General features: G+C 50.0%; 4 protein-coding genes across 4 annotated transcripts; 3 read left to right on the top strand and 1 right to left on the bottom strand.

Moving 5' to 3' along the window:
• The first annotated feature begins 11,829 nt into the window (after positions 1-11,829).
• LOC100765023 (keratin, type II cuticular Hb5) lies at positions 11,830-18,773 on the top strand. Its single transcript, XM_027396028.2, has 9 exons — positions 11,830-12,249; positions 14,639-14,847; positions 15,333-15,393; positions 15,525-15,620; positions 16,236-16,400; positions 16,649-16,774; positions 17,161-17,381; positions 18,130-18,161; positions 18,580-18,773. Exons 1-9 carry the CDS (start codon positions 11,830-11,832, stop codon positions 18,771-18,773), a joined length of 1,524 nt encoding a protein of 507 aa, XP_027251829.1.
• Positions 18,774-29,743: 10,970 nt separating this feature from the next.
• LOC100764732 (keratin, type II cuticular Hb1) lies at positions 29,744-36,155 on the top strand. The gene is made up of 9 exons (XM_027396027.2): positions 29,744-30,106; positions 31,614-31,822; positions 32,721-32,781; positions 32,908-33,003; positions 33,506-33,670; positions 33,919-34,044; positions 34,326-34,546; positions 35,525-35,556; positions 35,989-36,155. Exons 1-9 carry the CDS (start codon positions 29,744-29,746, stop codon positions 36,153-36,155), a joined length of 1,440 nt encoding a protein of 479 aa, XP_027251828.1.
• Positions 36,156-43,167: 7,012 nt separating this feature from the next.
• Positions 43,168-49,082, bottom strand: LOC100764435 (keratin, type II cuticular Hb6). Its single transcript, XM_027396026.1, has 9 exons — positions 48,714-49,082; positions 47,857-48,065; positions 47,164-47,224; positions 46,301-46,396; positions 45,968-46,132; positions 45,593-45,718; positions 45,109-45,329; positions 43,483-43,514; positions 43,168-43,349 (listed from the first exon to the last, which is right to left on the bottom strand). The coding sequence occupies exons 1-9, from the start codon at positions 49,080-49,082 to the stop codon at positions 43,168-43,170; spliced, it is 1,461 nt and encodes a 486-aa protein (XP_027251827.1).
• Positions 49,083-57,929: 8,847 nt separating this feature from the next.
• LOC100766653 (keratin, type II cuticular Hb1) lies at positions 57,930-62,460 on the top strand. Its single transcript, XM_027396025.1, has 9 exons — positions 57,930-58,298; positions 58,946-59,154; positions 59,725-59,785; positions 60,468-60,563; positions 60,732-60,896; positions 61,146-61,271; positions 61,553-61,773; positions 62,011-62,042; positions 62,294-62,460. Exons 1-9 carry the CDS (start codon positions 57,930-57,932, stop codon positions 62,458-62,460), a joined length of 1,446 nt encoding a protein of 481 aa, XP_027251826.1.
• The last annotated feature ends 6,477 nt before the right edge of the window (positions 62,461-68,937 follow it).

Below are 68,937 nucleotides of genomic sequence, written 5' to 3'. Positions count from 1 at the left end.
CCTCAGCCTTCAGACACAGTAAATGTGTTTTCAGCGATTACTACAGACCGCACTGTGCCTTGGAGAAAGGGACCATTCTGAGCAGCATGAGCACAGACCCCGGGGGCCTGCAGGCATCCTTAGCCATTTCTTGCCCCTCCCTCTCCCCTTCCCTGGCAGAAGAGGTTTCTTTCTCCCTTCCCTGGCCTCAAAGGGCACAGTCCTTGGTGACCACAGGGATTCCTAAGTCCCCGTGATGGCTCTGCCAGTGGCTCATCCTCGCCATTTTTCTCATGGTTGTTGGTTTATCTGTGAAATGTGACTCTGCCTAGCAGGTGGAGTGCACATGGAGAGGTGGCTTTTCAGCTCCGTGTGCCTTGTCCTGTGGTGACATGAGGCCCAACTCTGCGCCCTGTTGCTGAAGCAGGGCTGTGTCCCCAAGCCCCAGGAGGGGTGGTGGAGGGGTGGGTGGGTGCCTGTTTGTATTACTCTTTGTGTTCTTGGGTTTTCAATAAACTTGCCAAGCTAACTTCACAAGGACTCTGCCTAACTTCACTGAGGAGGTGGCCTACTAGACCTCACTAGTTTACCTTAATGAGAGTGTGACTAGAGTAGGGGCTGGTGTCCTGGACCCATGGAAAGAAATGATACAAGCCTTTCCAGGGAGGGTCTTACAGGTCTGTAAGGCAGAGGTGACAAGGAGTGAAGGTTCCGAAAACAAGGGCCAACCCACCCACTCTTCTCCGGGTCAACGAGCCCTCTTCCTGACCACACTGAATTCTTCCCGTTTTCAGCCACTCCCACCCCACCACCAAGCCCCTGAGATCACCACAATGACATCCTTGTCTCTCTGTCCTCACTCGTGTCTCCATTCCACTTACTCAGCACAATGCTTCTAGAGAAGTCTTTCCACACAGAAAACTTACCACAGCTGCCCTGATTAAAGTCTTCAATGGCATCCCATTGCCTTCCAGAAGTAACCCTTAGCAGGGCATTTTGGTCCTGAGGAATCTGTCCACATACCCCTACTCCCAGCCATTCCCTCAGCTGCAGCCTACTTCCAACTTGCCAATTTTCATTCATTCCCTTAATAACCATCTGTCCAGTGTCTAATAAAATTTGGTCCTTGTCTTCAAGGGGCTTCCAGTATAGTCTTCAGAGGAAGATAGACACATAACTGGGACTTGGGAGGTTGAATGCTGTGCTAAGGCCAATACGGATGTCACAGTGTATGGGAGGAGGACCAACACAGACTTGGGCGATGTTAGCTTCCTAAAGGATGTGGTACTCAGCAGAGATGCAAAGGATGGTGAATAAGTCATCTAAGTGGGGCAAAGGGTGCCAAGAGAGGCCACAGTATGTGCAAAAGCCTAGAGACTGTAGATAGCATGATAGTAGGGGGACCTGCTGGGAACTGGATAGAATGTTATAAGAGGTCAAGACACAACAGCAAGGGGAGGGCAGGAGTCCATGAGCACAGGATGCAGCCATCAGGCTGCACAGCTGACAGGGCCCAGATCTCAGCCAAACTCAGCACAGTCCTAAGGCAGGAGCACACCTAGCTTCTTTGCACATCTAAGGCAGGAACACATCTAGCTTCCTCATACATCTAAGACAGGAGCACACCTAGCTTCTTCACACATCTAAGGCAGGAGCACACCTAGCTTCTTCACACATCTAAGACAGGAGCACACCTAACTTCTTCACACATCTAAGGCAGGAGCACACCTAGCTTCTTCACACATCTAAGGCAGGAGCACACCTAGCTTCTTCACACATCTAAGACAGGAGCACATCTAGCCTCCTCACACATCTAAGGCAGGAACACATCTAGCTTCCTCACACATCTAAGACAGGAGCACACCTAGCTTCTTCATACATCCTGCCTTCCCAGATCCCAGCCAGCAGCCTGAACACCTGCATGTCACCCTTCTCAGACTCAAGATTTACCAGTCCCCTGCCCTCTGCTCCAGGACCCCTGAATATTCTCCTGATCTCTACATGCTGAGTCACATGCATCCCTCAGAGGCAGCAGCATGGAAGCGGCCCCAAGAGGCCTTGTTGTCTGTCTCAACCAGACCAACAACCACCCCATATCAGTGACCAATTTTATTTCTTTATTGTCCCAGCTCCAAATTGACCTCTAGCTACCTGTTCTTCAAAAATTCATCTTGGCCCTTTTTGTTTGTGTTACCTGACACAACATTAAGATTGGCCGGTAGACACCTCAATGCACATTAATGGCACAGGAATGTGGAATTTTCCTTCCCTTTGCTCTCTCAGAGGCTCTTGTTCAGCTTCTCCAATGCTGGATTCCTGCAGCAGAGGTGGTGTCTATAGCGTCAGGTGCCTGCAAGTGCCAGGCAATGTGGCACTTAGGGACCAGTGGCTCCATTCTACTGTCTATGCCCAAATCTCTCTCTCTCTCTCTCTCTCTCTCTCTCTCTCCCTCTCCATCAGAAAATCTTGTCAGCTTAGCACTCAAGTGTTACCACTTCCCTGTGTGGTACTGACACCCAAACTGGACAACTACAGTCAACTCCTAACTGAAACTGGTCATTGCTTCATCTGCCTTCCTTGAGTCTGTGTTCCAAGAGTAGCCAGAGGGATCCTGTGGAAAACAAGCCCATGGGCTGAGGATGTAACTCGGTAGCAAAGTGTGTTCTTTGCACAAGCAAAGCCTGTGGTCCAATCCTGATGTGGAGATTTTTTAAAAACATTACAATAAAATGTAGCACTCTAGATAAATTCAAAGGCAGCTGTTTGAGTATTCGGAAAAGTAAACAAAACAGGCAGATGGTGGCAGAAGGCAAGGCTTTAAGAAGTGATCAAGTGTTTATTCTATCCCTCCCTGCCCCTGCCTCAGGCCTAGAGCTGAGGGTGGAGCAGGAAAGCATCGGCTTGGACAGCTGAGATCCCTGTGAAAAGCCCACCTTTCTACACAAAGGAAAAGGAAAGGGACTCTTATGAGTTGGAAAACACTGAAGCAAAGCCCACATTCTGTTTTCTCTTGTGGCTTTGCTTGAGGGCCAGGCCCTGCAGGACTTGGCAGGACTTTGTAGCAGGGTTGTGGTGAAAACCCTGAGTGATTTGGTGGCTCTGGCATGAGGAACCAGGAAAAGAGGTTCTGGAAAAGGGCTGGTGGGGTCAAGCTGAACAACTGGAGAAGGAAATGCCTGTGTGTGAATCCACCAACATCCTAGGCTCGCCTTGAACTTCTCTGTCATGGAAAACCCAAAGCAACCTTCCAAGAGCTTAGAGATTTGAAGTTAGACTCATAGCTGCACCCACATTTCTAACAAAGCCCAGAGTGACATGGCATAGAACAGTCACTAAGCAGCCAGCACAGGCTGGAGCATGCAGCCTGAAACTGGCTGGGCTGACTCCCCACTAAAAACAGAGCAAACCAAACTCAAACATAAGGACTGTATCAGGACCCTGAGTCAACAAATCACCAATTTCTCTCTCTCTCTCTCTCTCTCTCTCTCTCTCTCTCTCTCTCTCTCTCTCTCTCTTTGTGTGTGTGTGTGTGTGTGTGTGTGTGTGTGTGTGTGTGTGTCTGTGTGTCTGTGTGTGTGTGTAAACTAAAGTTATGTTGAGGTTCAAGGAGTCAAGAAAACATGAGCAATTCTCATGGGGAGGGAGAGTCAACAGACACTCATCATTGGTGATACAGCTGTGAGCTTTATCACATAGAGACTACAAAGGGCCACCGTCACCATGCTCTAGAAGGGAATTCATTTCTTATTCTGAAATGAATAAGAGGATAAGTTGGTTATTGTAGTTCAGGCCTGTAATCTAGAAGGTTGAGGCAAGAAAGTTGCAAATTCAATACAGAGCCTCCCTGGGTTATAGAATGAGTTCAAGAACACCCTGGGCAAATTAGCAAAAAGACCCCACCTCACAGTAGAAAGCTTACAAGGGCCTGGAATGTAGATCAGGGGTAGAGTGTTGGCCCAGTGTATTCATGCATTTGCTGAGTTCAATCCTCAAGACAGTGAGAAAAGGAGTGGGGGTAAGGAGGGGGGAGGAAAGAGAAGGGAAAGGGAAGGAAGGGGGAGAAAGAAAGGGAGACAGAGACAGAGAGTTCTCAGAAGCGCAGAATAAATGATAAGAGACAAAATCAAGTAGACATTTGAGAACTGAAAAGTAGAATATTTGGAAAGCAAAAACAGTGATTACTTCACAGTGAGAAGAGGAGATGGAGGAAAGTGCCAGTACTTTGGAGCCAGAGTAATAGTCGTCATCTACCGAGAGAACAAAGAGAAAAGGACGGAAAAACAAAGCTGAAAAGAGCGGCAGGTTGCACTTGGGAGCAATAATTGCACATGGGGATAATAATTTAAATCAGTGTAGATTTCTCATCAGATGCACAGAAGACAGTGGAGCAGTGCATCGCAAATGCTGAGGGTTGAGTAGGAAAGAATGTCAGTTGCTATTTTGTTTAGTTGTGTTTCTATGTGTGTAGTGCTGAGCTGGACCCCAGAGCCTCCTGTGTGCCAGGCACGCCCTCCTCCATGGAGCTGCACCTCAACCCTGAAAATATAAGACCCCATAGCCAACAAGCACATCCTTCCGGAACAAAGGCAGGAAGAAAAAGGCAGACACACTCAATGAGAACTGATCTGCTCTGACACAGAAGCTTGAGCTCTTCAAAGTAAAGGGAAGTGACATGGCAGGGAACCGTGCAATGCAGAAATGAAGACAAGGTGACAGGAAGTATCTGACTAGACATAAATGACTGTCTTGCTTCCCTTATAGTCTTCAAAGTATGCAAACTGTTGAAAACAAAAATGGTTGCCTCCTCAGATGAGGTGGCCATGGACCCAGAAGTGCTATCCATGACAGCTTGTAAGAGAAAGGAGATGGGAATGGAAGTGATAAAACTGTGGCTATATTCCAAGGTTGCTGGTGCATGCCTGCAACCCTAGTGTTTAGGAGGTTGAGGAAGTAAGTCTGAGGCTAACCCAAGCTATATAAACACTTCCAGACCAACCTAGGCTATGTATAAGAGTGTGTGTGTGTGTGTGTGTGTGTGTGTGTGTGTGTGTGTGTGTGTTTTTCTAGCTCTAAGTTGATTTGGAAATATTTTATTATATACATTACAGTTTTAGATAAGTTTAGATAACATTTTTAATTTTTATTTATTATAATGGTGTGTGTGCATGGTGGGGTTGGCCTGTGGAGGTCAGAGGACAGCTTTCTCTCACTGTACCTTTACATGGGTTCGGGTTTTGAGGATTAAACTCAGGTCACCAAGCTTGTACAGAAAACCACTGAGCCATCTCACTACCCCCCAAAGAAATATTTTTAAGTATTCAAGGAATAGTTAATACAATATTAATAGAAACTAACATTAGAAAGACCAAAAAGAAACAAATAATAAAATCATAGACTTAAACAGACCCACATTAATAATTGGTTATGATGCATGAGATCCAATTGCAGTGCCAGGGGCATGGACTCCCCTCTTGTGTTTCCAGTTGACAGAGGCAAACCCAAGGTCCAAGAGGTTCATCTCCCACATGGGGATATATGCTTGCCTATCCCTGAACCTTAATGAGCCGCTCATGGTAACTCAGTGGAGATCACACTCATGTGCCATGTACTTGAAGTGCTTAGCTAGCCTGCAGTCTGGCACACAGTAGGTGTTATACAAGAAACCCTTGAGTTGTTTTAATAGAGACTACATCTGCATTATTAGCAAGGGACAGTTAGGGACAGTGGCCCCACCACTGCTATCCCATCCAAGGTGGATGCCAGGTAGGCACAGGAATCTGTGGGCAGCTTCCAGCTCCCAGAGGGTTAGAGCATTCTGGGCAACTCTTCCTAGACACCTCCTAGGCCTTCCCTAGACACCTCCTAGGCTCATCCCCAAGCTTCTGGCCAACTGATGGTGTTTGCTGCCCTCTGCTGGCCACCCACTTCAGAGCGCTTGCTAGAGAGTCCAAGGCATCTAGATGGCTGGAAACTTCAGCATCTTTCAAAATTCTTTTTCTCCATCAAAGTTGTATTTAGGATCCAAACCTTATATTAATCAGTAAAATTTTATATAAGAATCATATCTCATGCTCCCCAACCTCATGTGGCCATATTTACAAAGTCCTGTGTCCTTGGCAGTCTTTGTTCCCCTGGGTGCTCATGGGCACTTGGGGCAAGAAGGAGCCATGATGGGGAGCTTCTAAGTCCTACCATTTTCAAAATTGGAGTGATCCTCCAGGCTGGGGGTCTAGGGTTGCACACAGGTAGCATTTCCTGCCCACCTTCAAGTATTTGAGATAGCTAGTCATTTGTATGTGTATGTAGTTGGCCAACACATAAGCACCTACTAAATTCTCAGAGTGTTTGCAAATGACAGACAAAATGCCTGTACCCATTACACACTTCTTTTGGAGTGAGGAAAGAAACATAATGGTGGATTTGTAGAATGTATGGATTACACAGTGCACTAGAAGGATTTTAAGTGCTAAAAGATTTTTTTTTTTTAAGTAGCGAAGGGTTGGGCAGATGGCTCACTGAGTAAAGTGCTTGCCATATAGACATAAGGACCTAAGTTTGGATCTTCATCTCCCATGTAAAAACCAGGGTGTGGTCATAAATATCTCTAACCCCATTGCAATGGGGTAGAGACAGGTAAATCTTCGGAGCTCACTGGCCTAGCCAAAACAGAGAGCTCTGGGTTGAATGAAGCGATCCTGTCTCAGAAAATAATATGGAGAACAGTTGAGGAAGACAACTGAAGTTGACCTCCACAGGCTCACACATGGGCATGAGCTACCACACACACACAGAGAGAGAGAGAGAGAGAGAGAGAGAGAGAGAGAGAGAGAGAGAGAGAGAGAGAGAGAGAAATCAAGGCAAGGTAAGCCAGATAGAGGCAGCCGTAGGATCGTAGGATAGAATGGCAGATTAGCATTTTTGAAAGAAGAATCAGAAAGTTTTTTTTACTTTTGTTTTGCGCAAAAAACCCACAGGAAGCAATGGAGAAAGCTTTTCAGGTAAGAAGAAGACACTGAGCAGGAGGGACAGCCCTGAGACAGGAGTGTACCTGGCATGTTCAAGGGCCAGTGTAGGTGCCGAGAGCAAAGGAAAGAGACATGTGAGAAGACAAAGGAATGGACAGAGCAAGGTCTTGTCACCTACGCTTCAGACTCCAGGTTCACTAAGGAGCCACTGGGACATTAGAGCAGGTAAGTGGCATAATCCAACCTAACCTAAGAGGAGCAGGACTCTGGGGACTGGGAGTCCAGGGACAGTAGCAGAGAGACCAGTGGCACAGCTTGCATGTTCTCTAGATAAAGACAAAAGTAAACACACGACTGTTTTCTGGGTCCATGGTTCAGCCAAATACAGCAGAGAAAACAGTACTTGCACTGGATGTTATAGGCTTTTCCTTCTCCTGTTCCCTATGTACATTAGTGTGACAATTTATATAGCATTTACATTGTATCAGATACTGAGGTTAACCTAAAAATGACTTAAAATGTTCAAAACGATTGTGTTGCCTCTAATCAAATTCAACACCATCTTGTAGAAGGGCCTTGAAGTCTTTGGATTTTGTCATCCTTGGGGTTTCTAAACCAATCTCCCATGGATATCCAGGAATGATTTCATGGCATTATATAACTGTCTTCCTCTCATGATTTAGGATATGTTTCTGCTGCTAAAAAGAAAGTAAAGGTTTAAGAACCACTAATGTGGCTCAGTTCTGAGACCAGAGGCTCTGCTGTGGGAGTATCGTCTTCTCTGACCACAGCAGCTGCAGGACCAGGAAGGCCACTATTGGGAGGACTTTGGGACAGGGTTGGGGGCGTGGGGGACAGCATGTGAGGACAGCTTGGGAAAGAATGGAGTCTCTTGGGGTTTCTGGAGGGAAAACCATGAGGAAAGAATGGGGCCAGGGCAGGGAGGCTTAGCCAGCAGATGCGGGACTAGCCTGTGATATCCCTGGGAGGGATGGTTGTTCCTCCAGCTTCTACCTATTTCTCTGACCCCTATTTCCCCTGTTCTGGGTCTCTGAGGAGACCTGCCCAGATCTGTAAATATTGAAGAAAGAGTCAGGGGACCAAGAATCCCCTTAAAGAGCAGCCCCAGCCATGTGCATTTGTCACAGCTTTGGTGTCAAAGTAAAAGTGTGGCCAGCAAAATTTTTTAGGAAGTCATTTCTGGGGTGAGCCAGATGTCCCCAGGGCCCCTATACCATACTTTGGATGAAAAGACAGCCAGGCAGATACACATATAGAACAGGTAGGGTCAGCAGGTGCCTCCAGGGCCAAGCAGAGCAGGACCAGTGAAGTATCAGTGCTCTGCTGCCTTCTGATAAATCCAAGAAAGCTTCCTGCAAGCGGAGGATTCCAAGCCCAGAGGAAAAGGCCAAAGGAATGGGAGGCAGTGAGGCCTAGTGTAGGGAAGATCAGACTGGCCCAGAGCACCCAACCTTGGTACAGAGGAGGTGAAGAAGGCAAAGCAGGGCAAGGGGGTATGAGTGGCTGGGCCTCCAAAGAGCACAGCCGTGTGTGCTGCAGACTATGGGTGACTCAGAGAGTGTCTCAGAAGCTAGGGACTCCAGGCTAGTCAGGGGCCTTTTTCATCCAGTTAGCTTTTGAAGGCTTCCTAGAAACAGCCACTGAGAAGCATTTCAAATTAAGAGATAGTCGTGGACTCTTGAGTGGAAGTTCTAACACTGGGTGGGGTCTTAAAAGATGTAAGACCAGGAGGTAACTGGACCACAAGGCATGATGAGTGACAGCGGCAGGTATAAGAGGCTACGGAAGGACACGGTTTGAGTGACCTGGGACACCCCACACAGGCATTTTATGAGGTGTAGAGGAAGAGAAATCACAGCTTCTCTCCCAATGAGTAGTTCACAACAGCTTCCTGGAAGAGGTATTTGTTCTGGAACATTCCAGGCAAAGGTGTAACTGCATAGAATGCTCAGAAGTAGAGACGAGGGTATGGTATACTGACAACAGCACAGGGGTGGGTAGCGACTGATGGGTGAACAACAAGAAGACCTGTCCCCACCTGTCCTCAAAGCTCCTGCTGGGACAGATCCTGGTCAGGGACCTGGATGTCCCCAGAAGGGTGTTGGGGTGATAGGTAGAGACTGACCAGTGTGCAGCTCTGGGTTCCCTCTTCCTCCCACACAACAAATGTCTCCAGGACAGCTGAGCCAGGCTGGCCTGGCCTGTCAGTTTTTCATTTGCTTTGGTCAGCACTGAGGATTTGGTCTCCCTCTGCCCTTTATCTTCTACCCAGGCAATCCAACCAGAGCTTTGTGGGGGCAACTCCCCTGTGTAGCCTGCCAGTGGGGCTCAGTGCTGCAATGGCAGGGGGTGGGGTTGGGGGGCAGGGGGCAGACTTAACCCTGAGGCAGAGACAGCCATCCTTTTCCTGTACCTCAAGATCTCAAATATTGCATACCTGCCCAATTCATACCCATATTCTGTCCCTGCCTATCCAGCCCCGGGACCTCCGCCCTGAAACAGTGAACAACCAAGCCTTCCCTAGCCTTGGTGCCCAGACCAATGCTGGCTAAAGGTGGGAAACATGCATACAAATTTGCATGTGTTGGTGAGGAGATGAGTGTCCCTCGGGCCTGCAGCCTCAAGGACAGCAGCAGGTGAGCCTGATTCAAGCAGTGGAGTACAGGAGGCATCCCAGGGTTAAAGTGGGCTTTCAAGCACCCTCCTGCCAGTTCTCAGCTGCCTCACAGGAATCCCTTTGCCTTCAACACAAGCTCCAGGTCCACAGAAAAGATAGCCAATGAGGTTACTGTCCAAGCCCTGCAATACACCCTGAGCCCCTGAGAGCAGGGCCCCACACAGGGCTAGGAGCTGGGAGTCATCACTTGTTCTCCCCCAAACAGCCTCACCCTCCACCCCCAGGCTCCACCCCAAGTTTTTATAAGAGTGAAATCAGGCTGAGGAAACATTAAGTACAGCCTTGAAAGGGTAAAGAAGTTGTGAAGGTGCAGAGGGGAAAGCTAAGGGTGGGGCCGGAACAAACCCACACAGCTGGGGGGGGGCGGGGGCTATATTCCCAACAGGAAGCCCACACAGCTGGGGGTGGGGTGGGATGTTCTCAATGGAAGACAGCCACTCTTCCCTTCCCACAGACCTTAATGATGCCCCAAACACAGTCTCATGTATTTGCCACTTGCCTCCAACAAGGAGAATTAGAATAGAAACAAATTCTGGTAGGGAAAGGTGAACTCCCAAAGACACAACTAAAAAGGGTCCAAGCTGATCTCGGTCTTACAGCTTTGATTCAGCTATTCCAATTGCTAATCCCTGTTGCTTTCCCTGGAGGGACCAGTGTTGAAATGTCCTTTAGGACCAGCTGGTGAGCACCTGGGCTTCCCCCACCACCTGATGAGCACCTGGGCTTTGCCCACCAACTGGTGAACACCTAGGCTTCCCTCACCTGCTGGTGAGCACCTGGGCTTCCCCCACCAGCCGCTCAGAGTCTGTCCACCTTCCCTAATGAATCAGGGAAGGCTACAAAATATATATCCATTGGTCTAACACCAGGTGAAGCCCTTAGGTCAGCAGGCCATGGACATGAGGGCAGACCCAGGACAGAGAAAAAAGGTTGTTTAGGTGGAAATATTTGGTTCTGACAAAAGAATTAGTCTCCAGGCAAGCTCACCAGCTCTCCTTCCTTAAGGTCCTAATTCCTCAGGTGTCTGCAGAGCCTCCCTGGGGCAGAGACCACATCCTTGGTGTTTGTGCTCCATAAACATTAGAGGAATGGCATCATTATCCTAATAAGTGGCCCAGGGACACACAGGTAACAGTGATGTTAGAAGGCCATGGTTCCCAGAGGCCCCCAGGAGACAGAAATCCAGGGTCCTCTGGCAAGAGTGAGCCACCACTCCACTCCCATCTTTGTACGTTCAGTGCAAGCTCTAAACAGACCTTGAGAGGTAACAATGCTAGGACAGTCTATGAACAGATTTACTGCTCTGGCTGGTAGTCTTGGAAGGGACATACACTCATAAGAACATGTTTCTTCTTAAGGAGCAAATAGAAAGGGCTCAGAGTAAGCTGGTGCGCAAACACAGGTTCCCTCAAGGTTGGCTACACTTTCCTGTTGTGGCCACATGGAAGAAAGTGGCTGAGGAGTCTCCCCGGTACCCACAAATGGTCATTATGTGGCCACTGAAACTTCAGTGGTTTGCACTTTTGCTGGGTGAGAAGGACCGGCTCTGGACCAGAGTTCTCTGGGCTGGAATCCAGACAGTTCCAAGGGACTGTCTTCTCCAGCCCGATGTCCCTGAGAACACATGGTCAAAACGACTCCTTCAGGAAAGCTGTCTGGGCATGTGAACTACTCCAGGGACAGTGATGGATATGAGGATGGGGCTAGGGGACAAAGTGGGGTCTTCCTGTGTCTCAGCCAACCTGGGATTCTGGTGACTTAAAACCCTCCACTGGTACCCCAAACCTAGTCGCCCCCAGTTTGTTATGGAGTTCAAATCCGTCCTCGGGTGTGGGTTGAGGCCATCTCAGAAAGACTGTGTGAAAATTAATTACTTAATGTATGTAAAGAGCTTTGAAGATGAAAAGTGCAGTGCGGTGTCCCTAATAACATCTTCAACTCTTTACAGAGCCCGAGTCGCCTCTGAGCTCACCTTTAAGATGAGTCCTTGGGGAGTTGCTGGCAACCTCCCCAAGCCCATAAACAACATAAAATGGCTTTTCACTGCTTTTACACAGCCAACCCCAGCTCTCCCCACCAATAAAAGGACTGCAGAGGATCAGAGAGACCCAAAGGATTCCAAGCCTCATACTCTGCAGCCTACACCAAACCCCACAGCCACTTAGACGCCGGCATCCAGCTCACACCATGTCCTGTCGCTCCTACAGGATCAGCCCAGGATGTGGAGTTACCAGAAACTTCAGCTCCTGCTCGGCTGTGGCCCCCAAAACTGGCAACCGCTGCTGCATCAGTGCTGCTCCCTTCCGAGGAGTGTCCTGCTACAGGGGATTGACCGGCTTCAGCAGCCGAAGCCTCTGTAACCCGAGCCCTTGTGGGCCCCGCATGGCTGTTGGAGGCTTCCGCTCTGGCTCCTGTGGAAGAAGCTTCGGATACCGCTCTGGAGGTGTCTGTGGGCCCAGTCCCCCCTGCATCACCACTGTCTCTGTCAATGAGAGCCTGCTCACACCCCTCAACCTGGAGATCGACCCCAATGCTCAGTGTGTGAAGCATGAGGAGAAGGAACAGATCAAGTGCCTCAACAGCAAGTTCGCAGCCTTCATCGACAAGGTCAGTGTGGCCTGTGATGGCCCAGAGCAGACCCCAACCCTGACTTCTCTTTGGAAGGTCCCAGGCTGTTGGGAAGACGAACTGGCTGTCAGGTTAGGGAAGAAATGCAGGACCACATAAGTGATGGACTCATTGCCTTCATTTGGTACTTAGAAAGTTCATTATGTAGTCTAAAATCGAGTCTATGGTTTAATGTGTGTGCATGTACGTGTGCATGTGTGTATATCTGAGGACAATATGAAAAGGCAGGGTGTCCCTCCAAGCCTAGTTGAGGGCTGAGGATAGAAGAGTGGAAAACAATACCAACAGAAGCCATGGTTGGCTTGTGCCTAGGCAGCATGGGCTGTGGAGGGAAACTGCTTAGGTCACACTGCCTCCTCATGGGCTGGCTGTGACACTCAACAGTGTGACACTCCAAGCAGGATACAACCTTGAATAGTAGGACCTACCTCATGGGTTTATATGAGGATTTGGAAGCTTGATTTTGGAAAGCACAGGCCAATAGCAAGCATTCAATAAATGTCAATGGTGTCTCTTTTCCAAAGACAATAGTGGAAAGGAGGTATGACAGCTAACCGAGGGGTGGGGAGGGGGGCTGCAGGAGAGATGGGGAGGAGGCCTGCCTGAAGGACACCCATCAATGCTGGCAGAGTGTCAAAGTTGGGCAGCTGCCTCCCAAGGGGCTGTGAGGACAGAGTCTAAAATTGCTGATACTTTTTTTTTGTGGTCTTAATAAATCCTCAAAATCACCCGATGGTTAGATCTTCATATCCATATTGTAATGACAAATGGAGCTGAGGCAGCTTGGGGCTGCTCAGACATACTGTGGGCCAGTGAAGGCAGTGGATGGAGTCATCACTCTATCAGTGAGTGTGAGCTGCCTTTTCATCCTCAGGAATCAGCTTCCCCATCCATAATGTGGAGGAAACGACATCTGCATCCATACACACACAGAGGCATGATAAATGAATGAGCTTCACAGACAAAGACACAGACATAGACACAAATATACAGACACAGGCAAAGACACAGATAAAGACACAGACACAAAAACTTAGAGATAGGCAGACAAAGACGTAAAAACTGAAGTAAACAAAGACATTGATATAGCAAAGGCAGAAGCAAAGACATGGACATAGAAAAAGTCTTAAACACAGACATAAACAGATCGGCATCCGAGTATTGTGTGTGTGTGGTGGTGGTGCAGTCCATGTGGTGGTGCACAGGCTGTGGTACGGATATGGTGTGTTATGGTATGATATTTTGTGTGTACATGTGTGGTGTGTGTGTGTGTGTGGTGTGGTGTGTGGCATGGTGAGAGTGTATGTAGTGTTTGTGGCATTGTATGTTGTGGTTTGGTGTGGTGTGTGTGCGTGTGGTGTGACGTGGCGTAGTGTGTGTGGTGTGTGTGTGCAGTGTGTGATATGTGTGTGTGTGACACTGTATGGTATGGTCTGGTGTGATCTGTGAGTATGTGTAGTGTATTGCGTGGAGTGGTATGGTGTAGTGTGTGTGGTATGTATATGCAGTGTGTGTGTGTATATGTGTGATATAGTATGTGTATGTGTTGTGTGTGTACACATGTGAGGTATGGGAGTGTGCACAGGTGTGTGGGCGTGTCCTAGCACAGACCTGGGTACCACAGAGTGAATGTTGGCCATGTGTTTATTGGGAAAGAATGACTGAAGGACCACTAGTAATTAAAGTAGCTTTATTGACTTGCTGTCATTGCTCCAGCTGGGACTGTTCTGAACAGTTTACATGTATGAACTGGCTCAGTCTTCACAGCTGTAGCACTGCTATCACGGAGTGAGAAGCTCCAAGAGGCTCAGCAGCTTGCCCGCCTACAGTCCCAGAGCTGGAATTAGAGCTGGACCTGGCTTTGAGCCAAGATAAAGCTGTTCAGCCAGAATGAAAGGGCAAAGAGCTCTAGCAAAGCACACCATGCACACATCACACACACACACACACACACACACACACACACACATCACACATACCACAATCCAAATGCCACACACACCCACACACCACACACCACACGCATATCATACCACACACACAACACATATACAAGCATATATATACACATATATGTAACACACCACACATACACAATTCAACGAACACACATGCAACAATTACATACACACCACATGTACACCACACAGACCACACACAATACATGCACACACACCACACACATACCACACACACACACATATACACATTACATATCACACACATACCACATATACACAGGTCCACATGCACACACACCACACATATACCACATGCATACACACACACACACACACACACACACACACACACACACACACACACTTCCTAAATTCCCACTAAGTCTCTTTGCTCCCCTGAATGGCAGGTGCGCTTCCTGGAGCAGCAGAACAAGCTGCTGGAGACCAAGTGGCAGTTCTACCAGAACCAGCGCTGCTGTGAGAGCAACCTGGAGCCGCTGTTTGGAGGCTACATCGAGACACTGAGGAGGGAGGCTGAGTGTGTGGAGGCTGACAGTGGGCGGCTGGCTGCTGAGCTCAACCATGTGCAGGAGGCCATGGAGGGCTACAAGAAGAAGTGAGTGTGAATGCCCACAGGATCTCAGAGCTACGTGGGTGGGAAACCTCTGCTGCAGCTTCTCAGGATCCCATAGGGCTTCCAGGGCCTCGGAGGGTGTGGGCAGCAGGACCTAGCTGTGCGAGTGAGAACTGGCTCCCAGGAAGTTAGGATCAGAATCCACATGGAAGTCCCAGGGCTGTCTTCCCCATTCCTTGCCTGCCTTCCTGCTCTGGGTGCTGGGCTGAGCGCTCTCCCTGTGAGCACAGTGCTCTTGGACTCAAACTTGGGGTGGAATGTGCTATCAGGAAGCCACCTCAGAGGAAAGGGATGGGGAACGCAGCCCAGCTGAGACAAGACCTAGCCAAGAGCAATACACAAGCAGATCACACAAAGACACAGTCACACCACAAAGGGTTTAATCCCCTTTACAACCCCTGGAAGAACTTGACTAGGAGCTGAGGCAGGATCCAAGGCTCTGAGTTCTGTCTTTTCCCCACACCTAGGTATGAGGAAGAGGTGGCTCTGAGGGCTACGGCAGAGAATGAGTTTGTGGTTCTAAAGAAGGTAAGGTTCTGCTTACTGGGCAGGGAGGAAGGGGAGCCACCCTTGTGGCCGCCAGGCAGTCACCATAGTGGCTGGGCCACCTTCCCTTGAACCCTTCCATGTGTGCTTCCCTCCTCTCTGTCTCCTCCCAGGATGTGGACTGTGCTTACTTACGGAAATCAGACCTGGAGGCCAATGTGGAGGCCTTGGTGGAGGAGTCAAGCTTCCTGAAGCGTCTCTATGAAGAGGTAGAGACACTTATTCTTGTGCTAGCGTGGCTGGAGAAAAGAGGACAGAGATGGGGGGTGGGGGTTCAGGGTCCTAGGTCTGCAAGTGCTCAGTAATATGCCACATTTATAAAATTATCACCCCACACGTGTGAAAAGTCCCCAGTACATAGGTGTAGAGTGTTGGGTATACATATCTTCAGCGCATCTGTGTTCACATATATCAGGATAATAGTGCATATATGTATTTAGCTTCAGTGCCTGTGGGCATCTCTGTATGTTAGAGTGTGTTTGCATGCTAGACTATAGATAGATATGAAGGTATGTGGGGATACCATTATGGAGGTTCACTATGGACCAGTTACTATTTGCATCCAAACCCAGCCACTTTGCCTGAGACTTCCAGTCAGGCCTTTCCTAAACTTCACCCATTTTCAGAGGCTGACCCCGGGGTAATGTTTAGGGCTTCTAGCCTTGTGGTTTTATATTGTGCCTGTGTGTGAATGAAGGTGGAATTGCAGGATGCGCTGACCTTCCTCATCAGAGCTCCACCAGTGAATAAACACTGTCCCCAGGAATGGGACACCAGGCCCAAAATAGGCACCAAGTATAATGCTCTTACTGTTGACTCTGCAGGAGATTCGTGTTCTGCAAGCCCACATCTCAGACACTTCAGTCATTGTCAAGATGGACAACAGCCGGGACCTGAACATGGACTGTGTCGTGGCTGAGATCAAGGCTCAGTATGATGACGTTGCCAGCCGCAGCCGGGCAGAGGCCGAGTCCTGGTACCGCACCAAGGTGAGTGCCTCCTAGACATGCTTGTGGGAGCCTTGCAAGGTGTCTACTAGAAAAAGCTTCTTTCCCCTTAGGACTGGTAAGAGAAAAGCTGACTGCTCTGGTTGGGGTAGCCAGCCAGGGCTGCTTTGTGTAAATATTGCCATGCTGAGCACTGCACATGCTGCACACACTTTGGTATTATATGGAAGGGGTGGGTGGTTGTCCTACTTTCCTTCATAAGCATCTGTCCCCTGCACCCTGACTTCCAGTGTGAGGAGATGAAGGCCACTGTGATCCGGCACGGGGAGACCCTACGCCACACAAAGGAGGAGATGAATGAGCTGAACCGCATCATCCAGAGGCTGACGGCTGAGATTGAGAACGCCAAGTGCCAGGTGGGTCATGGGGCAGACTCATAAGCTGTAAGCACAGGCAGGCAATATCACCAGGTACATTGCCCACAAGAATGAAACCCCTATCTCTAATAAAGATGGAGAGGAAACAGGGACCCAGAGCAAAGCCAGGACTCCCCCATACCATACAGTGGTCATGCTGGGGTGAGGACCACTGACCTCAGAGAGCTGTAACCTCTTTCTCAGCCATTGCCCACCAGGAAGAAGATATGCTGAAAAACCATCTCCTCCTTGGGTTGCCAGCCCTATTAACTACTTGCCATGAACCCTCCTAGGGCTCCCTCTTCCCTTGCTCTAAGCACTAGAAGGAACCCAGCTGTGGCCCCACCCCACCCCCATCTTGTTCTAACAACCTCTCAACCCCACAGCGTGCCAAGCTGGAGACCGCTGTGGCTGAGGCAGAGCAGCAGGGAGAGGCTGCCCTCACTGATGCCCGCTGCAAGCTGGCTGAGCTGGAGGCTGCCCTACAGAAGGCCAAGCAGGACATGGCCTGCCTGCTCAAGGAGTACCAGGAGGTGATGAACTCCAAGCTGGGGTTGGACATCGAGATCGCCACCTACAGGCGCCTGCTGGAGGGCGAGGAGCACAGGTGAGCTGAGAAGAACCATGTGGGGATTCATTTGAGGGCCAAACTGTCTTGCACAAACAAGCTGGCTAGGGACTGTCAGTCCTTGTATGGAAGTGGCAGAGACTCTGGTGCTCCTGGTGAACAGTCTTGGGCACAAGTGTGACACACAGCTCTGACCACCCTACTCCAGGCCAGGCTTCAGTAATAATGGTTACCTATCACATAGCCTATGCTCTATGTCAAGTGCCTGTTTATAATTCTCCATCCTGGCAGGTAAGTACCATTTTCCCTATCCAAAAACAGAGGACAGTTGGCTCAATGTTCAGCACCTTTCCCATGGCCACCAAGTTACTAAGCTGCAGAGCTGGGACCCAACAATAGGTCCTGGGCTTCTAAAGCCCATTCATAGCTTCTCTTAAGGCCGGGGTCATATGCAATAAGGACGATGTACCCTGTACACACATAGCTCTGCCTCATCCTTACTGTGAGCACTATTGGTGTTGAGCAGGCTCAAGCACCCTGATGGCAGGCAGTGTGTAGAAGTCACAATTCCGCTCACTACTGCTCTAAAGCAGGAGGGCTGGTCTTCATGGATGAGGAACTCTTTAAAGAAAGAATATGAACATCCATGAAGATTTGGGGAGTCCTTCCTGCCTCTCAGGAGATAGATCCAACCTAGAACAAAAGCTGACCTTGTCTGTCCCCAAGCAACTGTCTCAAGGAATCCAGCTCACTGCTTGGAAGTAATAGCACTTTCTTTTCTCCTTAGGCTGTGCGAGGGTGTGGGCTCTGTGAATGTCTGTAAGTATCTGCTGGAAATGCCCTTAGAAAAATGGTTTGGGGGATGGGCAAAGCTGCACCATGGGCCTACCCCACTGACCTCCAATGTTTTCCAACTTTCAAAGTCTTTACTCTTCACCGGCTCCTCCTTTAGTGCATGCAGGGGAGGGTGTGCAGGTGGGGGTGGGAGGTTGGGGTGGTGTCCAAAAGTTGAACTCCCCTTACTGGTGGGCATTAGAAACTGCAGTCCAGGGAAATGGGTCCAGGAATCATCACCTCTCTCCAGATGGGCTATGAGATTGAAAGAACAGAAACTGTCATGTTAACCACTGATCCCTTGAGGAGGAGGCAGGCCCTGCATGTGAAGCCCTCAGGGAACTGTGGTGGGTTGGTAACACTACAGCAAGCCCCTTACCCCTCCCTACTCCTCTTCCCACAGGTGTCAGCAGCTCCCGTGGTGGAGTCACATGTGGGGGCCTCACATATGGCACAACCCCAGGGCGCCAGATTGCCTCTGGTCCCTCTGCCACCGGGGGCAGCATCACAGTGATGGCCCCTGACTCCTGCTCTCCTTGCCAGCCACGATCCTCCAGCTTTAGCTGTGGGAGCAGCCGCTCAGTGCGCTTTGCTTAGCGCCAGGACCTCCAACTGAGTCACCTGTCTGCCCATGAATAGAGTGATGGTGATGTGTGAATGGAAAATGTGTGCTTGCTTCCAGAATATTCCAGATGTTCCTATAGGAGGAAAGAGCTCAGGGCCACTCTCCTCCACCTTCTCCTTTTAGGGGGTTGTTTCTCAGTTCTCCTCTGGCTTCACTTTAGAAGGTTATTCCCAACCTGTCCCTTAAGTCCAGCCTGTCTGTCTTCAAACACTTATAATTGATTTGTATCATTCACCAAGCCCTTGGAGATTCTACTGGTCACACCGGGTGGCAGGACAATGAAGCTTGGCCTTCTTGGGTCAAGTCACAATCATAACCACCAGCCATTACCCCAACACCAAGAACCAGAGGGAAACTTCCCCAAGCAGCTCCCACTTCTGGCCCCAGGTACATGGCCTCAGAGGCAGCAAGCACCTGCCTATCATTGGTTGTGTTTGCTTACCTCCCTGACTGACTGCCTTCCCAGGGGCAACATGCTGTAGCCATACTTCTTGAGTTGCCTCCCAGAAAACAGTCTGCTCTCTGGGGAGTCCTGCTACCTACAGTCTCTGGATGGGGAGCTTTGAACAGGTCTTGGTTTCAGGACACCTTTACACATTTCAAAGACTCCATACTTGCTCCAGGCCTCCCCTGCCTGTGCGGAAGGGAACTGCCCACTGGAGAGCTGATGGGATGGGGCTATGAGGCCACTTTCCGGTTCTGTCTGTAGGTGCCTTGCCTTCTGGGTTGACCCATCTGTGTTTCAATAAATACTGCTGCCATGCAAGGGTGTGTGATATTTTGTGCCAGTCTCACTACTCCCTCTTCTCTGCCTGCCCCAGCCAACCAATACTAGGCCAGCCCCACACTAGTAACAGCATTTTAGAAAAGCCAGTATCCTATGTCCCAGGATAACCTTCTCCACTCACCCCTGTGACTCTTCTTCTTCTAGTCCATTCCCACAGACTGATCCATGTGTCCTCATCTGTCCCTAAAGGCCTGGAGCACAACTCCAGCTCCCCTTGTAGCATCCTTCCCTCAAAATAAGCCACCCTGCTGTCTTAGTTAAGATCACTATTGCTGTGATGAAACACCATGACCAAACCAACTTGGGGAGGAAAGGGTTTATTTGTCTTGTATTTCCATATCACCATTCATCAGAGAGGGAACTCTAACAGGGCATGAACATGGAAGCAACAGCTGATGCAGAAACCATGGAGGAGTGCTGCTTACCGCTTGTTCCCATTAACTGCTGGTTTGCTTGCTTGCTTGCTTGCTTGACTGATTGACTGATTGATTGATTGCTTTGTAGGGATGAAAACTGAACCCCAGCCCATGCATATGCGAGTCAAGCACTCTACCACTCCAGCTACACCCCTAAACATTTGTTTTTGTTTTTGTTTTTGTTTCATTTTCCATTTTGAGGGTTTTACTGCCTTGCCTAGGCAAGCCTTGAATTTGTCATCTTCCTGCCTCAGCCTGCCAGGACCAACCATCTCTTCTACACACTCCCAGTCCTTAGCACAGAGGCTGAAGGAACAAAACAAAATAGCTCCTTTCTTTGTGTGTCTTTTTACTACCCAATCTGAAACAAACTGACTGTCTGGTGACTCTCCACACTACCCATTCCCCATGTTTGGAAATCAGAGTCCCCTCCTATCCTCCAGGAGTCAAAGACTCCGTGTGTGTGTGTGTGTGTGTGTGTGTGTGTGTGTGTGTGTGTGTGTGTCATTGTTTGTTTGTTTGTTTGGTTTTTGAGACAGGGTCTAACGTACCCCAGGCTGGCCTTGAACTCACTACACCCCTGAGCCTTATCTTGAACTCTTGATCCTCCTGCCTCCATATTCTGAGTGCTAGGATCACAACACCACGCCATTGTCCCCTGCTTGTTGTGTGCTTTTATACACTGAAAGCACTTCCGTAGCATGTTGTTGACACAAAACTATATTATTTAATGTATACAAGGGGGAGGTTTAGGCATAAGCTCCGAGTCTGGAGCAAGCTAGCAGGAGACTGAGCTCTTCAGGCAATGATCCTCACTTCCAAGTTGAAAAACAGTTAAAGAGGAAAAAAGCAGGTTGTTTCAGAAAAAAAAAAAAAAACTGTAAGGAGACAAAAGCCTGGTGAAACTTCTAGAGCCCAGGTTCTATGTTCCAATGTGGAAGCAGTTTCATGGAATTTTTCTAGTAACAGAACAAAGAAAGTTATAAATCAAGGCATTTAAAAAAATAACATTGGTGGAAACATGAATTGGTCATCTATAGCAAGCAGATGAATCTCAACTCTAGGCCTCAGATGCTATCTGGAAGCACTTAGTTCTTCCATTGGCGGAGAATAGTGTTTTGTTAATACCAAATAAACATCCTGTTTATCAAGATGTTATGTTTGATACAGAGGTGGGCAAGGAATTTATAATTAGGCTATCAGATAAGCAACATTTCAAACACCCTAATAGTCATTGAAGTTTTTTTATCAGTCTATCAGCCTGTGCAGACAGCTTCTCTCCAGGAATTCATACAAAGTGGGGGAAGGGATAAACTAAGAACCTGGATGGGCACAGGCATTCCAAAGGGTAAGTAAAACACAGCAAACAAACTCAAGAATCCAGAGACAACACTAGGGTCTCTGCATACCCTGGTCAGCAGAAAGCCTTTGGATAGCAGGAAACCAAGATGATGAGACTGCCAGTGTGCCAGAAAAAGATCTGAGAATCCTACTTTTATAAGGTGTGGTGGATTGAATGAGGATGGCCCCCATAGGCTCATATATTTCAATGCTTGACCCCAGTTGGTGGAACTGTTTGGAAAGGATTAGGAGGTGTGGCCTTATTGGAGGTAGTGTTTCGCTGGTGTTGGGCTTTGAGATTTCAAAAGACTATGCCAACTCCAGTCTGGTTCTCTTTCTGTCTCCTGCCTGTGGGGGTCAATGTAAGCTTTCAGCAACTGCTTCAGCACCACACCTGCCTGCCTCCTACCATGCTCCCCATCATGGTGGTCATGGACTCAACTTCTGAAACTGTAAGCAAGCCCCCAATTAAATACTTTCTCTTATATGTTGTCTTGGCCATGGTGTTTCATCACAGCAATAGAACAGTAACCTAGACAGTATACTTGCAAGTACATTGACCACAAGGTCCTCTAGAGTGGGTACAAATGATTCCATCTGCTTTGATATCTCTATAGGGTGGTGCTCCTTGGGCAGCTCAGAGGCAAAGTGTCCTAACCTGTGAGATGCTGCAACAGCTTCTTTGCCCTGGACCTAGACAGCACTTGGGGGAGGGGGGTCACATGCACCTGGGACCAAAGGACCTGCCCTATGTGGAGTCTTGAGAAGAGAGCTGGATCCATCTCAGGCTGATACTAATTGAGGTAATACACATATCTCTCTGAGCCATCTCCCAATCAGCTAGTCTCTGGAATTGGGGTTATCAGAAGAGAGCACCCACTTCTGAACTGAAGAAGGGGACTTGGGCTTCCCTAAAAAGTCCCTGAATCTGATGGGCCTAGGACACAGAGTCATAATTTCTAAAATAAGCTAGCCTTATCTAGATGCTGGGACATCTGCAGAGTAACCAGAATCTTGACTGTGGGACAGGCTGAGGCTGGGAGAGGGAGTGGCTGTTTCATGTGACCCTGGGTTTGCACCTGAGACCCAACACAGAGCACACAGCACTTCAAGAGCTGTGCATCTGGCCACCACCACCATACACCATGGTGGGAAAAGGCCTGGTTGCTGAGTGGCTAGATCTGTAGCTGCTGGAGCAGCAGTAGGTCACAGGTTACAGGCAGCAAAGAGAATGAGACTAGAACCACCAAGGCCTGTCCTACATTTCCTCCAGCTAGCCCCACCTCCCAAAGTTCCCAGTAAGGGACATTTCACCTTCTGCCTATACTAGGAGGCATTCACACAGGCCTGTGTCCAGAGCAGTAATCAAAAGCCCTCTGCTGCTCAGTCCCCAGGAGAGGAAGAATCAACTTCCCGGAGAACACTGGCTGGCCCAGACAGCACCCAGAGGGATTTCAGGTATACTTGAGGCTCTGGAATCCACCCTGAGAGGTCCTGAAGAAAGCAGGCTCTGGGGGGTGGTCATAGGAGGTGCAGAGTGGAGGCCCTTAGGGGACAGGTGATGGGGGAGGTCCTTCTGTGTATATGATTGTCTTATTGGTTGATAAATAAGTACTGCTGGCCAATAGGAAAACAAGGTAGGTGGGACTAGGAGTCAAGGAGGATTCTGGGAAAGGTAGGAGAAAGCACAGAGTCGCAATGTGAGCCTGGGAAGACAGGATGCTTGCTGCTGGCATCCAATAAGTCTTATAAAATATAGATTTATGATAATTAAGACTAAGCTAGCAGATGAGAAATCCTAGTCATTGACCAAGCAGCATTTGTACCTAATATAAGTCTCTCTGTGTTACTTGGGACCTTAACGTGGTGGCGGGCAAAACTTGGGCGGCCTGGCGGAAAGCACCCACGTGGCAGCAAGACTCAGGCAGTTTGGCGGAAAGACTTATTGTTACAGACAGAGACAAGGCCCCAGTGTGTCCCCAAAGACGTGGACAACCAATGGACTAAAACTACAGGGACTGGGCTTTGGACACTACCTGAGGTCTGCTTCCAGGCTGTACTAGCCAGAGCTTTCTTGTCTTGGATCCTACAAGAACAGGATCCAGGGGAGTAGGAACAGGATAGAATATTCAGGTAACAAAAACACTTTCCATGGCCATTTCCCTGACTCCCTCTAGGGGCTTCCTAGCTACACTATACCTCTACTCAACAGACTCAACACCCTCCTACACCCATATCCACACTGAAACCCCTTCCTTCACACTCCCACACCCGCACACCCTTATCTTTGGGAAAGGGGAGGACAGGGAAGCTGTGTGTGTCACCAAAAATCTTTAAAAGGTGCAATAGGATTGCTTCAATGTTCCCACTAGAGGGCTCCCTCACCCAGAGTCAGCTCCCCTGAGCCAGTTCTTTAGGATACCATCAGGGAAAACCCTTTGCCTGCAAGTAGTCCCTGGCCCCGGTTTTAGAAACATGGGAATGGCTTCTCCAAGCTCTTTCATGTGTGATTTCTTTCCTCCAGTGGCATCCCTGAGTGGGTTCAGTTCATGGGAACCAGCCTGGGCAGCAAGAAGCCACAACCCATGCCCAACACACTTGACTCCAAAACAGAGCTCAGGCTTCCTGCCTCCAGTTCCTGTGACAGTCTGAGCTGCCCCAAAGTCTCCTTCCAAGCTGCACTTCTCCAGTGAAGACGAAGGCTCAGGCCCCAGGCTGGCCCCCAGCTTCTATAACTGACTTCCTATGTTCCTCCCACCCAGTTTCCAGGTTTCCTTTGGACATGGCAGAGTCAAGTGGGCCGTTCTGCTCATCCTCTGCCTAGGGCTATCTATGTTGTCTTCTTTCTTTCTTCCCTCTCTCCTCAGCCCCAAAGGATCCCTCTGCAACATGTAGGATGCATCACTATGAAGCAAATAGTGATGGTGCTGCAGTGTGTATACAGCATCCATGTACACATCCTCCTCTGGTCCCCAGCTTCTCCTCTGTTTCCCAGCTCCTCCTCTCTGGTCCCCAGCTCCTGCTCCAGTCCCCAGCTCCTCCTCTAGTCTTCAGCTCCTACCCTGGTCCCCAGCTCCTTCTCTGGTCTCCAGCTTCTCTTCTGGTCCTCGGATCCTTCTCTGGTCCCTAGCTCCTGCTCTAGTCCCCAGATCCTCCTCTGGTCCCCAGCTTCTCCTCTGTTTCCCAGCTCCTCCTCTCTGGTCCTCAGCTCCTGCCCTTGTCTGCATCTTCTGCTCTGTCTTTCATACCTCAGTACCACATGGCTTGTAAGTGCATCAACCTTGTCATATTACCTTCTGGTCACCTTCTACCTTCACACTTTCTGACATGATTTGTTATCATGTACTCATCTCTGGCCAACCCATGGTAGCTGAGGTTGCCTCTAACCTGCGACTATAGAAATAATGCCACTGTGAATGACCTTGTTCTTGTAAGAGAACTAACTACTCTCAGATTTGAGGTTGTGATCCTCTCAAGAGTGGGACTTCTGGGTGTGTCAATCCATATTACATTACTATGTCACAATACAAAATGTCTGAGGCTAGGAAGGAATAAAAGAAAACAAGGTTTTCAGCTCATTATTTTTAGAGGAAGAAAGTCCAAACAGCATAGTTAACTGACTGGGTTTTAAGGCTGCCTCACCATAGGGGTATGGGAGGAACATGCAATGAAGATTCCTGACTCACCTAAGCTGGCTGGCCAGTGAGCTTCCAGATCCCAGGGAGGCGGGGGGGGGGGGTGACAGGAGGCACAGACACACTCTGCTTTTTACATGGATGCTGGCTATTCCAAACTCAGGTCCCCATGCTTACATGGGAAACACTCTTGGCCCATTGAGCAACTGTGGTTGCTCACACATACCCCTGGGGCCCTAATTTCTTTTTTTGGCTAGTAACTCCAGTTATGTTTCAGCACAACCTTGAAAATGTGTGTTATGGTTTGAGCATGAAATGGCCCCCACAGGCTGCTTAGAATGTTCAGTCCCAACTGGTGGCATCTTTGTGGACACGTATCAAGCTGGTCAGAGTATAACTCTGGGACAGAGCTTGTGGATATAACTTGATCTCTGTGCTGCCTGGACTGCTGAGATATGAGCAAGCAGAGCCCCAAGCTCCCATTGCCATGGAAATGAGTGGTCCCAGTACCACACCTTCCCCCATGGTGGACTGTGTCTCTTGCACAGTGACCAAAACAGATCTTCCTCCCTTGGACTGTTTCTATGAGGCATTATGTCACATTGACAAAATGAAATAAACGTAACTAATCTTATGAGCATCTCTTGTTGGCATGGACCCCAGGTTCATCCTTCAGGTGTAGCATCCTCTGAACTCCACCCAGCATAGCTACTCACCTGCTGCGTTCCTGTGCTTTTCTGAGAAGTACCTTTTCCGTCCTTCCGAGCCTCGGGCTGCTGCATCTCCTCTGAGCTGCTGAGACAGGTGTACCTATCACACCAGCCTTGAAGACCTGCTTCCCCAGTCTCCATTTAACTGGGGCATAGCTGCAAACTGACCCAGCTGACCAGCTGACCCCTGCAGGACACAGCTTGTAATAAATACCTCTTTGTCCCATCAGGAGCATGGTACTTCTGCAATATGCAGTTGTCAAGTATGTGGTAGGGCCCACTGACCTTCATGCACTGTGGGTTCATAGGCAGAAGGCAAAACTAGAAATGCCACGGCTGAAAGAAGAGAAGTTATAAAGGCCTGCGACAAAGCCCCCTAATGGGGTGAATCGAAGCACTTCACATATATCAGCTGCCTAGCTCATCATAGAGCCCAGGATAGCTCATCACAGAGCCCAGGCTAGCTCATCATAAAGCCCAGACAGCCATACCACCATTTTATAGCTGAAGAAAGAAACCTTGCCGAGATCAACTACCCTTTCATTCCACATCCAACTCAGATATTGTACCTACATTTCCTGATTCCTAGGCCCTCTGACTTCCCAGAAACAGCTTCCCCCAAAGAAATATCACTTCTACAAGCAGCCAGGCACCAGACGGGTAGGCCCCAGCCAGGCAAGCCCCTTAGTCCCACAGGCCCACGCTGAACAACTTGTGTTAAGGAAACGGAAGGACAGGTACGGAGATGCACCTACTAATGTTTTGCCACAGGGATGTTTCTCAAAATTCAACTAAGAAAGGACAGAAAACAAAAGGGAAGGCCCATGTTGAGACACAAAGATAAGAAATAGTAAAGCCAGAGAGCATGAATAAGAAACCAGGTATTCAGACGATCATGACCAGAAAAACACAGTTAGGAGAAAGACTAAATAGGAGCAACCAGCCCAGAACAACAGACAGAACTCAGAAGCTGGTTAAGGAGGGCCAGCAGGTGGCCCAGGCAGCTGGGACAGGCCAGTGCCTAGGCAACAGAGGCAGCAAGCAGCATCCCAAAGCAGGCACAGAGCGCAGGCCTTATGACTGAACCATAGTCTCAGCAGAGCCTTTATAAGGCCGTGGTCAAAATCAGAACCAACCACAACTGGAACCCAGGTGGGCAGAGCCAGCCTTGGTGGGGAGAGCTGCCTAGGGTTCTTTGTCAGTTTCCTGTCTGTGTCTGTTTTCAGGGGATCCTTGGTCCAGGTGCCTTTGTTCTTCAGCACTTTACATGTGTGAGCTCTAATTTAGGCTTTTTGAGGTGGCGACAATGGTCGCCTCATAAATCCATGGCTGTTTGCTGCTGACCCAAGGTGTGGTGCTTGGCATCTCATTGGCAGTGACACTGTCCCTTTGCCAGGTCTTGCTGACTGCTTGCAACCAAGACCCAGTCACCCTGTAAGCATGGAGTTGGGGTGGGGTGGCCTTTCCTATGGCTTGAGCTGGGACCACTTAATCCTATGCCAGCAAAGCATGTGCCGTACCACTGCCATTCCAATTTTACACATAAGGGAGCCAGAGTAGCCTGGGCCTCTCGCAGAGCTGGAAAGAGGCCCCAGTTGCCAAGGATGTAATGAATCTTAGGAGTCTGTGCAACAAGGGCTGGACAGGAGTGAACATCATTATGGCTCCTTAAGTCATATACAGTATACTCTGTGTGTCTATACAGAGTCTCTCAGAGAAAGGACCCTCTTGATTCCAGCCCCGGGACTGTGACAGATGAGCTAGCCAGAGAGCAGTGGGGGCAGTTATGGGGCAGTGAGGAAGGTGAGCTTTGGGAAAGACTCTCCACCCCTCAGCACTTCAAAGACCTTGTCCTATGTGACCGCTTAACCAAGCCACTCCTGATGCTTCCCTCTGCCCAGGGGAAAAGGGTCTTTCTCAGATGTTTAACAGTTGTGAACCTGCTAAGACTTAGCATGACAGAACCAGTCAGCCACACCCTCCAGCAGCTGCAGATATCCTACCAGGCCCAAGTCTTAAGGCCAATGCCATGGTAGGTCTCTCACACCAGATGCCCCTGTCCCATGCCCACACCTTGGCCTGAAACCGTGGAAACCTGAGTGTGGGGTCCAGAAGAGACCTTTCCTCCCTGGTAAGTGTGATCCAGCTTCCCGACAAGTTCCCCACAGCAGACAGGCTCCTCTTCATTCCAAAAGCTCCATGTGGGATGTACTTGGTTCACGCCCCATACACCGAAAGGAGGGGGGGGGCAAAAGGTGAGGAGCTGTGGGAAGCATGGAGGGTTATTTTTAGCTCAGACTGTAGCTTACTCAGGAAATGGAACCATCAAAGGAATCATTCTCAAAGGCCATCAAGAGACGTGTGCCTGAGAGGTTTATGGGCTCAGACACCAGGTTAGGGAACCCTCCTGGATCAGTCATCATGTGACCTGCGCTTTAAGATAAGGCCAAATAAAGACAGCATGGCTTTAAGGACAGTTCCCTGAGTCCCAGCCTTAGGCCACTTAGTGAGTCCTCCTTAGGGGAGCAATAGACCCCTTTCCGGACCCTGTAGAGCCCACACAGTATTTTTCCTGTCTCCTGGTGGGCATAGGCACACCAAGACAGTCACTGAGACCTTGTCAGACCCAAGTCCTGAGCTTGGACACTGAAGAAAATTCTTCGCAATTGCAGCTTCTCCACGAACCACTGAACAAAAACTGGTTTCCCCAAGCTCTTTCCACACCACCCACCTCCAAAACCCCAGGTCTTGGCTGAATCCCCAGAGAGCAGCATTGTGGCTACAGCCAAGGTGACTGAGTTCACATTTCCTGGAGAATGGAGGAATGAACAGTCTCCAGATCAGAGCCAGACTACCGTATCTGGGGTCCTCTCAATTCTGTGTCCCCCCCAGTCCTTTTCAAATCCACCTTCCACTCCCTACCAAGACACCTGGAACTCTGGAGAGCCTGTTCTTAAGCCTTGCTCCAGATCCTACCTGCAATGACATCTGGAACTCAAGCAGCAATTCTTAACCTGTGGGTAGCGATCCATTGGGGGTTGTATATCAGGTATCCTGAATTTACAATATGATTCATAATAGCAGCAAAATAAGTTCTGAAATAGCAACAAAATAACCTTATGGTTGGGGACCACCATAACATGAGGGACTGTAGCTGGGCGTTGGTGGCACACGCCTTTAATCCCAGCACTCGGGAGGCAGAGGCAGGCGGATCTCTGTGAGTTTGAGGCCAGCCTGGTCTCCAGAGCGAGTGCCAGGATAGGCTCCAAAGCTACACAGAGAAACCCTGTCTCAAAAAACCAAAAAAAAAAAAAAAAAAAAAAAAAAAAACCATGAGGGACTGTATTAAAGGGTGGCAGCATTAGGAAGGTTGAGAACCACTATCCTCAAGTCTATGCTGAGCATTCCAATTTGCCTTCTCCCATGGGCCAGCTGCTCCGCCTGCACTGGGAATACCCAAATGCAGAGGCCAAACCCTGTTCCCACTCTAATCTCTTAAGCTCCTACCCCCATTCTACCCTGGCCAGGCTTCAGGAAAGAAGGGGCTGGAAAATGTTCACCGTAACAATGAAGACAGGGCCTTATCTATCGGCATTTTGGATGAGGACAGATGAGGAGGAGGTGTTAGGGACATAGGTAGGACAGATCAGCCACTCTGCCCAAAGCCAGGTCGGATCTCCAGGATCCATAGCCCAGGTAAGACCCTTCCTGAAAAGGGTTCAGAGATCATGATCCAAGGGATTCCCTTGCCCTTCTCTCCAAGAGACCAAGGGAGGGGCAGAGGCCAGCTGGAAGCTTGTAAATGGCTTTGAAGATGAAACAGGCCTGTGGCCAGGGATTGTTGACACAACCACACTAGGAGGCAAGCGAGTTGGAGCTTAAGAGGCCAGGCGCTGCCAAGCCAATAAAACACAGCTATTGTCTCTTCTTGGCCTCTTTTAATGCCAGCTACTGAAGGCATATAAAAGGGCCTTCAATGACCCAGGGAACACACGGCCTCAGCTCCATCCACTGTCAACTTCTCTCCTCTTTGCACGTGTCCTTTCCTCCACCATGACCTGTGGCTTTAGAACCGGAAACTTCAGCTGCGCCTCAGCCTGTGGGCCCAGGCCAGGCCGCTGCTGCATCTCTGCAGCTCCCTACAGGGGCATCTCCTGCTACCGTGGACTCTCTGGGGGCTTCGGCAGCCACAGCGTCTGTGGGGCCTTCCGCTCTGGCTCCTGTGGAAGAAGCTTTGGATACCGCTCTGGTGGAGTCTGCGGGCCCACACCCCCCTGCATCACCAGTGTCTCTGTCAATGAGAGCCTGCTCACACCCCTCAACCTGGAGATCGACCCCAATGCTCAGTGTGTGAAGCATGAGGAGAAGGAACAGATCAAGTGCCTCAACAGCAAGTTTGCAGCCTTCATCGACAAGGTGGGTGTCCTGGACCAGCCCCTTCCTGGAGCCCATCATAAACATGGCCAAGGCTGGGTGCTGAGGGGGATTCAGAGTGAGTACAAACAGGTAGAACCCCTAAGGCTAAAGGGGCACAGACAGAAAAAGATTGATAAGAGGAAACAAACTGAAAGTGGAACTACGACCTACAGAGCACAGGCACAGCCTCTCCCCAGGAGCTGCCCTCTGGGATTTTCCGGTCCATAAGACCAAGTAGATGCTCATGCAGTAAGGTGGGTGTTCTCTCCACATCGAGGGCAGAAAGTGTAACTGTGGAGACTGACTGGAAGCTCATCTCACAGAGCTGTTTTAATCCCATGTAGCAGCTGGACCAGGGTACTTTGTGCAAGCTACTACACTGAAGCTCATGCAGGCCTCAGTTACAGCCACAAACCCCATCCTCAGGACCTTATGGGAAGAGAGTCTACATATGGTCTGGGCTCCACAGACAGCTTCTGCAGAGCCAGGGTAAACTCGAGCCTGCAGCCTTCTTCATAGAACCCAGGTAGCCATATGTAGCTGAGATTGGAGCACAGGTAGTGAAGGCTCCAAGGAGAAAGCAGCTCTGGGCTGGGAAGAGCTGTCCAGAGCCAGCACACGTAAGACACTAAAGCTAGCACAGGAAAGAACTTACTGGGGATATAGCGTCTGCATCTGGGAGTGAACCAACCTGGTGGTGGCACACACACACACACACACACACACACACACACACACACACACACACACACACGGCATGCATGCATGCACATGTATGAGCCCAATAATCTGTAATATCAGAGTGGGATAAAGTTCCTGAAAATCAAGGGTCTCTCTCCACAGCCAGCTATGTTCCCTGGCCTCAGTTCCGCTCTTGAGCACAAGGGCAGAACACAAGGCATTTCTGCAGTCATATCCCAGGTGCCTATTATTCTAATTGTGCTGTTGTTTCAGGGTTCCATAATTGGCACACACTTCTCTCCCCAGAGTTTACAGTCTAAACAGGCCCACCGGTCCACATGCAGGTTGACTGTCACAGCTGCTTTGCTGTGTGTGTTATCTTCTCAGGGTAGCTTGCCTCTCTACACTTTGTGACAAGTGCTTTAACCACCCCCACGCTGCAGAGGGCTAAGTACCTTATCCAAGGTCATGTATTAAAAAAAGGCAGCTGAGTCCAGAAGGTATGGGTTAAGCACTTTCCGTGACACTAGGTGAACTGACTGGTTAGATTTCAAGAAGGAGCTACAGTCGGGAAATTGGTTCAGCCCCGGTATAGTTATGAAAAGATGACATGTAAACCAAGGAGGACATGGGCTTTCAGGTGCTGTTAATGTGCATGTGTGTGTGTGCCCGCATGATCACGCGCACATGTGCACACACACACACACACACACACACACACACACACACACACACACACACGGCATGCATGCATGCACATGTATGAGCACCCTTTGCTTTCTAATCCTGCAAGAGTCCATTCTCAGACTTTAATTCTCAATGGCAGGTGCGCTTCCTGGAGCAGCAGAACAAGCTGCTGGAGACCAAGTGGCAGTTCTACCAGAACCGCAAGTGCTGTGAGAGCAACGTGGAGCCACTGTTTGAGGGCTACATTGAGACCCTGAGGAGGGAGGCTGAGTGTGTGGAGGCTGACAGCGGGCGGCTGGCTGCTGAGCTCAACCATGCTCAGGAGGCCATGGAGGGCTACAAGAAGAGGTGAGGGCAGTGGAGAGTCTTAGCAGGAGCTCCCTGGGTACAGAACATCTGGCCTGTAGTTGGGATCTCTGCCTGCCTAGGTCAGGAAGCCCACTCTTCCTCGTCCATCAAGGAGCTCCTTTCTCTGCCTTCCTTCAGGCATAGAGTCCCTTTCCTTTGCAAGACAGCCTCAACAAACACTGGGGAAACCTACATTTCCTGGTCTCCAGAACTGGCCCTTAAGCTTCTAGATGCTGTTTTTAGGGTTTCCTCCCCCACTCTCCTCCTCCAAAACTTCCACATTCAGGCAGACACAACAGGATGCTACTAATGCAGCCATCGGCGTGCATGCTCCCTGCCCTTGGGGGTTTACAGTCTGCTGGGATGCAGGCATGGCATGGTCACCTATGGAGACTTTCAGTTCCATGTGGCGCAGCCATGAAGGATGGGCACTGAGTCTCAGAAAGCTTGTGCTTCTCAAAGGGTCCAGCCTTCTTCAGTGGCATGCTCTGCTACGGCCTGTGGTCACTAGCCCTGGCTCTGAGCAAGCCTTCCTACAAAGTGGTGCCTTGGCTCATACCAGGAAGACATAATAGACAGGATGCTGACCAAGGGCTCAGAGCAAAAGATGAGGGAAAACAGCATCACCCTCTGCCCAACTTCACACACACCTCTGAGTGTGTGTGTGTGTGTGTGTGTGTGTGTGTGTGTGTGTGTGTGTGTGTGTGTAAATGCTCACCTTCTAAATACCACTATCCGGTCTCTACTGCAAAGACTCAATATTTTCACGGGCCTGTGCCTGGAGCCTGGCTTCTCCCAGGTCCTCTAAGGAGGCCTGGAGTTCAGGCTGCTCTGGAGCCAGCTTCAAGGCCAAGGTCTACAGCCACTTGAACAAGGCCTCCTTTCCCTCCTGCCTCAGGTACGAAGAAGAAGTTGCACTCCGGGCCACAGCAGAAAATGAATTTGTGGCTCTAAAGAAGGTGAGTGATTAAAGATTGTCCCCACCCAGTTTTACCCCACCCTGTCCCCTCTGGCCTGGCACTCAGCACCCAGATGCCCCAAGGGCAAGGAAGAGCTACCATTATTGCTCTCTGCAAACCCCACAGGACGTGGACTGTGCCTACCTGCGCAAGTCAGACCTGGAGGCCAATGCAGAGGCACTGACCCAGGAGATTGACTTCCTGCGGCGGCTGTATGAAGAGGTAAGGGTAGTAGCCATGGCAAGTACACGTGAGGCTTGGAAGGAATCCCCAAACCCACCAAGCTCCCTACCATAAGGAACCTAATCTGACACATGAGCCAGGTTGGAGGTTGGAGAGCTTGGGCAGGGGACTGAAGAGCCAGGCAGACTGGATGAGCTGTCCTCCCATAGACCACCTATTCCTTCCTGGACCAACAGGTACAGCCCAGCCTTGCTGGTCCTAAGGTTGGTCTAAGAGAGCATCAGGCCCCATGGCACAATCTGTCCCTAGGGAACCATCTGGATACAGCTTGGGTTCACTGTGCCTAAGCAACTCCACAAGAAAGAATTTGAGAAATGCTTGTGGCTGCTTCAAATGCATATTTACAAACAGAAAGCTGCAGCTTTTCTAGGTGGCAGTAGTTCTGCTACAAATATGGCTGATGAGGAGAGTTATGGGGGTTGAGGAAATGGCAGGTGAAGAAAAGCCCAGACAACCTATCTTCCTTCTCTCTCCTCATCAGGAGATCCGAATCCTCCACGCCCACATCTCAGACACCTCTGTCATCGTCAAGATGGACAACAGCAGGGACCTGAACATGGACTGCATCGTGGCTGAGATCAAGGCTCAGTATGATGACATTGCCACCCGAAGCCGGGCAGAGGCCGAGTCCTGGTACCGCACCAAGGTGAGAGGTCACAACACCTGTCCTTAGACGACACAATGGGAAGGACTCCAGGATCTATGAGAAAAGGCTTCTTGTACCCCAAGAATCATAAGAAGATTGCAGTCAGCTCTGGGGGGGGAGGGGAGGCAGCCCTGGCTGAGCACCGGGCTACCTGCTGTGCATCTTGCACACTCAGTGGTGGTGTGCTCGCTCTCTGGGTCGATGTTGCATCCTGTGTCTCATGAGCATCTCTGCTTCCCCATGCCCAGTGTGAGGAGATGAAGGCCACAGTGATCAGGCACGGGGAGACCCTGCGCCGCACCAGAGAGGAGATGAATGAGCTGAACCGCATCATCCAGAGGCTGACAGCTGAGATTGAGAACGCCAAATGCCAGGTATGTTGGGCTCAGCTGTGCTGGGACCAGGGAGGCTGGGTGTCTGCTCAGTGCCATAGGGCCAGCATGTGCCCTGCCTGGATCTTACCATTTAGTATTCTTCCTATTTATATGGGCGGAATCCTGCCCATGGCCACTCTGATTGAACCAGGTCTATAAAGAAAAAGTTCTTATTTGAGGGTGAGGGATGTTTCCCAGCTGGTAGCAGACTGGATACATCCAGGTAATGCAGAGATGGACCCAGGAACCATAGGCCCTCTCATTCTCTTCTGTATCCCCAGAACACCAAGCTGGAGGCTGCAGTGACCCAGTCTGAGCAGCAGGGAGAGGCTGCCCTCACTGATGCCCGCTGCAAGCTGGCTGAGCTGGAGGCTGCCCTACAGAAGGCCAAGCAGGACATGGCCTGCCTGCTCAAGGAGTACCAGGAGGTGATGAACTCCAAGCTGGGGCTGGACATCGAGATCGCCACCTACAGGCGCCTGCTGGAGGGCGAGGAGCAGAGGTGGGTCCCTCACCCACTCCACTTCCACTACCTTGGGAACTTTCCCTGCTTAGACTGTCTCCCGCCCTTCAAATCTCGGTTTTAGCCTGACCGACGTAAGCTAGAACCATTTCTGACTGTGTCCCAATGCTCTTGAACTGGCTTTGGGTGGCCTCATCGCACAAGCTATTGCCACCATAGAGCCAGAGCTCCAGCCATCATAGGAGACTGATAGGATTAGAGCCAAGTGCCCTACCTCTGGGTCAGAACTTTTTTGGGTCCTACTCTTGGCTCTTACAAGATGGACACCTTGCCTATAGGCCCATGAGGTCTTGCTCTTGGTTTGAGCTGCAGGCCAACTTCTGCCCCTGGCCTGTGTGCCCAGGAGGACACCTTTGGTTACTTTGCAATGCTGTGACCACAGTGCTGGACAGAACAACATAAGTGCAGGGCGTGGGGGCATGGCTTTGTTCTCCTCTAGCTCACAGTCTCAGAGGATCTTGGCCCATCACAGCAAGGAGAATGTGGCAAGGCAGCTCTGTTCACAGCAGTGGAAGTATGTGGTGTGAGACGGTTCACATGATAGCAAACCAGCAGGATCAAGAGCCAGAGTCTAGGGTGTAGCCTTTGAAGTCTCACTTTTGGTGACCTACTTTCTCTGGCTCAATCCCACCTCCTAAAGTTCCAAAACAGCCAGCATTCAGAGACCAACCCTCAAAGCTTGAGCTTGTAGAGACCATTCCTTCCTAAAGCTGGGCCTAGCCAAGTCCATCAGGGGCTTGTTCGGGCTACGTGTTGCAGTCAGCTGAATAAAAGCAAGTGAGACTTGAAGCCAGTCTGAAGCCTGCTCACCGTAGCGTGCCCTGAAGGGCCACAACCACCACACAGACGCCTTTGTCTAAGTGACAGAAAGATAAATATGAATGGAACATGGTGTCTGAGGGAGACATGCCTCGTTCTGACTCCTCTCTCTTCCTTCCTTGCCTTTCCTCCACTCAGGCTGTGTGAAGGTGTCGGATCTGTGAACGTCTGTAAGTATAATGGACTCTGAAAGGAAATCGTAGGCTTTGGCATCAGCTAAGGTTTCCCAGTGTGGTATATAGACACTGGGAAAATATCACTAATAACTCCACTCAAGGGGACTAGGTTGCTCATACAGAAAGAGAGACTTGGGTTAGCTCCCAGAATGGCTGGGGTGGGAAAGGGAAAGATATCAATCCAAGGGACCTAAGAAGTCAGTTAGTATAATGTCTGCCTTGTAGAAGTCAGGGAGCAGAGTTCACAAAGGGAGTCATAGAGCAGAAGCAGGCCCATAACTCAGGTCTCCTGGCTCCCTAGGGGAGGCTTCCCTGCACAGTTTACAAACTAGAACTGAGGGCTGGAGGAATCAAATCGACCAAGGGAAGGTGACTAGCTGGGGTGGCCACCAGCCAGGCTTCAAGACCCTTCTCTTGTTCTCACAGGTGTCAGCAGCTCCCGTGGTGGAGTTGTGTCTGGGGACCTGTGTGTGTCTGGCTCACGGCCAGTGACAGGCAGTGTCTGCAGTGCCCCATGCAGTGGGAATGTGGCAGTGAGCACTGGCCTGTGTGCGCCCTGTGGAAGCGGCTCCTGTTACCAGGGGAGGTGTTAGAGGTCACGAGAGAGCCAGGAAGTGGCCTGCCCTACAAGGCTGAACACAGTAACCTCAAGGTCTGCTGCCCTTGTGTTCTGAGAATACAGTCCCTATCCCCAGCTGCCCTGTGTTCTGAGAATACAGTCCCCATCCCCAGCTGTCCTGTGTTCTGAGAATACTGTCCCCATCCCCAGCTGCCCTGTGTTCTGAGAATACTGTCCCCATCCCCAGCTGCCCTGTGTTCTGAGAATACTGTCCCCATCCCCAGCTTGTCCTGTCTTCTGAGAATACAGTTCCCATCCCCAGCAGCTGCCTTTCTGTCCAGCCACCTGCTGACAGCTACCAGCCTCCTGCCTCAGCTACAGCCCTGGCGGTGCCCAGTGCTGCTTCCTATGCCTCCAGCCTCTAGAACCTGTTGTGCAATAAACTTTGTGCCTACTCTCAGAGCTGTGTAAGGTGTTGCACTTTCTTGGGGTGACTGCATGCTGTCTCCTAGGGAGCCCAGCTGTCACTGGCTTGGTGATATGACCAAAGGACTGGGGCTACTGGAGCCTGTCCTTGTGGCAGACATCTCCAGGGCCTGTTCCCAAACAGAATTGCCTCCCAGCCCCACCAGGCAGAGCTCAAAGCATGGGCTTCCTATACCACACTTTAGACTAGGCCAGGTAGTTGTCCATGTGTTGCCCACCAAAGAGAGATGGTTGTTTCTCCTAAACACACATCCTTTTTTCATTACCAGTAACCTTCTCCATCGATTCCTGTGGTTGGTAAAGTGAGATGATGGGCTTTTTGCCTCCATCCTGAAGGAAACAGAGGCCACAGGCTCTGCTGAAAAGCAGGGTTGCATATCTGTCTGTCTGTCTGTCTGTCTGCCTGTCTGTACATCCATCAATTTGGGGGGGGCTGGGGAGTATCTGTCTGTCTGTCTGCCTATCCATCTGTGTGTGGGTGTAGGAGGTTGGGAGTAGGTGTCTGTCTGTCGGTCAGTCCTTCCATCTGTCTGTGTGGGTGTGGAAGATTGAGGGAGTATCTGTCTGTCTGCCCATCCAGTATCTGTATGTGGGTGTGGGAGTTAGGGTATGTGTCTGTCTGTCTGTTGGTCCATCTATCTGGGCATGGGACATGTGTGTCTGTCTGTCTGCTATCCATCTGTCTCTGTGTCTGTCTGTCTGTGTGGCTCTAACTCCCTTCCATCCATACCCCACTTTCTTCTCCCACGTATATTCACTCCCTGTACCCTAACACCACACACACATCACAGCAGCAACCATCAGAAGTGCCACCAGGACCACTTTGTGTCGCTCTGGCCCCCACTCCATGTTACCATTGCCACCTCGATGCCTTGTTCCCAGTACCTCAGTGTCTCATCCCTAACTCTAAGACAGCTACTCTGTTCTTCTCAGCCTGACCTCACCGGTCCTGGGAATACTCCAGAATAAAAGAGCCAGAAGAGTTCTGAGCCCAGGCTAGAGGAGCCTGACCTTAAAAGAACTCCATCCCCATGCATCCACCACTGCTGCCCTCCCCACTCCCCCCTTCCTCAGCCCTGCCTCTGCCCATGACCTCCTTCCCACCTCCCCACCCCCTCTTGAAAGATGTTCTACCCCTCACTCTTTAGGTCTTAGCCGTCTGGGATTTACACCAAGCTCCCTGTCACTCCTTGACAGTTTTCGGTCCCCAGCCTATCCCTCCTGCCTCACAGGCTCTCACTCATCCCATGGCATCACTCGTTGGCTCATACCCCTCACCCTGCAGCCTCACCTTGAGCATTCAGAGCCCCTCTACCATTGTACCCTGACCCAGGACCACTACACCAGCCTCCACCTTAGATCCCACTCTGCTCAAAGTCCTGCCTGGTTAAGCTAGAGGCCATGCTCAGAATCCTGAAGACTTCACTGGCCTCACTGCTCAGCAGCATGCCCTGCGTCCCCCCACACGCGATCTCTCTCCCACAACCCTGGCCCTGAAGGCTGCCTCTCCTGGATTCTTCCTACGCCTCCTCACTTCTTTCTCCTCTCTACTTTGCCAAGAACTGTAGTTAGCTTCCTTTCTTTCTTTTTACTCTTTACTCCTTGAGGGCTTACCACAAAGCTCCCCAAAAAAAATCTAGCCAGGTTTTCTTAACTTAAATTATCCGTCTGTCTTTTGCCTCTGGGCTTTTACCTTTCTCTATTTCTGCATATCTTTTCTTTCCTTCTTATTCCATGTCTGGCTGGGCGGCTGGCCCCTGGCATCCTCCTCTCCTCCTTTTCTCCTCTTTTCACTCCTCTTCTTCCTTCCTCTCTCTCTCTCTCTCTCTCTCTCTCTCTCTCTCTCTCTCTCTCTCTCTTTATTCTCTCTGCTTGTCAGCCCTGTCTATCCCTCTCCTACCTAGCTACTGGCCGTTCAGCTCTTTATTAAACCAATCAGGTGTTTTAGGCAAACAAAGTAACACAGCTTTACAGAGTTAAACAAATGCAACGTAAAATAATGCAACACATCTTTGCATCATTAAATAAATGTTCCACAGCATAAACAAATGTAATACATCTTTAACTAATATTCCACAACAAAGAGCAGCAGCACTCTTTGAGGCCACAGTCCTGTCCAGGACAGAAGCCAGTATCCTTCCTGGCCAGGATGCCCTTGGATTCAGCCACCAGAATTGTTCTTGTCTTCCTCCCAAACAGTTTTCTTAATGTTCCTTTTTCTCTCCCTACTGCCACAAAACCATATAATAAATGTTTGTGTCTTTCAACAAGCTTAGAATTAGTGAATAGCAATAAATTAATTAGCTGTATCAGTATTCTTTTTTAAGATTTATTTATTTTGTGTATATGAATGCTGTGTCTGCATGCACCAGATCTCATTATAGATGGTTGTGCGCCACAATGTGGTTGCTGGGAATTGAACTCAAGACCTCTGGAAGAGCAGTCAGCGCTCTTAAGCTCTGAGCCATCTCTCCAGACCCCTGTATCAGTATTCTTGACTGCAATTTATCTAGTAATTCTGATCCCCCTAAATATTGTGGCCACTGGTGATCACAATTGGTTGGTCAGTTGGCTGGGTTTTTGTTGTTGTTGTTGTTGTTGTTGTTGTTTTGTTTTGTTTTGTTTTTTGAGACAGAGTCTCACATCATGTAGTTGAGTCTCCAACTCACTATGTTGCCAAAGTTGGCTTTGATTTCCTGACCCTCCTGACCCAACTTCCTAAGTGCTTGGATTAAAGGTATACACCACCAAGCCCCCAGCTTCAGGTTCTTTTTATTCTGATAAGTTACTAATGTCACTCCTCAGATAACACACCACATTCACACAGTAATATATATGTAAGTGACAGAGTGGCTACAGGAGAGTTCAAGAGGCCATAGAGCTCATAGAGATCTTAATGAGCACAGAGAACTAACACATATGCAGGTGGCTGTGGGCCATTAGGAAAGAAAGCCATCTGGAAGGTGCAAAGCCAGGCCTACCCACCAGTGTTCCAGTCAGGTGAAGTCCGAGGCCAGGTCTGTATGGACACAATAGCCTTCACTGTTCTTAGTGTGTCGGATAAGTTCACAGGCCTATTTTTCTGATATAGTTTTAATCTGCTTGTATCCATGTATTTCCATCTACTCTGATAAGTTCATCGATGACACTTTTTAGTTTATATGAATGAGTACATTTATCAGTGTGCACCTCATGGCAGGTACGAGACAGTGTCAACACACACACACACACACACACACACACACACACACACACACACACGTGCACACAAGAGATGCAGTGTTAATGAGCCTGCCTAGTTATTTGTACTCAAATGGAGCCAACTTCTGTTTTGTAAAGTGGAATCACCCAGTACAAGGCTCAGTTCAAAAGCCACTGTTTTACACAACTCAGAGCAGGGTGAAGCTTGCTCATACCACACAGGAGCAGGGACCTCCACAGTACACAAGCTCCATCTTCTGTGGCTCCCTCTGCCCTCTAAGTGACCTCGGGTTATCTAAAAGAGTGTACTAGCACCCCACACTCTGGCTCTGACCCACCACTCGGTGTCTTTCAGGTCTCCCAGTGCCCTTCACTTGCTCCCCTGTGGGGGCCTCAGATGTCAACACCTGAACTGCATGGACATAAGCTCTGTGGGGCCCTTGCAGTTGTTCCCTTCTTGGAAGCTGCTCTGGGACATTGACACTTCTTCCCAAGGACTTGAGGAGGGGACCTTAAGGGAGGTAATCGCAGGAGGCTCATCACAGTGTCACATAGGGGAACCCAGGGAGTCATCCAATTTCCACCCTATCCAAGGCTGACATTGTATTCTCAGCTACAGTGATGAGTCTCTAGACCTGCCTCCCCGCCACCATAGTCACCTGTTGTGTGACTTTTCATGGGGAAACATGAACAAATGTCTACATATTCACCCAGATAGGGCACTGATTAAAAAACAAAACAAAACAAAAAAGTAAAGTCTCTAAGTCTATTTGAAGAACCAATGAGCTTATGGTGTTCCATATGTACAGAAATGTGGATGACTCAAAGACAGCTGTATCATGAAAAAGCCCACCCAGCCAGCATGGACAGTGACTCACACACACAGAGTGGCACCCTGGAGCTCTAGGTATGTTCCCTGTCAGTTCCACTTTTACAACCTTGAGCAGGGCCTATGAATCTGGGAAGCCTCCTGAACCTGGGCCTTCACTGTCTTCCTAGGTATTGTGAGCCTCCCTCCTCCTTCCTGGAGGGGCTTTTGCATTTGAAGAAAACAGTCAAAGGGGCTCTACAGAGCCCAGGGATTTAGGGCTGGGAGAAAGGGAACTGGGCAGGAGGATCAGTAGCCAGGGTTAGAAGCAATGCTGAAACTGAGACCTCAAGGAGAGGCAGGGGATCTCCATCAGAATCACCAAAGACTATAGAACCCACATTCACTCAGGTAAAGAGAGAGTTAAAAATGGTTGTCTTGTGCCGGTGTGGTGGCACATGCTTATAATACCAGCACTCAGGAAGCTGAGGCAGGATGATTATCATGAGTTTGAGACTAGCCTGGACCACACTGAGAGAGAGAGAGAGAGAGAGAGAGAGAGAGAGAGAGAGAGAGAGACAGAGAGACAGAGAGACAGAGAGACAGAGAGACAGAGAGAGACAGAGAGAGAGAGAGAGAGAGAGAGAGAGAGAGAGAGAGAGAGAGAGAGAGAGAGAGAAAGCCCATGTTCAGAATGAGTCTGCTCCCCTATAATTAGTTTTCTCTGGGAAACCCTTCACAGACACAAACAGAGATGTGCTTTGCAAATTATCCTAAGGTCACTCTCCATCCAATGAACTGAAAATCAAGATTAACCATAGCACCAAGCAGGCCTCAGCCATGTCTATCACCACAGCTCCTATAGTTTACTGTTTGCTACCCACCCCTCATTCCACCCAGTCTTCCACTGTAGTTAATAATTATTTATGGTAATTTCCTCTGCTCAATTATTTCCCTCGAATTCAAGCCTAGCTGACATACTCTAGCTGATAACCCTTGCCTAAGCTCACAGCTGGCAGCCAGCACCAGGACCAGCCTTGCCAGAAAGGCCCTAAGGAGCTCTCATCATCACAGTACCCGGAAAGATGTCAGGCAACGAGCAAGAGCTTCCCTGAAAGCCCACAGACTTGGGAGGGAGCAGGAGGAGTGAGGAAGTTGTGTTTGAACCCTCCCCGGCTAGGATCGTACTCAGTGGGAGAGCACTTGTCTAGGATGTGTAAAGACATGGGTTTGGTCCTCAACACCGAGGAGGAAAAAAGCATAAGTTTTAAAATGACACCTCTCTGGAAAGATTTGTTGTGTGCCACCACTGCCTGACATTCTTCCCCACAACAATGTAGGCACCATAGATCTATTTTTCAGATGAAGAACCAAAGTCTGATGAGGATGGGAGACCTGCCCGCTGTGGTGGAACTGGAAATAGCCAGACCTGGACTTCTGTTCCAATACAGCCTCCACTAACAAAGCCCTTTCCCCTCTCCTCAGAGAGCTGGGGACCACACTAGGAACAGTGTAACCCCTCCTCACTCTGAAGCAGAGAAACTGGACACTCAGGATGGAAGCAACTTGCTCATTCACCCACACAGCAGGTGACAGTCACCGCTCTGAATGCCAGGTCTTCTGCCCCGACCTACCAGGAGTTCCTCTCCTCTGCCACTCACTGCCTTTTCTCCATTCTCCCATCCCTTCCTCAAGCACTGAACCCCAGAATTGTCCTTCAAGGAAGGGGAGCAAAATGGACTGTGGCTGAGAAGCCCTCAGTGACATTGCGCCTTGTCTAAAGATATCTTTGCTTATCACAATAAGGGGAAGAGAAATATCTGCCTGCATCTAGTGACAGAGCCCAAGGATGCTACAAAATAAAATGTCCCTGGAGACCCCAGGGACAGTCCCCCAGGCCATAATGCACAGTGCTTGAGACAGAACACCTCAGTTAGAATACTGACCACTGCACAAGACTCTGTCTTGAATCTGACTTTGTTGTCCACAAGGCCTGATTTCTCCAGGCCAGACAGAAGGTGCCTACTGTATGTTTTTGTCTACTGAAAACATACAGGTAGCTGGGGGTCCTGAGACCTCTGGCAGAGGCCCCTGTCATAGGCAGCATTTTGGAGAGTCTAAGGCACAGGTTTGATTCACTGCAATTAGTTTATTGGGAACGCAGAGGGAGACAAAGGCAAAAGTGCAGGCAGCTGAGTCCCTGGGTTGGGGATACCTGCTGCCAGGCAGACCCTAAAGGAGATGCTCTGGGTCACGTGGTCTCTGGCTGAGTGACAGGAAAACCAGCAACCATGTTAGTCCCTGTCTCCATGCCCAAGCAAAAGCATGCTAGGAACCCAGCAGACAAAGAGGATCCTAGGGCAGCAGATCCTCCAAGATCTTAAGACCAGTAAATCCAGCAAATAAATAAAAAGAAAAGAAACAGAAGGGGAAATAAAAGCAAGAATCCTCGGAATAAGTTGCTAGGGAAGGCTACAGAATTGGATGGAGGCGCTGAGGCCACTGTCTCTCTGTGCGGTCACAGGGTGCGCGGTGGCAGCACTGAGGCTTCCTAGCACTTCTTACAGCCTCCGCTACAGGAGCCGGCTCCGGAGCAGGGAGCGCAGGCATTAGGGGTGCCCACCACCACGTTGCCGCTGCAGGGGGCGCTGCACACTCGGGTGTTGACAGCAGGGGCAGTACCAGAGACGCAGAGATCGCCACAGACGACGCCACCGCGGGAGCTGCTCACGCCTGAAAGCAGGGAGAACAAGGGAGACCGCGTCAGCCACTGCCACTGCCAGGCAGCTGGGCAGCAAGCGCGTGTGTTCCCGCCCCCAAAGACTCACATCACCCCGCAGGAAAGGGGAAGGCTGGGATTACTTACACACATTCACGGAGCCAACGCCTTCACACAACCTGTGGGAGAGGAAAGCGAGACATTAGTGCACGGGAAAGGGTGGAACAGGTAACATCTTGGGCCCTGCTAGGAAGAGACTGGGAAACCAGGAGCTGGTTTGGGGTGGGAGGCACCATGTTTGTTCTGAAGGCAAGGCATGCCTCCGTGTCACCAGGCTTATTCTCTGTGCACCCTGAGTTTTAGCCTCCCCAGAGGGGTCTAGGTCTTCTCCCAGAATAATCCAATTGCTCTCATGGGGACAAAGAGACCTAGACACACATGGTGAAGCACTTGCTGTTGCCCTGTTGGTTCTGAGTTGTGAGTGCATTCCAGGGGAACAGATGTGACCTTCTAAATCCTATATGATTGTCATCATGGCAATATGGGCCTAAAGGAAACCAGAATTTTTACCCCAGTGTCTAAAGACAATGTTTATCTTCATAAATGACTCCCCAGTTTAAAAAAAAAATGAGACATTAGAAACTTAGAGCCAGCTTTGAATCACCTACAACAGTCATCTCATTGGACACCCAGAGAGGAAATGGCTAAAACTCCAATTCCACCTGGCCTGTATCTCTTCCACTTGACATTATCTCACAGAAGAGAACCAAGCAGAGTTGTCCTAAACACAAAATGGTCAAGGTGCTGGCAAACTCAACCTCAGATCCTACAACCCGCCCTCTGTGGTCTCCTAGGTAACTGCTTCTCTCCCAGTACGTGGTGGAGGAACTGTGGTTCCTTTCCCAGCGCTCTGTCTATATCTCTCTCCAACTTTCAGATACCTGAGGGGCCATCACCTATGTGTCTGGGCTTCCCAAACTACTTCACTGTGTTGGGACGATTTCTCTATGTGATAACACAGACTTCCAGATACCAAGCCTATGACCCCATGACCCCAGTACACACAATTCTCCATCTGTGTGCCACCCTGGAGGCTGGCATTATACAAAAAGAAGTTCCAGACATGACCAAATGACTGACTAGGAAACAGAAAGCAAGGGTGCAATATGAGATCTTGGTTCAGAGTAGGGTCCTTAAGAGCTTGGGTTGCCAGGGGTCATCCACCCCAGGAAGGCAGAATGGCCAGAGGTTCCTCCACCAGTACACAACTCCAAAGCTTGAAAACTAACAAAGTTCCTCAGCTGTCCATACCACAGTCTGAACTGCAATGGGAGAGCACTTTAGGGCACTCATTGCCAAATAGTTAAGCAGGAGTTGGTGGAATCTGCTATAATGAGATAAATATGCTGCTATAATGAGATAAATCTGAAATTCCAAGGTTGGAGTGGAGTTAGCAAGGGCCAGGTTAGGAAAGAAGATGGAATCCTAGAAATACATGTAGACCTTGCTGGGGAAAGAGGAAACAAATCCTAGGATGGACTCCAGCTCAGTCTCAAGGAGCAAACCCAGTACTTCCCTGTTGGCAGCCTCAGCGACAGGCAAGCATGAGGAAGTGACATGGAGCTAGATCAAGGTTAAAGGACTTACACAGATCTCCTATGCACGTGCAGGATGGTGAGATGAGGAAGCGAGGTTGACAGCTACCCAAGGTGAGAGGCTCTCAATGCTGAGGACCCAAAAAGGGTTGGGAGAATGAAAAACTACAGGACCCACCTCTGCTCCTCGCCCTCCAGCAGGCGCCTGTAGGTGGCGATCTCGATGTCCAGCCCCAGCTTGGAGTTCATCACCTCCTGGTACTCCTTGAGCAAGCAGGCCATGTCCTGCTTGGCCTTCTGTAGGGCAGCCTCCAGCTCAGCCAGCTTGCAGCGGGCATCAGTGAGGGCAGCCTCTCCCTGCTGCTCAGACTGGGTCACTGCAGCCTCCAGCTTGGTGTTCTGGGGACACAGAAGAGAATGAGATGGTCTATGGTTCCTGGGTCCATCTCTGTATTACCTACCAGCTGGGAAACATCCCTCACCCTCAAATAAGAACTTTTTCTTTATAGACCTGGTTCAATCAGAGTGGCCATGGGCAGGATTCCGCCCATATAAATAGGAAGAATACTAAATGGTAAGATCCAGGCAGGGCACATGCTGGCCCTATGGTACTGAGCAGACACCCAGCCTCCCTGGTCCCAGCACAGCTGAGCCCAACATACCTGGCACTTGGCGTTCTCAATCTCAGCTGTCAGCCTCTGGATGATGCGGTTCAGCTCATTCATCTCCTCTCTGGTGCGGCGCAGGGTCTCCCCGTGCCTGATCACTGTGGCCTTCATCTCCTCACACTGGGCATGGGGAAGCAGAGATGCTCATGAGACACAGGATGCAACATCGACCCAGAGAGCGAGCACACCACCACTGAGTGTGCAAGATGCACAGCAGGTAGCCCGGTGCTCAGCCAGGGCTGCTTCCCCCCCTCCCCCCAGAGCTGACTGCAATCTTCTTGTGATTCTTGGGGTACAAGAAGCCTTTTCTCATAGATCCTGGAGTCCTTCCCACTGTCTTGTCTAAGGACAGGTGTTGTGACCTCTCACCTTGGTGCGGTACCAGGACTCGGCCTCTGCCCGGCTGCGGGTGGCAATGTCATCATACTGAGCCTTGATCTCAGCCACGATGCAGTCCATGTTCAGATCCCTGCTGTTGTCCATCTTGACGATGACAGAGGTGTCTGAGATGTGGGCGTGGAGGATTCGGATCTCCTGATGAGGAGGGAACAGCAAGCAGTCAAAAGCTTGTTGAAAATTCAGTCTAACCCCACATACTGCTGCCGGCCTCTCAGACCTCCCTTAGTCCACACAGGACTTCACAGCCATGGAATGACTGTCTTTAGGCTACTTGCCAGGCTTCCACCTGGCTGCTGCTCTCACCTCCTCATACAGCCTCCTCAGGAAGTCGATCTCCTGGGTCAGTGCCTCAACGTTGGCCTCCAGGTCTGATTTGCGCAGGTAGGCACAGTCCACGTCCTGGGAAGCAGCGATATGTGAACCTGAATCACTTGGATGATCATGTCCCAAACTCCTCTCTCTCTCTCCATCCACCCCATGCAGCACAGGGGAGAAAGATCCCTGTGTACAAGCCATCTCTGCCCCCACTTCCCAGCATGCACTTGGCATCTTCTCAGGACTGGAGACTTGCTGCCTCTCAGCCCCCAAGACATCTTCCCTCTTGTCACTCTTTGGCCCATTCTACTCTAAAAAGTTTGCCAGTGGCTCCCAGATCAGCCATCTGACCCTGACCTGAACCAGCAGGGCTTAGAGAGGCCACCTGGCCACTCCTAGTGACCCTATTATCCTATACCTACCGGCTTGGGTCCTAACATTCTGGTCAGAATATAAAATGGGATGTAGAACACACCACTTTTCAATGGGCTGAATGAAGCCCTGTGGCTGCTGCTACCCCAGCCATACACTCAGAAGCAGGGAAAGGCACACCAATATAGGCACCACCCCGCAACAGGGCAGGAAGCAATAGACCTTGCTGATACGTGGCTCCATGGTAGTGGAACTGTAAGTCTCCTCTAGGCACCAAACTTCTAACTGACTGCTGCCTTGACAATAGCCCTTTGTCACAAGCCTGGGTATGACATTCATTGAGCTACCTCACTGAGAATTTTCCTGTACTGTTGTAAAAAGGTCACAACTTCTGCAGAGGTTAAGCCTTGGGGTCGCCACAAGCACAGTGTGTCCCCAGGTGTCCACATTGCCCTGCCTCCCACATCCCTGCTACTTGCCTTCTTTAGGGCCACAAACTCGTTCTCGGCTGTGGCTCTCAGGGAAACTTCCTCCTCGTACCTAGGAGAGGAAAGGAAAAGGAGACAGTGTGAAGAAACCTTTCCCTCTGTGCCAGGGGATGAAGTAGATGAGCCCTCACTGCTCTTGGCCCCACCAGGTCTTTCTGGAGAAAGCTGGGCTATCTGGGAGTGGAATCAGGCTATAAGGGAACATGCCACTACTGTTCTGATGTCACCACAGGAAGGAAATGAGGATCCAAGCCCAACTTCATCTGGGAATGGAGAGGTCTTGGGTACTGCAGTTCCAGCCTCCCCTCCCTCGCATGTTAGCCCCAGCCCAGCTGCTGAGTAGACCCAGAGCCCAAGGGTTCATTAGGAAGACAGGGAGACAGAAGAGCATGGGTCCTGGCCCTCCTGCTTCCCTGTTCAGGGGACACAGTCAGAAAGGGTGCATGGGGGTCTCGGGGCTGTCCTTTCCCAGAAAAGGTAGAGCTGTTGGTCTGTCTCCAGAGGGAAAGCTGAGGCCGAAACAGTTCACTCTGGCACTCTCCAAACCTCTCCAGGGAGCATCTGTGAAGATACTTCACAGCAGGATCCCACAATATCCTCAACCTGGCTAGACTTTTGCTGTCTGTGTCCTGACTTTTGATATTAGGCACATCTTATGGCAGTACCACAGCAGGCCATTTTCACCTCTTCTTGTAGCCCTCCATGGCCTCCTGAGCATGGTTGAGCTCAGCAGCCAGCCGCCCGCTGTCAGCCTCCACACACTCAGCCTCCCTCCTCAGGGTCTCAATGTAGCCCTCAAACAGTGGCTCCACGTTGCTCTCACAGCACTTGCGGTTCTGGTAGAACTGCCACTTGGTCTCCAGCAGCTTGTTCTGCTGCTCCAGGAAACGCACCTGCCATGGGAGTGAGAAAGGGTTCAGAGGCAGATCTGGGGTGATGGTGGAGATGGTGGAGGGGCTCTGGGAAGGAGCCAACTCTCCATTCCCTTATCTCGGTCCTGCCTCAGCTTTTCCACGTGGGGAGAATACAAGGGACAGGCTCGGTGTCCACACTCACAGACCCAGGTGGCCACTTCAGTGTCCTGTGCTGGTACTATCCTCTGAAGCTAGGAAGGAAGGACACCCCCAAAGCAGAGCACCTACATTCATATCCCAGTATGAGGGGCTGGCATGGATCCAGGGAGGTGGTGACCAGGACATCTGGAGGAGCTCTCTAGGCTGGCCTCTGGCCCTCCCCCAGCAGTCTGCCTCCCTTCCTGTCAGCTGAAGTGCAACCTTCCTCATTGGGCTGCCCACAGCTCCATGCTGCAGTCCTCTGGGACTCCCTTCTGTCAGCTTGTGCCAGGGCAGCCTGACCATAAGCCCTGCTTCTTGGGACTGGCAGATGAGCCCTGTGGGTCCTTAGTGTGCCCATCTGGACACATCTCTCCCTTGGCACTAGGCATCAATATGAGAGGTCTTTCTGCCTCCTGTCCCCCTCAGCACCCAGCCTTGGCCATGTTTATGATGGGCTCCAGGAAGGGGCTGGTCCAGGACACCCACCTTGTCGATGAAGGCTGCAAACTTGCTGTTGAGGCACTTGATCTGTTCCTTCTCCTCATGCTTCACACACTGAGCATTGGGGTCAATCTCCAGGTTGAGGGGTGTGAGCAGGCTCTCATTGACAGAGACACTGGTGATGCAGGGGGGTGTGGGCCCACAGACTCCACCAGAGCGGTATCCGAAGCTTCTTCCACAGGAGCCAGAGCGGAAGGCCCCACAGACGCTGTGGCTGCCGAAGCCTCCTGAGAGTCCACGGTAGCAGGAGATGCCCCTGTAGGGAGCTGCAGAGATGCAGCAGCGGCCTGGCCTGGGCCCACAGGCTGAGGCGCAGCTGAAGGCGCGGCCACCACAGTAGGATCCACAAGTCATGATTATCTGGGGAGAAGGGGGACTATGAGACTGGAGACGTCCAAGTGGAGGTAACAGTGGACGTGGATTTGGGTGTTTACCTCTTTAGATTTTGTTGGCCTTTTATATATGTGGGGACCTTGACTGTGACCACGTGGTCTAAAGCAATTAGCTGCCTTTATGAGCTTGGCTTGTTAGCTGTTGTGGCTCCTTCTTAAGTGTGCTTAATTGGTGCCCATTTGCAGCCAGATGTTTATGGTCCTTTACCCTAAACTGTACAATTTTCTTCTTCAAAGGGCCAGCTCACCTCCTCCATCCTCTGCTCATGTTCCCAATACTCAGAAACAGAGGTAGAAAGACAGGGTAGGTGATTCAGGCTGCAAGGAAAATGGAGAAGGGACTGAGCTGTAGCTCCAATGGGCTGAATTGAAAAATAGCGACACCGCTGTCCATGGTCCTGACCCAGCCAGGCTAGGGAAGCAGGTGGCATGGAACTGGTAAGCTAAGTGGGATTCCTCGCCTAGGTGGCTCTTTTCTGTGCCCCCTAAGGCCCCATATCTACATAATCTCTAAGTTAGTCATCTTCTCCCTCCTCCATCTTCTGGACCTACTGTCCATTCCTTTCCTCATCAAGTTGCCTTTCACACACACTCACAGGCTTCTTGTCTATGTTTGCCTGTACAGGCCACACACACACACACACACACACACACACACACACACACACACACACACACACACACTATCCCTGGGCCTTCTTGGCTGGTCTAGACCAAGAAAGTATCTTTCCCAAGGCCTAAGGGTACATACTGGCTCACTGGCCCCAGGAAAGCCCAACATTTTGCAGAAAGGCCTAAAACAAGTATTGAAATGTCGTCATTTCACCTCTGGATCCTATGTCATCCAAGGCAGGGGGTGGCCTCACTGTTTTGTGTCTACACAGGAATGGCTCAGACTATAAACTCCAGTAAGGTGACATGAAGAGAACATACAGCCTCCAACTGCCACTTGAGTTCCTGCTGCTTTCCACACAATGACGACACCCATGACATTCTACTTTGCACATCAGCTTGCCAGTAGCTTTGATCGGCAATAAAACACAACCGTACCATCTGGTGCTGCCCATCCAGTATAAACCTTGAACTCACAAGAGCTGGGTAGGGCCAGAGCACTGCCCTGACTAGCTCCACATGACCTTCTTAAAGTGGGTGCTTCATTCTGCTAGGAAGTGCTAGGCTCTGCCCTCCTGGCTGTCTTGGAAGTGTGAAGAGGTGTGTATAGATAGGCTCAGTGAACTCCAGAGCACCATGTGGTAAGCTGCATCCCAGTCTTTTCCCATTGCTCCAGGCAGTGCTTTCCCAGAGTTCATGTTGTTACCCACTAATGGGAATAACCATCGTTTTTCAGTCACAGAACAGACTAGAAGAAAATCATCCAGAGCAGAATAGAGGACATCATTGTTTTGCTTGCATCACCACTGTGACCTGGCCTTCTGGTTGAGCCATCTGTGGTTTGTGTTTATTCTGTCATTGCATAAAAGTATTCCTTCTGGAGCTGCAATTCTTAAAAAGTAGAAATACACGTTATACCAGTTGAGGAAACAGATCCGGATTCCAAAGTGGCTAGTTTCAAATCCTAGCTCCACCACGCTACTGGGTAACACTGGGCAGCTACTGAATGTCTCTCAGCCTCCATTATGGTTGTAAAATGAGGCACACACCTCGTAAAGTTGTTGTAAGGATTAAAGAAATAATCTGTGTTAAGCACTTAGGACTGAGCCTGATACACTCCAAGGGCACAAGTAGATGTGGGTTGTTGTTGTGGTGCCATTGCTGTTGTGGGTATATTGACAGTTTTGATGGGGTGTACTCACTCACCCTTCCAAACTATTTATGTTCAATTATCAGTAATGTGGCCTAGCTTAAAAATAGTGGGAGAATTGAATAAAATAATACATGGATAATATTTAATATAGTAGCTGGCCATAGGAAGTGCTCAGTTATTATTGGGTGCATTATTGTTCTACCATATGGGCCTATCCCAGGAGAAGAAAATACTATGACCTTTACCCTGTGAAAGAGGCTAAGTGTCTTTCTCCTCCCAAGTCCAACCCAGCTGCTGCAGGAAAGGCCCACTCACAAGCCCTTATCTTGGCCAATACTTAGGCAGCAGCTCTAACAGGAAAAAAGCTCAAATGATCTAAAAAGTCATTAAATGGAAAACATTTCAAAAATTTGTATTTTTTATTTGGTCTTAGAAAAGCATCAGAGATTGTTGACCACACACCAACCAAAATTCAGAGTTGTTGACGCCTGTCACAACTGGTACATCTACAATAACCTCTGCCCCTAAGGCTCAGGGATCATGGGAAAGATGGGACAGAGAGATTGTAAGAGCCAGAGGGATAGGAAATTTGTTGGGATATTGTGTCTCCTAGAAACATCAGAAGCTACATAAAGCCTCACTAGCATGGATGCCCAAACACAAGCTGAAGAAGGATGACACCAATAGACACATTAATGTAGACAGAGAAGTCTCATAAGGCCTCAACCCTAGACAAGAATTATAGGCAACTAAGGAAAGCTGAGAGTGGGGAGGGTAATCTGGGAAAGGACCACCAATCGATTGTTCAATACCCAATGGTCATACCTGAAAACAAACACGCAAGTAACATTACATAGACTGAGTGGGTCTGATTCATGCATTTAAGAATGTATATGTGTATATATACACATATATGTGTAACAACAATTACAGAAAAAGAAGCCATGAATTTGAAAGGGGTCAGGGGGTGCACGGGAGGGTTTGGATGGAAGAAAGGGAAGGGGAAATGATGTAACTACATCACCTCAAAAAATTAAATATTATTTTGAAAAAAGAAATCCTTGGTTATAAATTAAACAGCATCCAGCTTGTGTATCTTGCTTTTTGTCTAATCCCCAAACCTCCTGATTGATTGGTAGCCAGAAACCCCATGGGGCTGTTGGAGGAATGCCCTTGGAAATCTGCCCTAATACAATAGAACTACAAAGGAAGCTAGAGCAGGCAAGCCCTCACTGGCTGGCTGGAAGCGGGGGTTGAGGAAGAATTTCCTGGGGGAAGAACAGGTAGCCAGCCATACTGCAGAAAGAAAGGACATGAACTCTTGCACTTCAGGAATCTTTATATTAAAGAAAATCCCTTCTGGACTGACCACCTTGAGTGTGGAGACACAGTGGACCCAAGTGGTATGGTCTGTTCTTCCAGCCCATGTGGACAAGTGGGCCTTGTGGTGACAAAGCAAATTGGACCATTTTCATCTTATGAAGTCCTTACTCAAAGCTCACTTCAGTCCATTCTGCTTCTGGGGAAAGTATCGAGTGTGAAACAGATCCTCAAGACGGAAAGTAGCAGAGACCAGATGTGCCTTGCAGATGGGGCATCTGGGCACTCTGGGGTTGATATGCCAGAGCAGGCAGACCCTGAGCATGTGCTGACTGGAAAGGGGAGACTACACAGAAAGAAACATAGACTCAGAGAAAACACAGTCACCATGGTAAGGAAAGGCAGAGGGTGCAGAGGAATGCCTGACTGGTGTCCTTCTAGGAAGGACGGAGGCTCTCTGGGGAGGGCAAGAATGGGCTTTCGAAGACAGAAGACTGGGGGTGACTCAGAGAGTGGGTAGCAGGGAGATAGTGCCAGGGATAAAAGCCAGGAAGGCTGAGGGTCCTTGAAAGAAGGATTGTGAAATTCTGTAGCTGATGAGAGAGAGATACAGAGTCAGAGACAGAGACACATGGGATAGAAACAGGGATAGAGACAACAGAGACAGAAAGAGAGACCTCCATCCAGCAGAGACCAAGGCTTAGGAAGCAGTGTCTCATCCCTGAGACACTAGTGGGAGTTTAGACTGAAGTAGCCCATGGGACCCTAGGCACCACCTGCTGGATGTATCCTTCTCACCTGTGAGGAGATAGAGAAGCCAGGGCCAGTGAGGCTTCCAAGTTGGGGGAAGTGGGATATTTACACACTAGCAGGACTCTTGAGTGAGAGAATTGACCTCAGGTCTAGCCTCTGCATATGTGAGGCAAGTTGGGGGCGGGGCATTCCACATCAAACCCCTGTTTCTTATCCTGCCCTGGCCCAGGACATCAGCTAAGCATCCATCAGAATGCAAAGAAGGGAGTATCTTTGGCTAAAGGATCAGAAGAATGGATGCCCAACCCCTGCTGAGCCTCACTCCCTGACGCCTCGCCTGCCTGTGAAACCTCATCACCAGGCATCTGGGCTGAAGTTTCCTATCTAACACAACAACTGTCTCACCATCATCATCAACCTGCTCATCATCATCATCATCATCATCATCATCATCATCATCATCCCCATCCTCCTCCCTACTCTCTCTTCTGCCCTCCTCCTCCTTCCCCCTCATCCATTTCTGCTGAAATGTTGCCACCACACCATTCTGCTCTGGATTTCACCCACGTATCCTCCACCCCTCTCCACCTTCTACTATCTTTTCATCCTCTCATTCTTCCCAACAGCACCCCACCAGCTTCCTTCCCTTCGTGCTAGTGGCTCTCAAAAGTAATCATCTAAGACCACACAGCTCTTTCTCACCGTAAAAATTCCCTCCCATTCCTATCCTTCCTTCCACCCCCAACCTGGCACACACCCCATCAACTCTGCCCCAGGCTTTCTGGATCTTCGCCTTCACTGGCTGGCTCTCTTTGGTCAAGACCATATTTCTCTGACTTCATTCCTTCAGACCTCAGCAAGAAGCATCATTCTTCCCACCCCACCATCAGGAATGGCCACTTCCTGGTCTGCTTCGTGTGACCCCACCCCATTTGACCACAAAGCTTTGTACAACTGGCCACCAAGCTTTGATGACCCCATTACTCAGTCCTTAATGTGCAGCTGGCACTCAGTGTATTCATTCAACAGACATTTATTGTGCACCTACTATGTGCCAAACCCTTGAAATGTGTCCACAAACAAAATTTTTGTGTGTAGTTATGTGTTTCAGGATATGTCTCACTATTCACGACCTGTGTGTGTATCCAACTTTGCTCTTAAAGCTAGAGGCTCACCAAGACCAAAGATGAGTTCCCCTCCATCCTCCATCCCTGAACCCTAAGAGCAATGTGCAAAGAAGGCCCTGAAGAGGGTATTGAGGAGGAGGCAAGAGAACATGTGTGTTAGGTGCTCCGTGCAAACACATCCCGTGTGCTGCTGATGGGGGGCAGATAGGAGTGCAGGTATCTCCACCTTTCCTTGTCTCAGTTTTTCAGAACACTAGACTCAGAGGAGACCGTATTACACAAGATGCGGAGGAGAGGGGACTGGTGCGGTGGCTCGGGAGGCAAGAGCAACAAGAGGAGTCAGCTCCACAACCATCCACAGTTCCATCCACAACCCTATCCACAACAACTCCAGCTACAACTCCATCCATTCTGCTTTCAAGAAATCTGACATCCTCTTCTGACTTCCATGGGCACCAGATATGAACATGGTGCACAGACCATATTTATATCTGGTAAAACACCCACACACATAAAATAAAAAATGTAATGAAAAACTATACAAAGACCAGCAAGATTTCTCAGTGGACAAGGGTGTCTGCCACCATGGCTAATGACCTGTCAATTCCCAGGATTCGGATGATGGAAGGAGAGAACTGATCCCCACAAGGTGTTCTCTGACCTCCACATGCACACTGTACTGTGCACATACACAGGGGGTGGGGGGCAGCACTCATGCATGCACACACACAGTAAATAAATATAGCAAAATTTTTAATTACACAAGTTGGGAGAGTTTTAGAAAATACACTCTGGAAAGGCAGGTGTACAGCTACACTGTCAGAAAATGGGAAGGATGTCCCCAATGTCTCTCTTCAATGTATGGACACTGGACCATGAGCCTACCTGGGCAGAGAGGTGACTGGGTGGGGTCTGCTTTGACAAGGAGCATTCACCAAGGGAACACAACACAGGGCAGCCACAGAAGGCAACACAGAACAGAAGCCAGACATGAAGGAAGACATGTGGTGTGAACCTCTGTATGTAAAATCTAAAACCTGGAAGATGGGCAAATGTGCCACTGGTTTTAAAACCACTGTTTCTAAAAACTGTAAAGAGAAACAAGGAATAATTAATTACAAGAATCAAGTAATGGACCACCTAGGCCATGGGGTGGAAGGTACAATCTCCGAAGGAGTTACAGTCTATAGGAGCTCTGAAGGACACCTGTTCACATGTTTTGTTTCTTACTGTAGTGTTAGGGCACACCAGTGAGACGTTTTCCCTATCTGTTGGTGTAGTTCACAATAAAAATGATTTTAACTTCCGTAGTCGCAATGTGCTGACTTTACACTGTCAGAGCTAAGACATCAGAATGGCATGGTTCAGTCAACCTCTTGTCCTTCCTTCTCCGTCTCTCTTACACCTTTCTCACCTCCCCCTTTTAGAAACAGGCTAAATGTCCTATTAAGTGTTCAAAAATCAGCAGCAATTAATAGCCCCTGAAGTCCAATGAAGTGGTGTCATAGCTGAGTTCCTTTGCATCTTGTTCCAATTGCTTCTTGGGGCTTGAAAATTGCTTAGCAAGAGCTAGGCATTAGTAATGGGCTCATGCTTGTGTGTGGTGTTTTGATGGGGAGTTCCCCTGGTAGGAAAAGCCACCTGTAAGGTGCTGCTTGACTCAGCACTGGTTCCAGGGACAGCTGGTTGTCTGGGGACACTGTTGTGGGCAGTGCCCAGAATTGTTGCAAAGAGCTTCCAACATGTTAGCCCAGCTCTCTGAACACATGAAGTGGCCTCAGGTGCCACACCCAGCTGTGTGACCAGATCATTGACACAGCCTGTGACCCCCACATCTATCCTATCAATCTCTGAATGTGTTGCCCAGATGCTGGAGCCCTGCCCTGAGGTTTCTTCCTTCCTACCCTTTCACCAAGCCTACTCCTTGCTCCTCCCTAAGATCTTTCTGTTTGCCTGGACTCATAGGGACTTCCATTACACCATACCACTGTGCTGTCCTGTGTACCTTCCAAGACAGTTTTTCTAGGATATTATTGGAGTAGAAATGGCTGGTATACAAGTAGGACACAGTAATATCCCAGATGATTTTTCTAAGATATCATCAGAATAGAAATGGCTGGTAGACAAGTAGGATACAGTAATGAACCAAAATCATTGCAATTTCCCCAGAGGAAGCAAATAGCTAAAACTGTTTCTTTCCATGGCCTCACTAATGCTCACATCCATGTAGCCACCTCTCAGCCACATGCCAGGCCCCAGACTGCCCTGGGAGAACACACACCACTGCCCCCTCCCGTTCAACCTATCCCAATCACAGGTTCTGCCATCTTCCTTGAGCTAACTCATAGATATCTATCCGAGCCACCATGCTCTACCCTCTGGAACTTTCTCAGAGACTAGTAAATTGGGAAGTTGTTCTCTCAAAGACTTAGCACCTCCCAAATTCATCACTTGACAGCTGGGAGACTTTGGGCACATTACTCAGCCTCTCTGAGCCTCCATTTCCCCTTCTGCAGAACAAGAGGAATGGTGTATCCCTCAGATGGCTGATGTAAGATTGATTCTTGCTTATACTGATGAGCACATAGTAGGTGACCCTTTATCAAAGTAAGGTGTGTACTACCTACAGAGGCCTCACTTCATATAAAAGTGAAAAGTTCTCATGCAATCCAACTTCAAATCCACAACCTGATATGTTTTATCTCCCAGTCTGAGGCAATAAGAAGAACCCAGAATTCATCATGAAGTATTCTGCCCAAATGTTGACTTGGAAATGAGCCAAGCCTCTAGCCCAGCACTGTCTCCAAGAATTTTGTCAAATGGTGGATATTTCTCATCTGTGCCGGGCACCACTCACAAGTAGGTAATGAGGGCTCAAATGCAAAAAAAAAAAAGCAAGATTGAAACTTCAGTTGCTATGCATACCTGTGATGTTCCATATGGAGCCATTGGTCTAAAACTCTGACCTCCCATACAGAGGGCATAAAGGCGAGAGTGACAAGTTAAATAAAAAAATAAATTAAAAAATAAAAAAACCTTACTCTAAAATAATCCTAAAACAACCAGGGGAAATGAATCCGGAAGAGATTGTAGTGCTTTTCTGGATTTGTTGTTGATTTTCTTGCATGTATTTTTAAGAAATGTATGTCGAAAGCAGTGTCGTGTCCCTCGGGGGTAGAGCGCTTGCTATTACCCTCAAGACCCTGGGTTTCACTGGTGGTGGGGTTGCTGAAGTACCTAAGGACTGTATGTCACACTTTCTGGAAACTCCAGGCAGGTTTTAGAGGACTAAACAGACAAATACAAAGCCTTGCACTGGTGCTACCCCTTCAGGAAGAGCAATTCTCAGAGGACAAAGCAGTGAGGGATGGCCACTGTGCTTTGGAACGGCCACAGTCCTGGACCAAAGCCTAGGCGGTTGGGTGTGGATTCCCCAGCCTTGCTTGACCGACCTCCTCCCTACCCACTGAAGGCACAAGTGGGATCTGCATCCCATTCCTGGCTCTCCTCTGGGTCTTTCCTGCCATCCCTGATGCCACAGAGTGCGCATGCCCCACCTCAGGACTTTGAAGGCGCAACCCAGCTGAGTGCCCCGGGCACAGGCTTACGTACTTTACAAAGAGGAGGGTGCAGGCCACTCCTCCATAAAAGGTACACTCTAGAGAGGCTTGGACAGGGCTAACCGCCCAAGCCCATAAAGTCCAATTGCCTCAACCACCGTCTTAGCCAAACCCCTGAATATCTGCCATAAATAGGACCCAGGCACCTAGACTAGCACATTGGAGTTTCCGCCAGGACTCCAGAGCTCCCATCCACAACTCCGCAGTCCATCTTCAACAGCACAATGACCTGCGGATCAGGATTCTGTGGCCGCGCCTTCAGCTGCGCCTCAGCCTGTGGGCCCAGGCCAGGCCGCTGCTGCATCTCTGCAGCTCCCTACAGGGGCATCTCCTGCTACCGTGGACTCTCTGGAGGCTTCGGCAGCCACAGCGTCTGTGGGGCCTTCCGCTCTGGCTCCTGTGGAAGAAGCTTCGGATACCGCTCTGGTGGAGTCTGCGGGCCCACACCCCCCTGCATCACCAGTGTCTCTGTCAATGAGAGCCTGCTCACACCCCTCAACCTGGAGATTGACCCCAATGCTCAGTGTGTGAAGCATGAGGAGAAGGAACAGATCAAGTGCCTCAACAGCAAGTTTGCAGCCTTCATCGACAAGGTGGGTGTCCTGGACCAGCCCCTTCCTGGAGCCCATCATAAACATGGCCAAGGCTGGGTGCTGAGGGGGACAGGAGGCAGAAAGACCTCTCATATTGATGCCTAGTGCCAAGGGAGAGATGTGTCCAGATGGGCACACTAAGGACCCACAGGGCTCATCTGCCAGTCCCAAGAAGCAGGGCTTATGGTCAGGCTGCCCTGGCACAAGCTGACAGAAGGGAGTCCCAGAGGACTGCAGCATGGAGCTGTGGGCAGCCCAATGAGGAAGGTTGCACTTCAGCTGACAGGAAGGGAGACAGACTGCTGGGGGAGGGCCAGAGGCCAGCCTAGAGAGCTCCTCCAGATGTCCTGGTCACCACCTCCCTGGATCCATGCCAGCCCCTCATACTGGGATATGAATGTAGGTGCTCTACTTGGGGGGTTCCTTCCTTCCTAGCTTCAGAGGATAGTACCAGCATAGGCCACTGAAGTGGCCACCTGGGTCTGTGAGTGTGGACACCGAGCCTGTCCCTTGTATTCTCCCCAAGTGGAAAAGCTGAGGCAGGACCAAGTTAGGGGAATGGAGAGTTGGCTCCTTCCCAGAGCCCCTCCACCACCTCCACCATCACCCCAGATCTGCCTCTGAACCCTTTCTCACTCCCATGGCAGGTACGCTTCCTGGAGCAGCAGAACAAGCTGCTGGAGACCAAGTGGCAGTTCTACCAGAACCGCAAGTGCTGTGAGAGCAACGTGGAGCCACTGTTTGAGGGCTACATTGAGACCCTGAGGAGGGAGGCTGAGTGTGTGGAGGCTGACAGCGGGCGGCTGGCTGCTGAGCTCAACCATGCTCAGGAGGCCATGGAGGGCTACAAGAAGAGGTGAGGACAGTGGGTGAGAACTGACATAGTAGTTCACTTAGAAGGAAACCAAGGACACAGGAAGCAAGATTGTTTCCAGGAAAGTGTGTGGTCCCCAGGCTGTGGCATTGCCAGATCCTGCCATCTACGAAATTTCTGTCTAGACAGTCACCTGAAAGGGGCCTGGTATCTTTGGTCATGCTCTACCTAGCACAGCTGGAAACAGTCTAGCACTCTGCCCACTCCCCTGTGAGGGAGGGAGGACACTCTCATGCACTCCACCTGCTCCACCTGACTTCTGTCCCCTGCACTGTGGCAGCCAAGTAAATGCAGCCTAAGGCATTAGGAGGGCCAGAACCCAGGCCCAGAATGTCCCATAGCCTTGGGTTCTCAGTCCTGAGTCTCCGGAGCTTTCAGCAGCTAGGCTAAAACTAGTGCGTATGTGGGGGAAAACTGGGACTACATGCCCAAGAATGCATCATGTGCACTTTGAGTCTTCATTTCTCTCCAAGGGGGACCTTAGGGCAGGATTAGCCATGTGGGGTTCAGAGACCCCGCTTCCCTGCCTGATCTCTCCTCTCTTTATGTCAGGTATGAGGAGGAAGTTTCTCTAAGAGCCACAGCCGAGAACGAGTTTGTGGCCCTGAAGAAGGCAAGTAGCAGGGATATGGGAGGCAGGGCAATGTGGATACCTGAGGGACACACTGTGCTTGAAGGGTAACTGGTGCCAATTTCAGGGAGCAGGAGTGTGAACCTTTCCATGTAGGATGGGAAATTCCCTGAGAAGCAACTCAATAAATGTCATGTCAGGTCCGTGACAAAGGGCAAATTACCTGGAATGTCTAGTGGCCCTGATGTAGTGGGTGGTTAAACAGACCTCTGCTGCCTTGTCCTGCTTTAGAGGCTATAGTCTGTGGCTGGCCTCTGAGGGGCCCACTGGGCTTCATTCTGTCCATTGAGCAACTGTGTGGTCTACTTCCCACTCCAGAAAGAATACTGGAACAGAAACAGGGTTGATTGTTAGGGGCACGACAGGCTCCAGGGGCAGAGCTGGAACCCATCTTGGAGGCTTGCTGGAGCAGTACAGAAGCACTTGGGGCCAGAGCTGGGAGGCAGTGAGAGTCTCCAAAGCATGAGAGTCTCCACAGAGTTGCCAAGTGCATGCTGGGAAGGGAAGTAGGTTCCTAGGTTTGTACATAGGAACATTGGGACCAGCCTGGAGAGATGGCTCACCCATTCACTCAAAACCAAAAACCTAAGAAAACTGGCCCCCTTCTCCCTCCCCTGTGCTGCATGGATGGATGAGAAAACAAGCTCACACGTCCTCTTCCCAGGACGTGGACTGTGCCTACCTGCGCAAGTCAGACCAGGAGGCCAACGCAGAGGCACTGACCCAGGAGATCGACTTCCTGAGGAGGCTGTATGAGGAGGTGAGAGCATCAGCCAGGTGGAAGCCTGGCAAGTAGCCTAAAGACAGTCATTCCATGGCTGTGAAATCCTGTGTGGACTAAGGGAAGTCTGAGAGGCCAGCAGCAGTATGTGGGGTTAGACTGAATTTTCAACAAGCTTTTGACTGCTTGCTGTTCCCTCCTCATCAGGAGATCCGAATCCTCCACGCCCACATCTCAGACACCTCTGTCATCGTCAAGATGGACAACAGCAGGGACCTGAACATGGACTGCATCGTGGCTGAGATCAAGGCTCAGTATGATGACATTGCCACCCGCAGCCGGGCAGAGGCCGAGTCCTGGTACCGCACCAAGGTGAGAGGTCACAACACCTGTTCTTAGACAAGACAGTGGGAAGGACTCCAGGATCTATGAGAAAAGGCTTCTTGTACCCCAAGAATCACAAGAAGATTGCAGTCAGCTCTGGGGGGAGGAGGGGAGGCAGCCCTGGCTGAGCACCGGGCTACCTGCTGTGCATCTTGCACACTCAGTGGTGGTGTGCTCGCTCTCTGGGTCGATGTTGCATCCTGTGTCTCATGAGCATCTCTGCTTCCCCATGCCCAGTGTGAGGAGATGAAGGCCACAGTGATCAGGCACGGGGAGACCCTGCGCCGCACCAGAGAGGAGATGAATGAGCTGAACCGCATCATCCAGAGGCTGACAGCTGAGATTGAGAACGCCAAGTGCCAGGTATGTTGGGCTCAGCTGTGCTGGGACCAGGGAGGCTGGGTGCCTGCTCAGTGCTATAGGGCCAGCATGTGCCCTGCCTGGATCTTACCATTTAGTATTCTTCCTATTTATATGGGCAGAATCCTGCCCATGGCCACTCTGATTGAATCACGTTTATAAAGAAAAAGTTCTTATTTGAGGGTGAGGGATGTTTCCCAGCTGGTAGCAGACTGGATACATCCAGGTAATACAGAGATGGACCCAGGAACCATAGACCATCTCATTCTCTTCTGTGTCCCCAGAACAACAAGCTGGAGGCTGCAGTGACCCAGTCTGAGCAGCAGGGAGAGGCTGCCCTCACTGATGCCCGCTGCAAGCTGGCTGAGCTGGAGGCTGCCCTACAGAAGGCCAAGCAGGACATGGCCTGCTTGCTCAAGGAGTACCAGGAGGTGATGAACTCCAAGCTGGGGCTGGACATCGAGATCGCCACCTACAGGCGCCTGCTGGAGGGCGAGGAGCAGAGGTGATTTCCTCCCAGAGGAACCAAACTCCATCTTGCCCTTGGCTGACCAATAAGCTTGACTCCTGGGGATAAAATCTTTCACTGGGCCCTGTGAGGTTGTGTTCATAGTGGGCCATGTTTCGGCCCACTTTTGAGGGCAAATTCTGGCTTGTGGAGTACGGTTTTGGGGACTGTGTTTGCTCCTATGTTGGGCTTCATGAGCTTTTCCCTTTTTTTCTTTTTTTTTTCTTCCCTCAGACTGTGTGAAGGTGTAGGAGCTGTGAATGTCTGTAAGTATTGGGGGCTTTGGTGTGGGCAGATTTATTCCCTGTGACAGCAGGAAGAGTCTGAAAGGAGGGATTCAGATGAGAGTTAAATGCACACCGCAGGAGGGATTTGGGACCTAGATAGAACCAGAATGCTCACCGGAAGTGGGTCTGGCTTTTAATCCGAAGAGTTCAGGGCCAGGAAGCAAACTGGGGCCTACCACCCCCGACCCTGAGCCCCATCCTCATTCAGACCCATTCTTTGGAATCCGCAGGTGTCAGCAGTTCCCGTGGAGGAGTCGTGAGTGGCGACCTGTGTGTGTCAGGTTCTAGGCCAGTGACCGGCAGCGTCTGCAGCGCCCCCTGCAGCGGAAACTTGGCAGTGAGCACTGGCCTCTGTGCACCCTGCGGCTCTTCTGTGTCCTGTGGCCGCAAATGTTAAGAGGTGTATTCACCTGGACCCGGGCATGACTTTTCTCCCTCTGAGCCATCTATGGCTGCTTGGTATTAAGACCTGGCACAAGGGGCTCAGCGACTTGCTCAGTTTGAAGCGACCTTTTCACTCTCAGCACCTCTGGTTTCCCTGGACCAACCCCTGCTCTCAGAAGTGAATACTGGGATGGCTTCTAGATGTCACTTTAGAGCCACAGAGTGGGGATCCGGTGGGGGCTGGGGTAGGACAGCACCTACCCTGCCTTACCTGGGAGCTAGTTGCTAGAGTCACAGTGCCACTCCTTCCCTCTAATCTTTATCTGTTTCCAATAAATTAATGTAGACAACACAACTTGTCTGTGTCTCTGTTAGCCTAAGGAGTCAGGGTTCAAATCTCCAGCATCACATGGAACTGAAAGCAGGGCTTCCAAGACAGTCTTTATCCCTGGGCTCCCATCGGTCTTAGACCTGGCTGAGGCCCATGCTAGGCTCACACATGGTGCAGTTTTCCAAGCCACACCACCTTAAAAGGACATCTCCCTAAGAGATGAGGAACAGCTGTCTCTTAGTTGAGGGGTACAACTGCAGTGAGTCTTGTGTTCATTTTGTGGACCCTGGAAGCAGCCAGAACACTTTTGTAAATGATGGGCAATAAGTATCACATTCCCCAGTGCCTGAAGCTTGAGGAAACACCGTTCACTGTCAGGTGGGGAAGACTCAAACCTGAGTAATTTACTGGAATCCTAAAGGCATGAGTACATGAATGTGATGTAAAGCTTCAAAAAAAAAAAAAAAAAAAAAAAAAAAAAAAAAAAAAAAAAAAAACCACCTTTGATTTAGCTGTCCTTTCTTCATGGAGTCCCTTTGGGGGTTGGAGCCCTGCCAGAGCTGCTGCCTTGCCTCAAGCACAATAAACAGCACACAGCAACTACCCAGGCTGCTCTGTGTCTTCCCAGCTGAGTAGACGTAGGCTGTGTGCTTGCTCTCTCTGTGCCTGCTTGCACGACTCTAAGATGGGGATGACAAAGGGGGCCACAACTCAGGTTCCATGGGAGTGAAAAGCAGTTTCTCAGATGTACGATGGCTGGGCAGGACCTGCCACAAGCAACCACTATCTGTGTTTATTAGTTATTGCTCTTTTGTAGAATATAAGGTAAAATATCTCCAGGGACCAGGAGCCCACCAGCCTCTTCTTACATGAATATTCATGAACAGAAGTCACAAACATGGAGAGAAATATCTGTATCCCCAGGATCACTACACTCCTTTACAGAGGAGGATTCTGGGACTAGGGGCTGGAACAGAAAGGCTGTCTGTCCTGTGGCCTTAAGGCTGTAAGACCCCCGGGAAGCTCAGGCTTCCAGGATCTCAGCCCAGGACCGAGGCCACCCCAATCACCATGCGGAGTCAAAAGCTTGATGCAAACTGCACGAGGCTTTATTATAGTTGTTTAACGAGCTAGCCCCATGTTAGCTCGGGCTTCCGTCCATCCACCATGGCGGATGGCTGGGAAAAACAGCTCAAACCGTCTGCATAGAGATCTTATAGGGCAGCATAAGGGGAGTGTCTAGGGGTACGCACAGGCTCAGGATTGGTGTGCCTCCAGGCTTGGAAGGCTTGCCCTGTGTTGATTGGTCAACTGGTTGTTACAGCCCATAGACCCTCCCAGGGTGGTTGCTACGCTCTCTGCATTATTGCTGTGCACCTGTCCGTAAAGCACACCCAGAGCCATAAAGTATAGCACCACCAGCTAACTTCTGATTGGTTCCTTGCCACGAGGCAGACATCTGACTTTCTAGTGACTAGGACAAGGTCAGACAAGAACATGTTCGGCTGTTATGGCTGCCGAAATGGGGAGCTGGTCTCTTCAAGGCTTGTCCCTGAACATCCATCTTTATAGCAGAATGTATCTCCAAACTTCTGTTAGACCCCCGGATAACTCAGGTATCTGGGGTCCCAGGCCACGACCTCGGTCACCCCAATCACCAGGCAGATTCGAGAGCTTGCTGCAAACTGCATGAGGCTTTATTGTAATTTAACAAGCTAACCCCATGTTAGCTCGGGTCTTTCACCCACCAGCCATGGCGGATGGCTTGCAAAAGACTCTGAGAAGCCACAGGACCGAGATCTTATAGGGCAGTGTAAGGGGAGTGTCTAGGGGTGCGCACAGGCTCACTATTGGTGTGCCTCCAGCCTTGGAGGGTTTGCCCTGTGTTGATTGGCCAACTGGTTGTTATGGCCCATAGGCCCTCCCAGGATGGTTGCTATGCTCTCTGTGTCATTGCTGTGTGCTTGTCCGTAAAGCACACCCAGAGCCATAAAGCATAACTTCTGGATTGGTTCCAGCTAACTTCTGATTTGTTCCTTGTCACGAGGCAGGCACCTAACCTCTAGTGACTAAGACAAGGTTATAGCAAGCACATGTAACTGTCATGGCTGCCGAAATGGGAGGCTGGTCCCTTCAATACCATACATGTGCTGTTTAGGCAGATGTCACAGGAGGACACTGGGAGTCAAATAGTGACAGCCTCATGCAGCTGAGTAACATTCTGAAAATCTTTGATGTTCCAACACCTGACCTTGTCTGCCAGTTCCTGCCTGCTGTTGATCCAACTGTAGTTGAGCGATGTTAGCTGCCTTAGGCTTTGCACCGCTTTTACTGAAGGTATTCTAAACACTCCTAAAAGTGTGCAGATTGGAGCATAGTGTGCACTCTTCACACACTAGGCCCTAGGTTCAATCTCCAGCACTGTGATTGTAAGACCCCCAGAAAGCTCAGGCTTCCAGGATCTTAGCCCAGGACTCGGCCACCCCAATCACCAGGCTGAGGCGAAAGCTTGATGCAAACTGCATGAGGCTTTATTGTTGTTTTAACGAGCTAACCCCATGTTAGCTCGGGTCTTTCACCCACCCTCCATGGTAGATGACTAACAAAGACAGCTCAAAGGGGCTGCATAGAGATCTTGTAGGGCAGTGTAAGGGGAGTGTCTAGGGGTACGCACAGGCTCAGGATTGGTGTGCCTCCAGGCTTGGAGGGCTTGCCCTGTGTTGATTGGCCAATTGGTTGTTATGGCCCATAGGCTCCCAGGGTGGTTGCTATGCTCTGCGCGTCACTGCTGTGCACTTGTCCGTAAAGCACACCCAGAGCCGTAAAGCATAGTGCCACCAGCTAACTTCTGATTGGTTCCTTGCCACGAGGCAGGCACCTAACCTCTAGTGACCAAGGCAAGGTCATGGCAAGCACGTGTTACTGTCATAGCTGCCGAAATGGGGAGCTGGTCCCTTCATGATAAATATTTTTAAATAACTTCAAGGGATTATGTGAGATGGGACGTGCTAATGGTGGGGAAACACACAAAATATCCCTGGGTAAGTCGACTTAGACCATAAGGTCTCAATCTGTCCACAACTACTTATGCGGTTGGGCCCTAAAGACAGGTGAATGAGACAATCACTGTCTTCAGGGGGCTCAAATAGAGATATGAACCCAGGTCAGCTTCTGGCAGGTCTGAGTGCTATGAAGTGTGAGGCAGGAAAGTAGTGGGTGCACAGAGCCAACAGAAAGCCATCTTCATGGATGGACCTCTTGGGATAGGAATGGGAGTTCCCAAGGAATCTTCTCCTTAGGGGCCTTCACTCAGGTGAGATCCTGAAAAATCCATGTGAGCAGAGTACAGTTTACTAAGGAGGAGAGAGGGAGCTGGAGAGATGGCTCAGCAGTTAAGAGTACTGAGGGCTCTACCAGAGGTCCTGAGTTTAGTTCCCAGCATCTGCATTCTGGCTCACAACCATTGGTAATGAGATCTGGCACCCTCTTGTGGCCTGCAGGCATATGTGCAGACAGAACATTGTATACATAATATTTTTTTGAAGAAAGGAGGAGACCTAAGCACCATGGTGTGTGTGTGTGTGTGTGTGTGTGTGTGTGTGTGTGTGTGTGTGTGTAATATATACACTAGTTTACTTCTCTTATCTTAAAGAATTCACTCTTGTGGGAACTGGAGAGACAGCCCAGTAATTAAGAACCTTTTCTTCTTCCACAGGTCCTGAGTTCAATTCACAGCACCCACATCAGGGGCTCACAACCACCAGTAACTCCAGTTGTAGGGGATTCAATGCCCTCTTCTGGCCTCTTCAGGAACTTGCATGCATGTGGCAAACATTCACACAATGTGTACACATAAAACCAAAAAATAAATCTTAAAAAAATTGTAGAGGGCTTGTGAGATTAGTCATTCAGGTATGGATTGAGAGATGAATGCCCAGCGGGGCAGTGGTGGTGCACTCCTTTAATCCCAGCACTCGGGAGGCAGAGGCAGGCGGATCTCTGTGAGTGTGAGACCAGCCTGGTCTACAAGAGCTAGTTCCAGGACAGCCTCCAAAGCCACAGAGAAAAAAAAAAGAGGGAGAGAAAGAGAGAGAGAGAGAGAGAGAGAGAGAGAGAGAGAGAGAGAGAATGAATGCCCATAAATTAGACTCAAAGTTGCACACTCTGTCTTTAACATTTGTTGATTGCCCCTCAAAGTACTTTTTTCTCTTTAGTTCGTCTTCCCTGATTCAGGCAGTGTGTTAAACACATTCAGCCAGTTAAACATATACATTAAGTCTTAGGGTAAGAGGCTTTTCCCCCTTCCCATGACCCTTAATTTCCCATCTTCCTCTCCTACCTCACTCTTGTAATGAGAAGCAATGAATGAAGTGGGGACAGCCCTGCTCTTTTCAGAAGTCACCTCAACTCAGAACAAATGACTCCTGGTAAAGCTACCAAGCCAGTCTCCCCCATCCCTCACTGGAATGTGGCCCATGGCTTGGGAAACCTCTCAGAGAATAGGTCCCAAACCATAGATATTCTGGTAATTCAAATAGCCCTAGACCTGAGGCCAGGCCCTTGGGAATCTCTGGACAGACACCAGGAAAATCAAAACTTAGAGGTTAGAAAGGGAAAATGTGGCAGTCGGTCTCCAAGGAGCCAGGATACAGGACACTGGCCAAGAGTCCTGCCTGTAAGTCCCTGAGATGTTTCTATCTGTACTTCCCTCAAAACTCCCTCACTGACAGATACATGCACTGAAACTGGAGGGGGGGGGGAAGAGAAAAACCTGCCTTTGAATATCTAGCTCATTACTCCCAGAAAAACAAAGGGGACACAGAGCTGGACACTGGAAGCTCACAGAGGGGCCTGCACTCCCAGGGTTCCTTGCACTGGGGGAGTCAGTAAGAATGAGTATCTGACCTGGGCAGTAGGGACGCAGGTCTTTAATCCCAGCACTTGGGAGGCAGAGGCAGGCGGATCTCTGTGAGTTCAAGGCCAGCCTGGTCTACATATGAGTTCTAGAACAGGACAGATAAACACTGTCTCAGAAAAAAAAATGAGTATCTGATTAGAAAGGACCAGAGAAGACCCACTGGGGATGACGAGGATGTGTGTGGTCACCAGCAAGCCAAGTTTCCATCCATTCCTTTTCAATGAGACTGTTGTGTTTACCCAAGAAAGGAGCGCTTTGGATACCTGTTCCTCAGGTGCTGAAGCAGGAACCAGCAGACACTCTGGCACTCAAGCTCCTTAAAAGGCAATGCCAAGCCTCTGGCTAATGACGCACCTGCACCCCACCCAGAGACAGACATGGAGAGCAGGAACTATTGTTCCCAAGACACAATGATGATGTAATCGTTTTCGCAAGGGAAAAGAATGTGAGCTCTCTAAACACTCTCCAGCCTGTAGAGCCAGCCTTGCTCTGGCCACCTCTCCTTCAGATAACTGGGCTATCTTCTGTCCCTTGTGAGAACTCAGACCAAACTATCCCTCAGGTCTGGACATAAAGGTGAGGATTTTTCCCTGTGCCTCAGGCCTGAGCCACCCAGTGTTGTCTATCTCGGCCCAGCTTGGGCCTGAGCCTGGCCTTTAGTATGTCAGGGCAGCAGAGGGCAGGTTTTCTTCCCCGTGCCATTCTTCCTTATTCCTACTTATTTCTGTGCCAGTGTCCTGCCTCCAGAGAACAAGGCTAGAGTGTCTTACTGTCAAGTCCCCAGGGCTGAGAACTAGATGGGACCTTAGACCACCATTCCAGTAGAGCTGGGTGTCGTGGTGCACACTTGTAACCCCAGCTCTTGGGATGCTGAGGCAGGAGACTTTTGAGTTCAGTCCTGGGCCACACAGGAAGTTCCATGCCAGTCTGAGTTGCATAGTGAGACCCTGCCTCACAAGGGGTGTGTGTGTGTGCTGGAATGTAGTTGAGCAGTGGAACACTTGCCTAGTATGTACAAGTCACTGGGTACAGGCCTCAACTTTGAAACAAGGGCCGAGAGAGTGAAGGACCGGTGAGTGGACAGAGAAGTGTCCCCTGTCCGCCTGCCAGCATAATTGACTGTGGACCCAGGCACACAATTATGGGATTTACCTTGCACCCACACACCGTCATATTCCTCCACAGCAGTATTATTGGTTGGAGCCTATGGGTCAGAGCTAGACCTTGGTTGTGGGGTTGCC

This window comes from Cricetulus griseus, chromosome 2, assembly GCF_003668045.3.
Source record: "Cricetulus griseus strain 17A/GY chromosome 2, alternate assembly CriGri-PICRH-1.0, whole genome shotgun sequence".
Taxonomy (NCBI): domain Eukaryota; kingdom Metazoa; phylum Chordata; class Mammalia; order Rodentia; family Cricetidae; genus Cricetulus; species Cricetulus griseus.
Note: the sequence above shows the minus strand (reverse complement) of the source record. Positions and strands in the feature narration are given on the sequence as shown.

What these genes read in the sequence shown, in the direction of transcription:
- LOC100764435 (XM_027396026.1), bottom strand. Translation starts at nt 49,082, where the DNA reads ATGACTTGTGGATCCTACTGTGGTGGCCGCGCCTTCAGCTGCGCCTCA. An exon ending in ATGGAGGGCTACAAGAAGAG is followed by an intron (nt 47,225 to 47,856) that starts GTGAAAATGGCC and finishes TTCCTCTCCTAG; the next exon opens with GTACGAGGAGGAAGTTTCCC. An exon ending in CTGGAGGGCGAGGAGCAGAG is followed by an intron (nt 43,515 to 45,108) that starts GTGGGTCCTGTA and finishes CCTCTCCCACAG; the next exon opens with GTTGTGTGAAGGCGTTGGCT.
- LOC100764732 (XM_027396027.2), top strand. Translation starts at nt 29,744, where the DNA reads ATGACCTGTGGCTTTAGAACCGGAAACTTCAGCTGCGCCTCAGCCTGT. An exon ending in TTGAGAACGCCAAATGCCAG is followed by an intron (nt 34,045 to 34,325) that starts GTATGTTGGGCT and finishes CTGTATCCCCAG; the next exon opens with AACACCAAGCTGGAGGCTGC. An exon ending in CTGGAGGGCGAGGAGCAGAG is followed by an intron (nt 34,547 to 35,524) that starts GTGGGTCCCTCA and finishes TCCTCCACTCAG; the next exon opens with GCTGTGTGAAGGTGTCGGAT.
- LOC100766653 (XM_027396025.1), top strand. Translation starts at nt 57,930, where the DNA reads ATGACCTGCGGATCAGGATTCTGTGGCCGCGCCTTCAGCTGCGCCTCA. An exon ending in AGTTTGTGGCCCTGAAGAAG is followed by an intron (nt 59,786 to 60,467) that starts GCAAGTAGCAGG and finishes TCCTCTTCCCAG; the next exon opens with GACGTGGACTGTGCCTACCT. An exon ending in AGTCCTGGTACCGCACCAAG is followed by an intron (nt 60,897 to 61,145) that starts GTGAGAGGTCAC and finishes CCCCATGCCCAG; the next exon opens with TGTGAGGAGATGAAGGCCAC.
- LOC100765023 (XM_027396028.2), top strand. Translation starts at nt 11,830, where the DNA reads ATGTCCTGTCGCTCCTACAGGATCAGCCCAGGATGTGGAGTTACCAGA. An exon ending in TGAAGCGTCTCTATGAAGAG is followed by an intron (nt 15,621 to 16,235) that starts GTAGAGACACTT and finishes TTGACTCTGCAG; the next exon opens with GAGATTCGTGTTCTGCAAGC. An exon ending in CTGGAGGGCGAGGAGCACAG is followed by an intron (nt 17,382 to 18,129) that starts GTGAGCTGAGAA and finishes TTTTCTCCTTAG; the next exon opens with GCTGTGCGAGGGTGTGGGCT.